General features: G+C 41.2%; 3 protein-coding genes across 6 annotated transcripts; 1 reads left to right on the top strand and 2 right to left on the bottom strand.

Annotated features, from left to right (window-relative positions):
• The first annotated feature begins 5,089 nt into the window (after positions 1–5,089).
• Positions 5,090–12,496, top strand: LOC115570502 (toll-like receptor 13). Its single transcript, XM_030399125.1, has 4 exons — positions 5,090–5,178; positions 6,240–8,858; positions 9,749–9,866; positions 10,503–12,496. Exons 2-4 carry the CDS (start codon positions 6,323–6,325, stop codon positions 10,741–10,743), a joined length of 2,895 nt encoding a protein of 964 aa, XP_030254985.1. The 5' UTR covers positions 5,090–5,178; positions 6,240–6,322; the 3' UTR covers positions 10,744–12,496.
• Positions 12,442–14,508, bottom strand: ccl20b (chemokine (C-C motif) ligand 20b). The gene is made up of 4 exons (XM_030399126.1): positions 14,330–14,508; positions 13,834–13,936; positions 13,029–13,103; positions 12,442–12,920 (listed from the first exon to the last, which is right to left on the bottom strand). Exons 1-4 carry the CDS (start codon positions 14,409–14,411, stop codon positions 12,854–12,856), a joined length of 327 nt encoding a protein of 108 aa, XP_030254986.1. The 5' UTR covers positions 14,412–14,508; the 3' UTR covers positions 12,442–12,853.
• Positions 14,509–26,885: 12,377 nt separating this feature from the next.
• Positions 26,886–53,010, bottom strand: map3k15 (mitogen-activated protein kinase kinase kinase 15). 4 transcript variants are annotated; one of them, XM_030399106.1, is made up of 31 exons: positions 52,325–53,010; positions 49,593–49,732; positions 49,221–49,244; positions 48,696–48,773; positions 47,080–47,273; positions 46,826–46,994; positions 46,625–46,731; positions 45,744–45,914; positions 45,529–45,641; positions 45,158–45,317; positions 44,739–44,889; positions 44,543–44,650; positions 43,730–43,779; positions 43,496–43,591; positions 43,239–43,326; positions 43,006–43,139; positions 42,244–42,371; positions 41,893–42,023; positions 40,729–40,834; positions 39,259–39,416; positions 38,861–39,044; positions 38,537–38,713; positions 37,767–37,800; positions 37,195–37,369; positions 34,548–34,733; positions 33,907–34,012; positions 33,429–33,669; positions 29,230–29,342; positions 29,044–29,150; positions 28,879–28,955; positions 26,886–28,632 (listed from the first exon to the last, which is right to left on the bottom strand). In XM_030399106.1, exons 1-31 carry the CDS (start codon positions 52,632–52,634, stop codon positions 28,539–28,541), a joined length of 4,110 nt encoding a protein of 1,369 aa, XP_030254966.1. In that variant the 5' UTR covers positions 52,635–53,010; the 3' UTR covers positions 26,886–28,538. The 4 variants fall into 4 exon arrangements, with proteins under 4 accessions (XP_030254966.1, XP_030254969.1, XP_030254968.1 ...); XM_030399109.1 differs by lacking the exon at positions 48,696–48,773 and having other exon boundaries at positions 52,325–53,009; XM_030399108.1 differs by lacking the exon at positions 37,767–37,800 and having other exon boundaries at positions 38,536–38,713; positions 52,325–52,634.
• Positions 53,011–54,974: the final 1,964 nt, after the last annotated feature.

Genomic DNA, 54,974 nt, shown 5'->3' with positions numbered 1-54,974 from the left:
ACATTAAAATCTCTAAAAAATGACCAGAGGAAACATTGAAAAGTTAGATGATGATGATGGATACTACCAAGACGTCTGTATGCTAGCCGAAATATGAAGCTAACACCAGGAGCTAGTTAGCTTAGCTACGTACAAAGGCTGTAAACAGGGAGGAACAGCTTTACTTAATATGTACAAAGTAAGGAGACAGGTATTTCTTGACAGCAGAAGTCAGATGAAAAGACTGACAGGATACAACTCTGTCGAACACATGAAGCCTACCAACAGCCGATTAGCTTTAGCTTAGCACAAAGAACAGACTGAAAACCAAATACCAAAGATTAAATCCTGATCAAACTACACTTGACCTGTGTGATGTTACCACTAGACAAAACAGATCACTGTCCACACTGCAGAACGAGGACGTTTTCCTATATCGTACTTCCCTCTTTAAACGCCACATCCTTTTTGATTAGTTTCAACTCATGACCATTGTTCTTCAATTTGTGTTGTAAACTTGTTACAGACTGTTCGTGATTTTTTGTCTGATTCCAGTCCAACAAGGGTTGTAATGGAATTCAAGAACAATACATTTCCTAGTGGAAGTAGAGTTTTAGTTTCAGATTTCACGAGAACTAGTCCTTCTTTGTGGGATTATGTATCATTATGGCCATTTCTCACCATGCTTTACATGAAAGTGTATAGCTGGAAAACAATAGCACCATGACAGGAAGTCACTAGATCAGGGCTGAACAAAGTGGCAATCCGTAAAGTACAATCTGGCCTGTGACGTTTAATTTAAAAATTGTAATAATGGTTGCTGGTATGAGGTGAAATGCCTGTTAAATGTGTTGACTCTCTAATTATAATTTTAACTTCCATGATCTGAGCACAGCTGGCAGAGTGACAATGGCATGTTCCATTTTTTATTTAAAGGGTAGGAGGATGTTATTTGGCGACTGTCAGGGAAAAGTCGAGATGTTCTGGTAACGTTAAGGGAACCATAATTACAGGACGTTCCCTCTCGCTCTCTACACTACATTCACACAATGTCTGCAGCTAGAAATTGAACGTTCAGAGAACAATCTGAGAATCTCCCTGCTGGTATAAAGAACAACACCTTGTAATGTTCCTTGAATGTTCCCAGTCACGATGCAGAGTTCTTTGGAGGGTAGGAGGACGCTATATGGCAACTTTCAGGGAACATTCAAAATGTTCTGATAACATTTAGGAGACAATTATTACAGGGTGTTCTCTGTAGGTTGCTACACTACATTCACACAATGTCTGCAGCTAGAAATTGAACGTTCCCAGAACAATCTGAGAATGTCCCTGCTCGTCTAAAGAATATCGCCTTGTCATGTTCCCAGAACGTTCCCAGTCACGGTGCAGAATTCTTTGGAGGGCAGGGAACTCTCAGAACATTCCGGTAACATTTAGGGGACCATTATTATAGGATGTTCCCTCTAGGTTTCTACATCACGTTCCCATGATGTTTGCAGCTAGATTTGTTGAATTTGATTTGTTTGTTCCCATAACATTGTGATGAATGTCCCCGCTGGTATAGAAAACGTTGGCTTGTAATGTTCCCTGAATGTTCCCATACGGTCATAATGCAGAGTACATTGGGACGTTATTTAGCAACTTTCAGGGAACATTCAGAACATCCTGGTGACGCTTAGGGGACCATTATTAAATGATGTTCCCTCTAGGTTTCTACGTTATGTTCCCTTATTACACGGCTCTTCTTAATGCTGTAGAATGCTCCATTCACTTGAATGGGCCTTCCCAACATTCCGTGGTCAATTATTTTCGTATACTTGACCGCTGTTAAGCATATTTGACCGTCATCAAGGAAAGTGGCCTTTCTGCTTCTGATTCACGTATTTCGTAGCACTCTGCGCGTTAAATCTTTGCTCCGTAAGTAGTCCTGTCACTTGTCACCCCAGCGTCTTCAGTCGCTAAACGACGTCAGCTGATCCGTAGTCTGTTTCATAACGGAAAAAAAACATACACTTAGGCCACTAGTATGGATGAGTTTCACATTAACTTTAATATTTTTGGAAAATACGAGGATTTCAACTCTTGGCAAAAGGCTGAGTTGTCGTCACCGGCCAAGAAAAGAAAAAGAGAGGAAAGCAGCGAAGAGGGAGAAGCTAAACGGCGTCGGTTTGGCGAACTATATTACTCTGCTGAAAAACACTATGAACGGTAACAAATAAATTGTAAGACGACACACTGTGTCTGTTTTTTCGTGTTGGCAAGTCAGACAGGATCATCCTGTCGGGACTTATTTTCCCGATAATGAACGCCGTTCTATACATTATCCCTTACATAATGTTTACAGCTAGATTTGTATGTACCCATAACATTCTGAGAATGTCCCCGCTGGTATATAAGAGATTGCCTTGTAATGTATCCTGAATTCTGCCATACAGTCACGATGTAGAGTTCTTCAAAGGGTATGGGGATGTTATTTGGTGACTTTGAGGGAACATTTAAGACCTTCTTTGGAACATTTTGTAGGATGATCCCTCTAGGTCTCTATACTACCTTCCCCTAACATCAGAGTATAATATGAGTGCAGGGCCCAAGGCAGAGCAAGTTTCAAAGTTTTAAAAAAGTTTTAAACAGTCTTAAACAGTCTTGTGAATTTTCATAGACCATAGATGGGGAAGTGAAAAGGGGATCTGATGATACATACATTTTTATGAATCGCAAATTTCTCACACCAGGGTGGCTGTTAGCTACAAATAGAAAGGGGTTTAACTTCCGCAATTAATTACACTTATTAACTTTTTATCTTAATATGGTCACACAATATGACAACATATTCTATAAAACATGATTTATTGATGCATCTGAATTATTATATTACACATTGATAAAGGAACTACTTGCAGCACAACAACTTCATGGTTGACGAGTTATGAAAGTGTAACAGAAAATAAAAATACCCAGACAACGGATCTAAAAACCACCAGTTCTCTTTTTAGATATTTCGACAAGATTCAGGCTCAAAGCTGAAACTTTTAGCTGACGGTGCAGTGACTGTGCATGTTTCCCCAACAGAAAGAAAGTAAAAGTCTGTTTTGTCTTGATGAGGAGGAGGTTGAGATACTGTTGCGTGACATTATTCATCCAGAGAAGTTAAGTGATCCTTCAATGACATCAATGGTATTTTGAAATATTGTGCATATATTGCACCAACTGGCCATGTGACTTTATATCTACAATTGGAAGTAAAACCAATGACTCAAGACTTGCTAAGTGTTGTGATATGCTGGAAATGCCATTTTCAGCACATACCAATTGAATAAAAAGCTTTTTTTCTTATTTAGGAATGATCAAACTCAAAAATTTCTATCTGCTCACCAGGCTGGATTTTCCCCAAAAATGAAATACAGCACTCAGGAAACGTGTTTGTGAGTTCACAATCAAAACAGGCATGGTTTTCAGTGGTCGTTATGCCAAGAAAACACTGGAACAACAGGAATAACTTGAAACTTTACACTGAGAAGGAAGAAAAAACACCTGCTGATAAAGGGCAAAGAACGTATTGAGAGTGAGACGTAGAGTAAATTGAAGGGTAACTCTTTGATATTTCATCGTACCACCTGGACTTGAGGCAGTCCAACATTGGCATCCTTTCAACTAGATAAGTAAGTAACAAACCCTGCTTTCTTAATAATACAGTCAAGTGTTTTACGCTGCCTTTTCATCACTCTGTGATCACTGCAGCTACAGCAGTGCCAGCAGGAAGGAGACATATTATGCTTTCCATTTTTTTTCCTTTCCTGTAGTGTTATTATGTTCTTGCACATAAAAGAAATTGTGAAAGTAAAAACGGTCAACATCCACATCAACAGAAGCTCCTCTCTCCCACAGAAAACACAGCTCCTCAAACACCTTGTCAGTTGTCCCGCCTTTAATTCCGCGACTTAGCGACAACACGCTATGTCACCGTGTCACACATTTGCATAATTTATGACTAACAGCTAGTTTCAGGCGTGTGAGCCGACCAATCAGAGCATACTGGGTATTCAGGAGGGGGGGCTTTAAAGAAAGAGGAGCTAAAACAAAGCGCTTCAGACAGAGGGGGAAGTGTGAGAAGATGTAGTTTTTGGTCTAAAGTGTGTAAACCTATTCTAGTAGTAACCCAAAATGAAATTATGAACCTGAAAAAGAGCATATTTTGTCTCCGTATGTCTGCCACCACTGGTTACTACCACCAAAAGTGGATTTTTAAAGGCCGATTTGAAAACGGTCATTAGACTACATCCAAAATCATCAGTTCGAAAAGTAGATCACTGAAAAGTCACAGTGATTAATGAATACATTAAATAACATCAAACTCAAATGAATGGGATGGGAGCTATTTTCATTGTACTGAAACTGGCATGTACTCCAAAACAGATTCGCTGTTTCGTCAACTGGCACTGACATAAACAAGCCAGAAGCTATTACCTTTTCTATTGCAGAGATTTAGCCATTTTAATGCCAGGGCTGCCTCCCAACATATGTTAAATACTACCCAAGACAATTGTGATTGGTCTAAAGAGCATCCCTCAGTGTTACACAGCTTAATAATGATTGATGTAGTTATCCACACTTAGTCTACTTCCTCACCTGTTAACTTATTAACCACATCTCAACTTGTTGTTTGTTTTTAATGAATTTGAGAAGTAAAATGTCTCAACAGTCCGGACTCAGACAGTAGAGAGGAGGAAGTGTCAATGTTGTCTCACTTCATTTGCATCATTGAGTTACAGAGGAAATGAGAAAAACCACAAACACCCCAAACCCCACATGACCGGACATAAAAAGGAGGTTTAAAAGATATTATTTACATTTATTTTAGTATTTATTTATCTTTAGTGTGATGGCATTATGATGGTGAATTCAGCATCCTGAAAGAATGAAACAATCTTGCTCAAATAAACTTTCTCTTTATTTTCCTGAAATTCTTATTTTCATTGAAAGCTGGGGGGCTTCGACTTACAGTAAAATTCAAAGTCAAGATGCTGCTGATTAAAAGAAACGTCCCGCCCTGCCATTTACTCTCACTTCCTCTCTCGACCCATGAAAAAGAGGACAGAGACGGCCGGCAGAGGAACAGTGTCTGGACATTGTGTTTGAACAGAGGTAATCCGACTGCAAGATTCTGGATGATTAATCAGCTCCACTTTATGTGACACAGTAAGTCTGAGAAACAATTATTTTTCATGTGTCCTAACTCATCTGGTTTATTTGTTGTTGATAATATGGAACGTTAAGAGCTCAGGTGTTGTGTTTTTCCTTTTTCTATATTAACATGTTGTTAGAGCCTGATAGATAACGGTTGGTCAGAGGAACAGGTTGGGTGAATTAAAATGATAACATGTCCGGTAAAGTTAACTCTGTAAGTGCACTAATACAATCTTGGAAAATAAATTTCATTGTCACAATTTGTGACTTACCGTGCTACATAGTCTGTCGAGATTTGAGCCACTGTGTCATAAGGTATCATGAAAATCATCTTTAACTCTGTTTACTGTGTATTTCAGATAATTTGGGGCAAATAATTTACACTCGACATACGAGTACAGGGAGGTAGAGGGTCAGTAACCATAACTGGAAAATATTGCAAAAAAAACACACAAAAAAATCTTTAAGTCACCAGTATGAATAGAAATAAAGTAAACACTTTAAAGTATCTGTTACTGTAAGTATTTGAGTATCAAAAGTAATCTCCTGGCAATAAATGTACAATTTGTAGTAAATTACAGATACTCGAATATCAGATCTGATATTTTCCAGCATTTTTTTTCTGATTATCAAATCAGTGCATGTTTTATGAATAATTTAATTTAAAAATGGAATCAGCAAAGTAGCAAGTCATTAAAGTTATAAAAAAAAACATATAGTGGAGTAAAAAGTGCAATATTGACCTCCAAAATGTAGCGGAGTGGAAGTATATCAAAGTATAGCTGAATGAATGTACTTAGTTACATTCCATCATATTATCATATGTATATTATTAGCACATATCAAAATGTCATTTTTAATTTCACGGTTGTTGTCAATACTGGTCAATCGTGACACAAACATATTAACATGCATTTATTGTCCAAATATCAGTATCAGCATAACCCCCAAAAATCCAGTATGAGTCAGGCTTTACTGCTCCTACATCAGGTGATCATTTACTATTTGAGGATTTGTTACTTTTGTTGTCTTTTGTTATTCTTTAATTCTTGTTTTGATTTTTTGATTTTTAGGATTACCTTCTGCAGTTTTATTCACCTCGTGGACTTAACAAGCAGAAACCGAAGTTCCTTGTTTTTTTGATGAAGATTTAAAAATGCATCCTGGAGTAAAGGAGGATAAAACCAGACTAAAAGGAGGATCAGAATGCATCAAACTAAGCATTATCTTCCTCTTGTTGAATATCAACCATTTTGTTGTTCCGGTCACAGGATATTCACTGAGAAACTGCCGAATCAGTCGGGGAAAGGCCTTATGTACCAAGAATAAGCAACAAGTCACAGAAGTTCCTCGGGATATTCCCTCAACAGTGGAAGGGATTGACTTGTCGTCCAACAAAATTTCTAAAATACACGTTTCGGATTTCAAAAATTTTCCAATTTTGACAACGTTGGACCTTAGTTCCAATAAAATTACGCAGATAGATACTGGTGCCTTTGCGAATCTGATTTCCCTCAACAGTTTAAATCTGAATAATAACAAACTTGATATACTTGGAGATGATCTTTTTTACGGTCTGAGCAACCTCACAGAGCTGAGAATCCATGGAAATAAAATCAAATCAGTGGCACCCACTTCTTTTAAGTCCTTAACGAGCTTGACATTTTTGGATATCTCCAACAGCAAACTGCATCAATTGAATAAAGTTCATTTGATAATAAAGCACCTGCCAAATCTACAAGTTCTGTATCTGCAAAATAATGACATCAGTTATTTTAATTCCTGGGAACTGACAAACAGCTCACTTGGACTTACATCGCTTGATTTATCTAAAAATCCCATTAAAGTGTTTAACATCACTGCAGATATTTTCCCAAATCTCACCTGGTTTAACATTGGCCAATGTCCCCAGACGAAACCGACAAAATGGGACGTGCGCAACAAGACCTTTCTCAGTCGAGTGTCTACTCTTGATATCAGTAGACTCCACTTGAAGATGGACGACATGAAAATGTTACTCGAGAGCGTCAACTCCTCTCTGACTACTCTGAGGATGGCACAAATGAAACATTACCTTTTATCGACGCTAATCAACATTTCCTGCACCATCCCAACGATGTCCAAACTCCAGCTCAAACAAAACCAACTCAGTGTTATCCAGTCACATTTTTTTCAGTTGTGTGTTAATGTAACAGAATTAGATTTATCATACAATCAAATTCAAAACATCCAAGAAGGGGCCTTCAGATCTACTCAGGGTATAAAGATCTTGAGTTTGAGTCATAACAAACTTCCATCCGTTCCAGCTCCCTTAAATGATATATCTAATCTCACTGAGCTGGATCTCAGCAGTAATGAAATCACCAAACTTGAGTGTCATGATTTTGCCAACATGACAAAGCTCCGACATCTCCACCTTAGTTACAATTCATTCCCAGCTCTACAAGACTGTCTTTTCAAGGATTTGGTAAAACTGCAAGTTTTAAAGCTGCAGAACAGCTCCATCGCTGACTTAAAAAATGCCTTCAAAAACTCCTTGCCAAATCTCATAAAGCTGCATCTGGATCAGAATAAACTCACTGCCATTAAGCATGGGGACTTTATGGGCTTGCAATCCCTCCAGAACTTGTCATTACATAATAATCAGATAAAGAAACTTAACAAAGGATGTTTTATTGGATTGACGAATCTTACAAATCTTCTGTTGCAAGCCAATAGACTTGAAGAAGACTCTATAAAACATTATTCTTTTAATAATCTGAAAAATTTAAAAAAATTGGATTTGAGTAACAATCATATTAGATATAAAAAAAGTTCAGCTTTGCATCCTCCACCATTTTCTAACCTGTCCCGTCTGGAGACGTTGGCTTTTTATGTACAGCGCCGCAGGGAGAGAGCCTATCTGCCTTGCAACATCCTGCAAGGTTTGACAAATCTTTTGGTTCTCGATATGAGGAACCTTCACCTTCCCTCCTTTCCCAAAGACGTTTTTAAATACACTCCTCAACTACAAACACTTGACATAAGATCGAATGAACTTTCAGATCTCTCTCCGGATGTGTTTTCACCTATTCAAAGCCTCGAAAAACTCTACATATCGACAACAAACCTCCGGTCTCTAGATTTCCTCATTGATGCCAACCTTACTAAGCTGAAGTTCATTGAGGCGAAAAAGAATCAACTTCATGTTATCAGAGAGGAACTAATCAATTCTCTACCGGCTCTTGTTTATCTGGATCTCGAAGGCAACAGTTTCACCTGTGACTGCGATAATGTCTGGTTCCTTCTGTGGGTACAAAAGAGCAACCAGACACAAGTTTTTGATGCCTACAACTTTGAGTGCAACTATCCTGCAGTCATGTTAGGTAAGAAACTGATGGACTTTGACCCCCAGTCCTGCAGAGATAACATCGACTTCATCTGCTTCATCTCCACCACGTCTACGATCCTCCTCTTCATGGTGGTGTCCTACACCTACCATTTCCTGAGGTGGCAGCTGGCTTACGCCTACTACTTCTTCCTTGCTTTGCTCTTTGATGCAAAGAATAAAAACAGACAAACTCATAATCAGTATGACGCCTTTATCTCCTACAATGCCCATGATGAGCCATGGGTCATCAGACAGCTGCTACCAAAACTGGAAGATGAGCAGGGCTGGAGATTGTGTCTGCACCATCGAGACTTTGAGCCAGGTAAGACTGTCCTACACACCTGGCATTAAACTAATGATTTTCTTTGTCCAGCTGAGTTTTAACAGGCAAGCTTTAATTCAAAATGGGGTCTTGAGAAGTTTTCAAACTTTTTCAATCATGCTAGTAGATTGCCTTTTGGGATGGAAATGTCTGTTGGTTAAGCTGACCAGACTGGAATGCAGATGTAAAGCCATTAAATTCTGAGATATCCTAATGACTTTACCTTACACTCCACCAGGGTGATGTCATTATCAGCTTTTATTGATATGTCTTGACAACTAGGATAGATAGATAGATAGATAGATAGATAGATAGATAGATAGATAGATAGATAGATAGATGGATGGATAGGTAGATGTTGGACGGATGGATGTTGGACGGATGGATGGATGGATGGGTGGATGGACGGATGGATGGATGGATGGATGGATAGGTAGATGTTGGACGGATGGATGGATGCATGGTTGGACAGGTAGATGTTGGACAGATTGATGGATGGATGGATGGATGGATGTTGGATCAATGGATAACAATGACAAGGTTCATCAACACATATTAGGATTAATAAAATCATTCTGTCATGTTTTCTAGAATGTGTCCTGATTTATCTGATAAAAGTGGACCCAGTTAAAAGCTATACCCTTAAAACACAACAAGGAATCTGGTACTTTGAGTCCATTGGTAGTAAAAGAAAAAAAAAGAAAACAAAAGGAAGTTTCATACACAAGTTAAAAGGCAGTATACAGTATGCTAATGAGCAGTTGTTGTGTACTTTCATCTATACTCCAGGAGGTGTCACCATTGTATTTTTTTCTGCGTTATCAAAGGGAACTAGTGAGGAGGAAAGAGATCTGGAATAAACTCTTTCCTTTTGTTTTCCTGTTCCTCAGGTAAACCCATCATAGACAACATCACAGACGCCATCTACGGCAGCAGGAAGACCATCTGCGTGATCAGTCGCAAATACCTGGAGAGCGAGTGGTGTTCCAGAGAGATACAGGTGGCCAGGTAATAGATACACATGGCTGAGACATACAGTGCTGTGACATGTCATGATCTCATTTTAATGCCAAGCAATTGGAAAAAAAAAAAAAAAAGAAGGAGGAAAAGGTCTCCGTAACTCTGACACGGGACAAAGAAATAATGTTTCACCAAATTTCCCCAAGAATCTGAATATGAAAATGTGTGTGTGTGTGTGTGTTTGCTTCCATCCACTACAATGATTTGAATATCAGGAGTTGGTTCATGGAAACAGACAGCCACATGCATCTGATCTCATGCAGAAAAAAGAAAAATGGCACCATTGTGTTATGTAATAACTTGTGAAAAATGATTAAACAAGATCTTAATTATTCAAGCAAAAAGCTGTTTGATTTGCTACAGCAGATATTCAAAGTGCTGACATTTGCCAATATATATGTATGCACGCATGCACTTTATTGTTTTTTTTTTCTTCTTTTTGGTACAACTGCACTCTAAATTCTTAAAGTTTGACTTTACTTAAAATGGGATCTAGGATTTTATTTCCACATTTTTAGAACAAAACATTTAGCATATAGCTAAATAACAGACGAAAATCTTCATGGATGTCAAGAGTGGCGTTGTCCTCCTCCTCATCACTCTTTTTCTCTGTCCTCGGTCCAGCTTCCGTCTGTTCGATGAGCAGAAGGACGTGTTGATCCTCGTGTTTCTGGAGGACATTCCCAGCTATCAGCTCTCTCCTTACTACCGCATGAGGAAGCTGCTGAAGAAGAAGTCCTACCTGAGCTGGCCGCGAGCCGGCGAGCACACCGAGCTGTTCTGGGAGAAACTCCGCCAGGCTCTGAAGACCAGAGAACAACCCGAGGACGACAAGTTCCTGCTAAATGTGATGGACAGACCGTGACTGTGAAGGACACACGACCCTCTCTGTGAGATTCACTGAACATTTTCTTTTTTTTGAACATTTCTGATTCCCCACCTTCTGGCCCGTTATAAGATCAGCTGCAGAACAATCAAACTGGAAGACCAAGTTATGATTAAGTATAAGTGACATTGAATATGAGTCTGCCTTTGACTCACCTGATGGGGCAGTGAACTCATAAAGACAGTTAATAACTGGGCGACAGAGAGTCTGACAAAAACCAAACAATGTCGTATGTAAGAACAACAACTGGTCTAGACAACACTTCCCTTTGTTGGTTACTTTAATAGGTGGTTGGGTTTGATAGAAGTCATAGATCACTATAAAGATCACTGCCACTTATTTAACCACGTGTACAGTTTCATATCCGTCTGTGGACAGCGGCTACATGTGGAAACTGTGGTTTCAAGGTCAATATTTCTTTAAATTCCGATTCAAATAATTCTGATTAGAGTGTCCATCTGTACTTTTAAATGACCCGATAAGATGTAATGGTTGCATATATTGTTGTAGGTGATGCTTCTCCACAATTACTTTGAGCTTACGCATAACTTGAGGTAGTTATTCTCAGAGTGGTGTTGTCACGTTATATAACCGTCATTGGTAGTGAAATATTAGGGTCCGTGTCATATATTAATGTTTTATTCAGAATTTAGAAATGAAGCAGCTTGCAGGAAAACTGTAAAGTTATAAAAATATATGTATATGTGATGATTGTGTTGGAAAATATGATTTTAACAACCAAAGAGCTATTTTATATGCTGTAATGTTAACTCCATTAAAAATAAGCTTCTACTGAAATTTGAAGAGAAATGGTTTGAAAATGTCCTATTAAGGACATATATGCAGATAAAATCTAATTTTGGACCTGAATTATATGTTACATCACGTTTACAGAGAAGTCAAAGATCTTTAGTTGCACAGTTGAGATCTGATATTCTTCCTCTGGCCAGTGAGGTTGGTCGATTTAAAAATATTCCCGAGGAGAATAGAATATGTGAAATGTGTGAGCTAGATGAAGTAGAGAGTGAGTCTCATTTCCTTTTATACTGTACAAAGTATGACGATTTGAGAGAGGTATTATTTCATGAAATCTATGGACAAAACCCTGAAATATTTTGGTGCTCTGATGAGCAGAAGTTGGAGTGGTTGTTTAATTTCAATGTGTTTAAAACTGCTAGCTTTATTTCTCAAGCCTGGAAAAGAAGACAGGTACATTTGTTTGATTAATTTTTGATGTGCTGATGTTGTTGTGCTCTGGATCTGGTTTGGTTCTTTCTTTTTTGGGCTGGGCATACATGTATGCATGACACATTGATAAAAGTAATTCATTCATTCATTCATTCATTCATATATTATGACATGCATTTATTTTTTATTGAAACCTTTTGGGACATTTTTCATTATGAGCACAAGTTTTTCTATTCTATCCTTTTTTCTGCAACCTTTAATTTTTGAGTTGCGGTCTTATTGACATTGTGACTTTTGACTGGCTTGCTGTAAAGTAGGATCCTACAGATTATGTAAAATAATGAATGATTATGTCACATTTTTGTTTTTTACTCTATATTATTTAATCTATATAGATAAAATCAAATGCTCAAGTATTCATTTCAAGTGTTTTATAAATGTTGCAACTGTTCAAGTTGTGTAAAAAGGTGTGAAAGGAGCGGACACATGTATAAATAAATATCTGTTTTAATAAATTCTTTGACAACAATCAGTTACAATTAAATCTTCTCATGTTGTGTTTTTCCAAGTTCATCCTCAACACGTCAGAAAAACATCAACACAAAATTTACAAAAATCTTGCAAATACTTTAAAAAATAAAGTGTACTTTTTCTTAATCTGTCGATGCATTGTATCCACAGTTTACAGTTTGTTATGTATTAAACATACCAAGTGTTCGTAAAACAGAACAAATATAAGACTACAACAATTCCATGATAGTCCCTGTTGAAGAAATGTAAGTATAGAAGGTCTACTGTTACTACAAAATAAATACATTTCTGACTGGCAGATTGGGTTCTGTAGTTTAAGGAATGAATAAAACTAAGTTGTGTGCAGCAGATATTGGCTTGTTTGTGGAGTCTATGCTGACGTGGTGTTGGCTTGGGTTGTTGCCTCAATGATCTCAGTCGTCTTCCTCCTCCTTTCACTACAAATACAAATTGGAAACACAGCATGAGTTCAGCTCAGTGTTTGGTTAAAGCACCGAATTAATATAACGTAGATAAAAACACTGCGTAGACATGAGCATACTCACTCCAAACATGCCACTCCTCTCTGGGTCCAGTCGGCTTTAGGGTTGGCACACACAAACCTCCCTGGAAGGTGGAAGCTGTAAGATCCAGGAAACATTGAAGAAATGATTACACACGAATGAATGTCAAACTCTCCTTGTGGTCTCATTCCAGTGTATCATTAACCTCAGGAATGTCCCGCGTACCTTGCACAGAGTCACCCTGTCCAAACTACTCCCACAGGTATGATATTTGGTGATACTTCTAAGCATCAGGATGTATTTGCTTTAAATTTTTGGTCAAAAAACATAGACTACTATACTTCTCAAATACTAAATCTTTGTTGTGTAAAATCCTTCTTTCCTGTTTGTTTTCTATATTTTCTCACCCACATGAACTGCTGTGAGCTGCCACATTTTTATCTCAGTTACATTTTGGCAGCAGAACTTCAAGTTCATCTAGTTTTCAACATATAAAATTGTTATGATGTAATGAGTTTTGTTACGTCTGGCAAATTGTTACAGATCTGGATTGGTATTTACAACAGTGGTGTTGCACTCAGAAACTGTGGTGCTATTCCAATTTCTACATGATGTTGCTTTTAAATGCACAATTTGCCATTTCTGCCACTAGTGGTTTCTATTATAACAAAAAAATAGCAGAGAGACTCACTTTCTGGAGGAATAAACACCCAAAAGGAGAGCTCAGATATTACTTTCAAACTTTGGGGATTGAAAAGTGGATTTGTCTTCACTCTATTACCCCTTATAACTTCTACCATAGCTCGGCAGCATTGCACTGTAACACGAGTTGAAAATATTTACTCACATAATAGCTTCAATGTCGCAGGCATGGTTGATGGTCTGGATGGTGTAGCCCAACATCGGTGTGCATGATCTTGGACGCCTCACGTACCTCAGGCAGCAGCTGGCTGCAAAGACAGAACAGACAACATTTAGGTTTTGATGCCAGAAACACAACATTCAACATCTCTTGGAACAACTTTCCTCTCACAGTCCTGACTTTTCTTAATACTTACCTTATTTATTCAGTTTTAAATGTAAATAAGCTCAGAGCGATATAAGCCAGAGTCACATTCTTAACGCATTTTGGTTATAGTTTTTAACATGAAAATGTTTTTTTTACCTTGGGAAATTATGCAATATCAATTCTATCTTTGGCAGGTTTAAGATTTGCATTTCATGTTCTACAGTCATATAAAGCAAAAGGCAATATACACCTTTTACTTCCCTCAACCTTTCCTAGACTTGTCACAAAAATGATTTAGTATTGTAGAAGTCTTGGTAGTCGCTGACAGACTCACCTGACTGTGTGTTGTCGATGAAGGTGCTGAGGACGAGGAGGGAGAGCAGGGCAGTCAGGAGAAAATCTTTCCGGCATGCCATGGTTCTGTAGTGTGTCGTTCTGGAGCGGTAGTAGTTAGCTTGAATGGTGTCAAGTGCCTGAAGGCTGAGTCAGTGAGAGTGTGACAGAGGCTGCTGCGCTCTGTCCTTAAGTACAGAGTCTCCGGGGTTTTCCCTTGATAGGTGGCGTTGCGTAATGCCGTGATTGTTAAAACAATGGAACGGAGCCAAGAAAACTGGAGCTGCAGGTGACACTTTGATATATCAGTTTACGGGGCGGGGATTTGTTACGATAACAATTCAAGCTGCAGCCTAAACCTGAGACTTGGCTTTGAGTCAGATTTAAAGTGGCAAAAATGTACATTCTTCACAAGAAAGTTAGACAATTACTACCCAAATCTGTAGCTCACCTCGACTTTTTAAAGATCTTTAGCATGTGTTTCCGCTGCCCAGATCCCAACATTGGCGCTCAATATAGCTAATAGCTGAAGAGTCAGATGCCAGATTTCTTTCTATTGATGTAGATGAAAAAAGTGCCAAAAGAGAGAAAATATTGGACTTAAATTCGTCAGTTGCACATAAACATCCCTCTAAATGAAAATGTCTTGCTCACAATCCGCAGACCAAACCAACCGTGAGAATAACACGTGCAAAACCCATTATCGCCAGACAACCACTGAACATTTAGAAATACCACACAGGCAAGACAAATTGTCTCTTTTGTGATCTGATTTAATCAATGAAGTCACCGTGGCCGACCTATCTCCCTTCCTTATTTTGTCTAGTCGACTAAAAGAGCCATGAAAATCTCTTATTTTGGTTCAGATATTCAAGTAAAGTTCCGTTTGCTGTTTTTCGTGCTTTGTTCTGTTGAAAAAACTTAGATGTAGACTTTTGGCAGGTCAGGTGATTTTTGCAAGAAATCTGGTTGGATCCAATATGACGCAGCTAAATTTCGCTGAAAACGAAGAGATTGTGGAGAGTGGTGAACAAAATGGCGCTTCAAGTGAATGTTGGGCTTAGCAGTTAGCACTACAAGTTTGTATTTGACGTTTTCCCAGGAGTGAACACCCTTGTGTTGTGTGCACGTAGGCAAAGAACATGTGAAGATGTTCATCACAGTTTATTTAATGCTTTACTTCCCCGAGCACGTTATTCAGTAACTACCAGGCATGAGGCATGAGAATGGAATTTCATCATCATGTTTGTCCAAGCAGATGAGTCGCTACACGTATCCACTTTCCAAGAAGCTCTGAACGCTTTGAAAAAGACAAAATGCTATCTGAGGATCCAAAAAAAACCCAAAAACCTCAACATGGTTGTAGTCACGACTGTATGTTAATGTCTGTTATGATGACCAATTTTGGAAAATTGAGAATGGAATGAAAGTGATAACGTTTTAGGGAGATTATCTCAAGATAGCCATGAGTAAAAACGTAAATAGAGGACTTTGTTGAGTAGAAAGTCCCCGTGCCCCCTTGTGTTTATGTATTTTTTGTCAGCTACGTGTGAGGAGGCACTCTAACTCGGCTATTTTTAGGAATTTAAGTGAAGTCAGCCATGTGACCATTCATTTTTAGATGCATGAAGATCTACCTACTGATTTTCACAGGCGTCAACTCTGAAAACATTGTTTGTACCCGAGATCAGATGTGGTTGCGATTGTTAGTGTTATGTGGTGACGTGACCAGCGTGTTGCACGGCAGCATGGTACTTCACTGGGCATAATGACTGGTAGATTGATAAATATTTCATCAAGGTATTAAGGTAAACAGTCTATTAGAAAACTACAAGTGCCCCTTTAAATGTTATATGTAGGAATTCTGCATTGAAATGTCAAAAAAACTAGACCTTTATATATATTTTTGGAGAGCTGTGTACTTACATTATCCCTAATATTTCCAACATACTCAAAACCAGAGAAATCTGCAAGAAAGTAAGTAGCTAAATGAGACTCACAGTAACATGAATCAAACTAAAAACTTACCATACCATTGTAGATTTTCATCACCAATGGTGGTTGTTTAATGGTCATTTTACCACCAGTGAGTGATCATTTGCGGGTATTTTTGCGTCAATCTTGCAAGTTTTTATTTGCCCAAAACAGTCGGGTGACTACATCGTTCTGTTCTTTTCCCCTCTCCTCTCTGTTATGTCATTCCTGAGGTAAAGTACATTTCCCCTTTGGTTTCAATCAGCAGTCAACATTACAGAACGTCAACACCCAAAAATGGTTTCTGCGGTCAGTTTGGTAAACAGAAGTGAAGATAAAGCAACTTCTTGATCCCAGAAGTTACATAGTAATCTCTGAGAGTGTTTATTCCCCCAGAAGTTTGCAGCAGATGGCACATTATGCATTCAACCATGTTAGTAGAAGTAACTCATGGTTTGACCTAATCCATCTACCTTCTCCTTCACCAACCTCATAGCTCTTTATACTCCATCATGACTTGTTTCTTTTGACCTATAACGACAGTTTTTCTGATAAGGACGGGCTGAAATGAAATTATTTTTAAAGAAGTTGCAAGAAACAAACAGCTAATGATAACACACCCACACACAATGCAAGATATGAAAGGTCATAAACAGGCCCCCTAAGGCCGTATATTGGCTTGATTCAGCCCTGATGTTTACTTAGGAGCGGCAGTGATGTCACTGTGTGACGTCTCTGCTTAAGTTGGCACTCACGCCACATGATAATTATGGTATTAGAGGGTTGATTCAGCTTCATTGTCTGCTTTCTGAAGAAAAGAGCTCCGACAGTATCGCAGGGATTTATAAGAGCCCTGATGACTCAATCAACCTGATGTGAAACTCCAAATTCCAGAGTGCTTAAATTAGTTTTGCAGCCGTTATAAGATGACGAAAGAGGGAGATTGCAGCAAGAGCCACATTGTCTTTATATCAGCTGCCTTTTATATGCACTCACTGTAAAACACCAACGGTAGCCTGTTGCTCAAGCCTCTTTGTTTTACAGCTTCATGAGCTGGTGAACAACAAAAAGGAATGAGTCTATGAGAAGATAAAAATAGATACACTGCAGCAGTGGTTATGTGCAATGTGTCTGGAATTTAGCATGTAAATTACAGTAGCTAAACTTTAGAGGTTGAAGCTAACTATGTTGCCCTGTTGTAAATATAAAACTAGATATAGCATGACATTTTTTGTTCGGCGAGATTATGTTCAAAGATGAACATCACTTGTATGATTTCTGATGTGTAAATGAAACGTTAACCTTAATGCTAAATCTAGACTAAGTCTAGTCTTTGAACGGCGTCATGACGTTCATTGTCCCCAAAAACCTCTGTAGTCTTGATAGTAACCGCCATCTTTGTGACGTGTAAATGCTTATAAATCAAGCGTGGGATATTTTTCATGGTGGGACATCTCTTAGGCTTGTTTTCACCCAAGACCTTTTTTCAGCCATTTACCTGAAAACACATTTCAATAACCCAACAATAACTGAACAATTGTCACAATTTTTGGACTCATTTCTTGTCGAACTTGCTTTAAATTGGGAAATATCTGATCAAAAAACAAATGGAAGAATATAAGAAACATGAACCTCATTTTGAACTGACACGTTTTGGCCATTATGCTAGTAAGTAGCTTGCTACCTTGCAAGCATCGTGCAAATCAGAAGATCTGTTTGTTTTTTTGTATTTATCTCTGAGAAGCCCAAACAAAAATGGGATACCATAAGCTACATCCTGGACGGAACCTTAACCTTTGATGCCCACATCAATAATGTTACCTGGTCTGCATACTTCCATCTACACAACATCAACCGTCTCCGTCCTTCAATCACATCAGCCTGCACTGCTATTCTCGTAAAAACCCTGGTTACATCTCATCTGGACGACTCCAATTCTCTCCTCCATGGTCTTCCTTTGAAATCACTCCATAAACTCCAACTGGTCCAGAACACAGCTGTCCGTATAATCAGCAGAACTCCCTTTGGTGAACACATCACTCTAGCACTGCAGCAAATCCCGCATTGATTTCAAGATCCGACTCCTCACTTTCAAGATCCTTCATGACCTGGCACCATCATACCTCGCTGAAACGATCCATATCCACACAACCTCCCGCACTCTCCGATCCTCTTCTACCACCCAGCTCTTTACCCCGTCTGCCAACCTAACCACCATGGGGTCAAGAGCTTTCAGCCGATCTGCCCCCAGCCTCTGGAACTCTCTCCCACCAGACATTTGCACTTCTGACACTGTCTCCAATTTTAAATTTCGCCTGAAAACACACTTATTCCGCGTAGATCAGCCTAATCATATGATCACACTCTTGCCTATTCTCTATTCCACACTATTATACTATTCTCACCCCGGAAGCTCAACCCGGCCTAACCCGGCCCGGTTGACTTCCTGTATGGTGAGGACCGCTGAGTCTGAATTCTGTGCCGAGCCAGCACCATGTAATTGCATCTTCTTACTTATCTATTTTTATTTGCACTACATTCTCCCCTGTTTTTTGTTGTGCTGTTGTTGTTATGTGCAGTGTCCTTGAGTGCTTTGAAAGGCGCCTTCAAATAAAATGCATTATTATTATTACAATAATCTCTTCCTCCACAGCCTTTTATACACATTCGTGGGCCTCTCCTGTATTTCTTTTATCTTGCTTATTTTGTGGAGCCATAAAGAGTTCTTCCTAAAAGGTGTGCCGGACCGAGAGTTGGCAGCCAAACTCTACTCAACGGACAAATTCAATATTTGGAAATATGTGTGAGCGGACGTGCAGCACGTAATACTCCTGAACAACGCCCCTTTTGTGAATCACTCGCTGTTCAACTCCACCCAAACGCCATTCTTCGTTCTTGATTTTCACAGCACGTCACTATATGAATAGGTTATATAAACAATCAGCACTTCCTGAATTATATTTATAGTCTGATCCTGTTCTTCAAATGGTGACATTGGGCCTACATATTGCTTCATGTAGGCTACACCAAATTTCCCTATTTTACAGACATTCCATTAATGCACAAAAGGTCAAAATCACCAGACAAATTAACACCCAATAAAGAAGCATTTTGTGATAGTTTCCAATGTTTTCATTAAATAAATAATATTTGTACGTTCAGGCCTGCAGATCGCTTGAACTCTTCTTGTATGAGGTCACTCAAGAGTTCAAATCTATTTTTATACCACCGCTGTGTGGAGCTAAAAATAGCAGGTGCTAAAAATAGTAACAGATAAGCAAAGTTGGACTCTCCAGGAATGTGAACGCACGTTTACAAGGCTGTGTGCTACCATTTCCTTGTGTCCATATTGGTGTGAGTTCACAGTGCTGCTGTAAAACAAAGACTCATAACCTCACAGGTTGAAGTTTATTATGGGTTTATGTGTCACTTCGAGGTTTACATGCACTTCAATGGGGTGAGGTGCGGGGAAAAAACAACTTCCTTACAACAAGTACATTTGTATTAATTCCTGACCGGATCACATTTCGCAATCTCTGAAGTTTCATTCAACAGTGGAAGTAACCTTATCTCTTGGTCGCCAGATTAGTTGCCGCGTAATCTTATCAGTAGAGGAATTCTGACAATGAGCTTGACATTGTGGGGCTGCACCTCTGCTGTAGCTCACGATACTCAAAACTCAAACAAAAGCCACAGCTACACACAAAGCCGATTGAGCTGTACAGACTTAGCTCAAGGTTGAAGCAGATGCTTACTTTAAGTCCAACTGACATGACATCAGTGTTTGCTTCTATTTTAGAAAAGTCCCACGCTTATACTATGTTGTGAAAACGATCCTTGTGCACACAGATACGTACTTTTTCTAAAAGCTAACGGATACAGACGGACTCCAGTAGTATTGGGAAGCAGTGTTCGGTAAAAGCGTGGCCAATAGTTCAAGCGAGACGCGACCACAGGACCAAAGGAAGCCCCCAGGAAGAGCGCCAGGCTTTGAAGCAAGGCCGAACCCTCCAACTAAAAAGTTACGTGATGCACTAGGGCACAAATATCATTTTTGCCATAATCTTGCTGGGAAAGAAATGGCTGTTAAAGCCAGTTTGCCAGCTCGGTCTGCATATGCATATGCCAACACGGAATACCGGATTGTTTTCGAGTATTTTACAAGTTGGTGAGGAGTTTTAAGATGTTACTCAGCCCGAGCAACACATGCGAACAATTACTACAGAAGAGCTCGGAAAAGATTTGAGGGGAATTAAATGCTGCGACGGAGAAGAGGTCCCTGATTAACCGATGAGACTCGCCAGAGCAGGGCCCTCTACGGGTTGTACTACTCAACATCTATGCTGACATGAAGGATGCATGGCAGTAGGTGAACAGTGACCTTTAAATCGCTTGAAACTGATGTGTCTTTTTTTGTAAAGGGAGCGTAAATGAGCCTGAAGGGTGGCGTTTCCGAAAGATGGCACTGTTTTTTAGTTTTCAGACCCAGAAAATTCAGTTCTCATGTGAATAAAAATGCAAAAACTTTTGTCACGTAAACAGCCCCTTGATTTTCCTCAAAGTTGCAGCCATAACAAAACATTGGGTTGTTGTGTTTGAATATTTCACTGATTGTAAAAGTTTATAGCTTCAATTAAGTGCGAGGGCTGTAGAGTTGAATTCTTTAGTGACACCTAACCTGTTTTTATATCAGTTTATCAGCTCAGTTTATCAGCTTACATTGGATAAGGAAAAGCTCTGACGCAGAAGCTCTATTTTACGATTTCAAGGTTACTCATAAATCACACCAGACGCTACTTAGGCTGTAAAAGTCTTTGATCTTAAGGTGTTACTTTTGGCTGACAGGGAATAAATGTCGGCTGACTGTGATAAAATGAAGTTTCAGCTGTAATGCTTGTCCGGGTTTTTATTGTGCAATTTGAAACAAATCTTTGCTGCGATTGCATCAAAATACATTATAATCGCTTCCGCTTGTGGAGGACGTTAAGCCTGCTCAGTCCTCACACAGTCACAGTAGGTCAGTAGTGCTACGCTGTGGAAAACCAATACTGCCAAATTCAGGGAAACTGCCTGTTGTGCCAGGTAAGTTAATACACACTTGTCCAAAAAGTCCCGTTAGACCCGCCTTCCGAGATCTCTATTCCCGATAAATGATTCTTCTGCTTCACCTTCATACCGTAAACCTACAATGTCCCGTCCCTGGAGAAATGAGGCTGCTCTCTTTTCTTACACTGGCTCTGTCTTGGCTGGCCGTCATGGTTCAGGCAGCAGGTAAGTTGTTTGCAGAACAAACAATTCAATCTCTTGTTCCTGATGGATGATTGCCTTGCCAAACTGCACGCTTGACTTGAGCGGTTTCACTTGTATTGCACATCAACTAAGTGTAAAAGCTGATTATTATCATGATCAGTACTTGCTAACTTTTCGATTAACATACTTTCATGTTGGGGAGGCTGTAGAACGGAAGATTGTGTGATGGTTTACGAAAAAGGGCCAAAATGCAAACTCCAAGCAGGAAAAACAAAAAGGAATAAAAAGCAAGTTTCATTAACGAAGCTCGATACAAGAAACACAGTAGGAAGGCAAGTAAAGCAAGAATCCAAGAGCAAAAACAAAACAAGTCCAAACAAGAAAGACACAAGCAAAGGCAAAACAGAAGAAGCCTAACCAGAACTGATGGTTCAGATGTGAGGAACAAGGACTGACTTAAATCTACTTGGACGAAATAACAAATGAAACACAGGTGAGGTCAGGAAAAAAAACAAAGACAGGAAGTGTAAATTAAAAACATCGCACATGAGGGTAAAACCTTCAAAATAACACAGACTGTACATAGTACAAACATGCACTCGTCTGTTGGTATTTCCCATTGCCTTGATGGATGTCCTCATAACAAGATTCGGTGATTGCGGTTGCACAAAAAACACACTTAATACCTTGCAGCAAATTCCTTCAGTCTGCACCACACATATCAATTTCACTGAATATGTATTTTGTAATCACAACACAAGAAGGCCCTGACAATACGTTACATAATCCACATGGCGTCTAACTAAACCCCATTAAAGTTTCCACAGCCAACAAACCCTCGGTGTTGGATGTTGTAGACCAAAGAATGTTTTCACTTAGGTATCAGATGACTATTCTGTTGGTGCTTGTCTTTGTGCTCATGCAGGGCAGGATGGTTGCTTTGCGGCTTTTTCCAAAGTCTGTGCTGTGAAATTCATCGCCAAAAGTGGAAGGATGGTGCAGCGCCGGCGGCAGAGAATCATAGAAAGGTGCCGTATTAATGCAATGTAAGATTAAGTTTCCTGCTTTGTGCTTTATTTTTTTTCCCCTTTCTCTTTGTGTTATACAGTATGATTCCTCTAATAACACCATTTTTTTCCTGAGCTTCTATTCAGGATGACCCACTTACCAGTTTTCCCACTATCACGCCCCATTTTTACCATACTAACAATAATCTGACCCTTACTGTCTCTGTTTCTCATAAGTGTATTAAAATGGAAACGTTGCATGGTTGTCGAAAGATGCGAAACCTTCTTGCAACTTTATGGTAACATACACATCAAATATAACGGAGCAAAAGTGACAAAACCTTTCTAGAACTATTTATCAATCTCAGTTTTCTATTTTCACCTTCTTTGGATCTCACCACCCCACAACATTGTGGTTTAACACTTAAAGCTAAACTCTCGCCAAAATGCAACCAAGGCTTTTTTTTTGTGAATGTACCCGAGTCAAACCTTTGTATAAAAGCGTAATTATGACAAAAGAGGTACTGTTAAGGTTCACTGTATTTTCGTTTTCAGGTCAAACTAATTTTCAATGGGAGTGCTACGGGCACTTTAGCGATAGCATCAAAATCTAAAAAGTCAAGAAGGCTCGACACAACATGAAACTTTGCTCGTAGTATCACCAGGCAGTGTCCTGCCAGCCGAGAAATATTGATTTCCGAATGCAACGTAACTTTGGGGAGAGTTAAGGTGGAACGCTACTGTTCCTGGCAACAACGTGATGCGATATCTCACGTGACTTTTCTGGCTTTTTATTTTAGTATTGTTTCTCATATGAAGCTCCTTTTTCAACTTCAAGGTCAATATTGTTCTTTGCTAACGACAAAACAACAAATTATCTGTGCATTTATATGGAACTAAGCTTTAGGAGCATTCCACCTTAACTGTCCTCCAGGTTACGTCTCATTGGGAAATCGATACTTCTCGGCTTGCAGGATGGCGGCTAGCTGAACAAGCTACTGCTAACGTGAGTTGTTCAAAAACTCTCTTTTTAGTAAACTCTGTGTACACAAACAATGTTCTCAATGCTCGTGTTCATGTATTGAGACCCTGGTGATACTACGAGCAAAGTTTCATGTTGTGTCGAGCCTTTTTAGTGTAAAAGTGCCCATAGCACTCCCATTGAAAATGAGTTTGACCCGAAAACGAAAATACGGTAAATCTTGAAAGTGCCTCTTTCGTCGTAATTATGCGTTTACACGAAGATTTGACTCGGGTACATTCACAAAAAAAGCCTAGGTTGCATTTTGGCGAGTGTTTCGCTTTAACTATTCCGGCTTCTAGATCAGTTGCAGTGTACCTTTAGTCTTTCCAAAACTAAAAAACACAAAGACAAAATCTCATGATCATCTGCTCTAACATAGGCTATAATCATTAGCATGTCAGGCTAACTATCTCATTAGTGACAACAGGAATCAAATTTCACTTCCAAGGCAAAGGAGCAAATCACGCACTGACTATCTACTTTAAAGATGTTATTCAGCCACTGAATATGGCCAGGGGACGAGGGGAGAAACAAAGAACCCAAGTGCAATGGAGGGAAAAGAAACAGGAGGTACTATTTCAAGCTGAGTAGTAATTAATTTACAGAATAAACACCGGTCAACAAAGACAAATTAGTCTCCAAAAGAAAATGAGGCCTGTAGCTCAGTCACTCAGCCATTCAGCCCAGTGGCACCAGCAGCACTTGATATCACCAGGTGGCAAGTGGCCAGTAGGATCAGGTGTGGACCTCCACACACTGGGAGAACGAGTGCGACACCTGAGTGGAAGCACAAGACAAAAACACAACACAAACATGGCCACAACAGTTGGGCTGTAACAGTAGGGTATTTTTCTGAAACGCAAGAATGTTCTTATCTACACACACGTTAGGAAACTAAAAAAATGTAAGCTTGTCATTTATACAAGTTATAAATTAGAACAGTCACAGTGTGGTGGTGTGGTTGTCTGTGCAGATGTACCCACATTCCAAAAACTTTCCAAACGTCTGTTGTTTCTGCTCTCAGCTTGTTAGTCGCCTGTATCTTTCCAGTACCCATGAAAATTCATTGTGACCTCAAGTTGTAAATAACGCTGCAAGCCAAAACTCCTCCCCTCTGTCTCATAGAGCAGGCTCACCTGGTTTTATTTTTTCCATTTTGCAGCAACAAAAACGCCTGGCGGGGGAGACGGAAACCGAGGACGCCTTCACAGTGGAACATCTTTCCCACAAACTGACATCCAGCCATGAAAACAACCGATTCTGATCTAGAGAGACAAGTTGTCAAGTTTCCAAATGGAAAGACGTGTTGATCAGTGACATTTAGAGGCACTGGGTGGAAATTGCCTCAGGACGGAGCCAGGCTAAGTACTTTCTGCTACACTAGGTCAAAAAGCTGACATAATATGTGAGGCTGGCATCATACTCGCGTTTTGTTTATTTAATTATTAATTTTAAATAGTAAAGACTGGCAAGGAAGAAGCAATCCCATTTCCAATTTGTACCCCTACCCCTAGTTCCCCCTTGCCCCTCAGAACGGGCTAACATCAGCAACCCGTGTCATTAGAGGAGTGTAGGAATTAGAAGTGCAGTAACTTTGATGATTATGTATGATGACTTAGATTTGAGTTCAATTTTGAGCGCCATATGCCGGGAAAGAGGCGAAATGCAGGACTGAAATACTGCAACAAAATAGGGAAGATTCAGCAATAACAACGTCACATTTGCTAGCTAATTAGCAAAGATACACCTGCCAACTAGTCATGATTGTTTTATATTTGTTACTATAAAAGAGAGTTCTCATAGCCCTCGGTTTGAGTATTTCCTCTGACAAATCCTCGATTTGGAGGACCATGTAGTCCAAACACTTCACCCTACACACATGAAGGGGTAGGGGAAAGGAACTGGAATTGGTGGGTCATGGTGTGCACTCTAGTGTGATGAAGGAAATATAAATGTTAAAGGATAAACGTGTTATTTAAACTTAAAAGCAAACTACAAGCTGTTATCTACTCAACAGCTATGCAAAAACCTCTTGGCATTTATTTTCCTGTAAGTTTCCTCATTCCTCTGCCATGATGAAATAAACCTGTTGGGTTAGTAGACATGTGCATGCTGCATGTTGTCACTTTTTTGCTGACACAACTGCTCAGGGTCAATGTCTGCTTTCCTTTTCAAACTAGCCAGCCGATGCCCAGGTTTTATAGATGGTTGAAGGTTAAAGCAAAGGGATTACAATCGAAAGTGTTTGAAGGAAATTTTAAGAAAAAAACTGTCAGATGTTCGGTCCACCACGTTGGCCGAGACTAAAATAGTTAAATAATTATTGGTGTGATTGGCATGAAATTTGGTACAGACATTCCTGGAGCCAAGATGACGAAACCTAAAGACTTTGGTGTTTATTTATTCAGCACCACCGTGATGTTCACAATTGTTTTTTTAAGTGAATGTCTGGAAATATTTTGGATTAACGGTCTTGACATTTGGTCCCCAGTCATCAGGATGTTTAAGATGTTTAAAAAAACGATATGTTGGGTTTTACGCCAAATTTCTTCATGTCTTCCTCTGCTCTCCTTGTGTTTAAAGCTAATCAGATGATGTTAGCATACATGTTTAACATGTACTGTAGGTGCTTACAGTCAGTCTACTCGCCGCCATGCCGATGGTTGGTTAAATAAAGTTTTGTAGTCAAAGCAAAACATTTCTGGAGCTTTACGGAACTTGGGGAATAGCTAAGATGGCGCCATAGAGCTCCTCTGGCTTAAATCAAGACTTCATCTTCATCTACTTTAAGTGGTTTCATCCCTTTCCACCTGCATGACGGTGAGTAGACTGAACTCTCAATGACCTTATCTTCCACCAACGCATTCGCGTCACGTAATCGTTTAGCTCGAAGCGCTGCTGTGCCTGAATATAGCGTCACGGAACTGGTACCATTGCTGATACTTCTAATGAGTGAGAACTAAAACCCACGGTTAGATTCGTCAATAAATCAAGAGTTAAGTGAAGAGATGACGACACATTGGAGGCCTCGAGCTGGCAGGTTTAAACAGGTTTCAGGCAGGTGAATGGAAAATGGAAAAGTGAAAGACAGGAATGTAGAAAAGATTAAAACAAGGCAGGCACATAGGCGATGGATAATCTGGATAAGAACAGCAGTTGAAGTTTGTGCCAACGACCAGTCAGATACTATTTTCCAAGGTTACTTATTTCCTGAGACTATATAAAGGACTCTGTATCATCTACTTTAAAAGGCTGAAAATGACAAATGCTCAGAACTGACGTCAAAAAAATGGGGTGACACGTTCATTGTTTCCAGTTTTATTGCAGTTGTAAAGCAATCGTGAAGTAGACAGGCACATACATAACAGTTGGAATAAAAAACAAAGACATTTAAATACAGGTACACGCAGAGGAGGAAAGTAACTTCAGTAGGAATATCAAGGAAATCTTACACAACTAATAAGTTACATGCGTACAAATGTATAAGGCAGTCATGTGTCGGCAGTCGTGATTTCAATAAATCATCTCAGTGTGGTCGGTCTGAAGATCTTGGAGTACATACGAGTTGTTTTGGATGACGGACAATTCATATGACTAATAAAACGTTACATTACAGATGGAGAGTTTCGGGTGGCTTTTCTTGGATACGATGTAAAAACGTTCACAGAAACTCCTGCAGCACAATCAACTCTCTGCTGTCCGTCCGAACGTCAGATTGAGCAGTTCTGACCCGGTTTGTGTCTCAAACTCAGTACTTTTAAGCATGCGGTCTGGATAATATTGGTATTCCTAAGAACTGATTCACGTTGATTCGACTGCTGCCGAAGTTTGGTAAGTGACAGCACATCTCTCAACGTCGAGGCACCAACGTCTTTATGTAATAATTTAGCCAGTTGGATAAACTATTGGTGGAAAAAACGGGGCGTTTTTCACTTTCTTGGGTACAAATTTTAACAACGTTAGTCAAAACCGAGTACTGACATGCTCTTTGATATGCTAAAACCATATGTGAGGTTTTTATTACCTCCACAACCTTTGAATGAAACCAATTTTCTGTGAATTTAAAACTATTTCAGGGGAATTATTACTTTATGTAACATAACAGATAATGCCCGTGTTTCTTCCTCTTCTTCGTATCAAGCATACTAGATGCAGCACCACATATTGCTGCCCCCTTGTTTGTTATTCATGCTTCTTTTGACAGATTTATATTACTTATATTTATATCTTTTATGTAAACCAATATTGTGCTGATGTTCCAACAGTGTCGACACCTCAGTCCAGTTATCTAGGTTGAGTTAAGTGCACTTTTCCTTTGAATGGCTTCCTCCGTTAAAGCAATGCTGGTTGTATTTGGTGACTTACTTTTGAGATCTGAAATTACATTTTTGTTATAAGTAAAGTAGTTTTTAAAAGAAAAAACTGGGTTTGGGTAATGAATTTTAAGCGCCTTCTTTACTAATATCTGTTAAAATGTGAACGTTACTCGATCCAAGTTCTGACCGACAGCAGAACAAGACGAGGGCTCAAAGTCGTGATTGATGAGAAGATAGAAGTAATGCAACCATATGTTTGCAAAATTATGAGAATTCAAATGGACAGCACTGAGCAGATTATGCAACAGGAGCAGTTTGAGGAGTTTTTACAGCATTTTGATCCACAATCATTCTTTTCTTTTGGTGTCTCTGGTGGGGTGAAATTAAAAAACTGCGTCCGTGTTCCTTTCAAAATCCTTGAGCACGTTGTGGCACACATACACATTTAAATGCACATACGGATACATACAGTAGTGCCTGCACTAAGGCGCTTTGGTCTGGTCACGTGTGACACTTGTATGGAGATTCAGTCGGTTCTGTACATACAGAGACTACGACGTGAAAAGGCACTGTGGAGAGAGAGAGAGAGAAGAAGAAGAAGAGGTGGCCATGCAGAGGCTGGGAGTGTTTTCCCTCCCGTCATCCTTCGTCTTCGGAGCGTTCGTTCGTCCTCTGCCTCTCCCGCTCTCGGTGCCGCTGGATGGCCCGCCAGATGCGGCAGAGGACTCCACCCCTGAGGTAAAAGAAGGGTTGATCATGATAGTTCGACGCATAATGGCGTCAAACTTTCAGAGAGGCGAGAGAAAACAAAGACCTACGTCCAGATTTAACCTCTCCAAATGGTTTCATGTCATAGAAGGTAAATTAGACAATAATGAACCTGACAATTGGTAGAAACTGAACACACGTGCACACAAAATGTAAAGAATAACAACTATTAATGACAACGCTAAGAACAGTTAGATGTTTGAGTAGATACCGTAGACGTAGACAGCGGAGGTCGTCTTTGGTGACGTCGTTGAGGATGTCGGTCAGTGTGTATTCCTCCAGCACAAACTAAAACACAACACAGCCATCAGTTTAAAAAAACGAGCCGTGTTGGTAGACGTAGAGGAAGAATCTCGAACGCCGCCAGATACTCCACCTTATCTACGGTGTCGGCGTCTGCCCCCTGCTCTTTCAGCCAATCGGTGAGCTGCTTGTCTGGCACATGGTCCGCCGGGATGTGGAAGATGGAGGGAGGAGAAACGTCTGTTTTCAAAAAGAGAAATAAAGTGAGAGAAGCTCAAAGGGAGGAATAATGGATTCATGGATCAAACAGCGTGTCTACCTGGTGGTCTGTGCCGGACTTTGACCAGCTCCAGGTCGTGTGTTCTCTGCTGCAGTGTGGCCTTCAGGACCTGCTGGTACTCCTTCTCCTTCTGCAGTAGATCCTCCAGCAGCCTGCAGGGGGCGCCACAGAGACAGCTGTTACTATGACATTAAAGCAAATCTCTCGCCAAAATGCAACCTAGGCTTTTTTTGTGAATGTACCCGATTCAAACCTTCGTGTGAACGCATAATCATGATGAAAGAGGCACTTTTAAGATTGAAGATTTCCGTTTTTGGGTCAAACTCATTTTCAGTGGGAGTGCTACGGGCACTTAAATGCAAGTATCAAAATCTCTATTTTTAAAACACTAAGAAGGCTCGACACAACATGAAACTTTGCTCGTAATATCACCAGGGTCTCTACACATGAACACGAGCATTGAGAACATTGGGCCTCATTCATCAATATCTTCTTAAGAATCTTCTTAGATTCTTTCTTAAGTTGTTCTTAAGAGGTTCCTTAAGAAAACCCTACGTCAGATTCACCAACTTGTTCATACGCCTCAGAATTGTTCGTAGCTGTGTTTTTACATTGATGAAAGCCGTAGCAGTATATATATATATGCCATTGTTTTGCGAGCCTTGGATGGAGAAATGCCACGTATAAATAGGGTGGGGGGGTTACTAATTGATGGCATGTTTTCAATTTACTTGATTTATCTTAAATCATTGGCACATTTAATTTATTTTAGAATTTAAATTATTTGTAAATGACCAAAAATATTAAATAAATAAATAAATGAATAAATATGACAGAATTATCACTGTAATATTGCATTTTATTGAACTACACAAGAGAAGAAAACACAACCATGCCAACATTTCGGCACTGAAATGTGCGTAAGAGTACTCCTGAGTGTTCGTAGGATTTGTTCTTGCCTAAGAAAAAATCCTAGATAAGAAAAAATTCATGAATGCCACAATCTTCGTAAAATCTTCGTAAGTGGGACTTAAGAACGGTTCATGAATGAGGCCCATTGTTTGTGTACACAGAGTTTACTAAAAAGAAAGTTTTTGAACAACTCAGGTTAGCAGTAGCTTGTTCTGCTTCTGATCTCAGAATGCGACGTAACCTGGAGGACAGTTAGGTGGAACGCTCCTAAAGCTTAGTTCCATATAATTGCACAGATAATTTGTTGTTTTGTCGTTAGCGAAAAACAATATTGACCTTGAAGTTGAAAAAGGAGCTTCATATAAGAAACAATACTAAAATGAAAAGCCGGAAAAGTCACGTGAGATCTCGCGTGGATAGTTGTTGCTGGAAGACAGAAGTTCCACCTTAACTGTCCTCCAGGTTACGTCGCATTCAGAGATCAACACTTCACCACTGGCAGGACGGCGGCGAGCGGAACAAGCTACGTTCAACAACGTTCTTTTTAGTAAACTCAACAGTGTACACAAACAATGTTCTCAATGCTCGTGTTCATGTGTAGAGACCCTGGTGATACTACGAGCAAAGTTTCATGTTGAGTCGAGCCTTTTTACTGTTTTAAAAATAGAGATTTTGATGCTATCGTAAAAGTGCCCGTAGCACTCCCATTGAAAATGAGTTTGACCTGAAAACGAAAATACGGTAAATCTTAAAAGTGCCTCTTTCGTCATAATGATGCTTTTATACGAAGGTTTGACTTGGGTACATTCACAAAATAAGCCTAAGTTGCATTTTGGCGGGAGTTTCGTTTCAAGCATGGAGATTCATTTACTTTATAACAGAGAGGTGACAGCAGACTGAAATGGAGCCAGGCTGCGAGTGGTATGACTGGTTACCTGTCAGTCTTCATGTTCCCCCGGAAATGTCACGTCTGGTGTCAAACTTTATTTTTTATCACAAAGCTTTCTCACGGTCTGTCATATGACGAAAGAGACGCAACTTAAGTAGACACATCCTCATAACTGAATCCACACATGGAGGATTAACACTCTTAATCATCCAGGTAGAAAAAATAAACTGAATTGAGACTCTACCGTGTGTGAAACCAGAGACAGATAACAAATGCAGTTTTATTTCTTGTCGTTTTGCAGCAACAATGCAACAAAAAGGACCAAGTAACACAAATGTTATCATCTGTTGCTAAGTGACGTCGTCCAAAAACACAATATCATTCCGATGAATAAAAGTATAACTATGTGTTTAAGTACGTAAACAGACTGTGAAAAAGGATAAAAAAAGAAGGCAGGGATTTAATGCACTGTTGAGTTTAACACTGTGTGACTGACAGCAGTGACTTTCAGCTAAACATCTTCTTCAGAGGACAAAAAAGAGAGTCACAGATAAAATACATGATTCATACTGTAAGCCATTAGAGCGTTTTCATACAGCGACTATTTGCCTCTGATGGGATGCTCAGGGTGAAGCTGGAAGGTCAAAAATAAAATTCTGGAGCGCCACCGGGCCGTGTTTCAAGGTAAAACAAAACATCTGATAAGCCCTGATAGCTACCTGTGCGTGTTTACTTTCCTGGCTTAAATAAAAGTTCATATTGTAGAAATAATTCACGCCTTTTCTTCTGCAATGTGTCAAAATGTCCAACAGTAATATTAGCTAGGAAGGTGTTTTTTAACTTGCACACACGCTGACGAAGATGTTTAGCCGAAACTCACTGCTGTCAGTCAAGCGTTCTGAAACCCTCTTTGATTGTGTTCAAGACTCAACAGTGCGTTAAATCTCTGTCTCCCATCTTCTTTGTGTTCTTTTGTTTGATGTTGTCACGATCTGCAGCTTGTTTCTTTGGTAAAACGCATACTTAAAGTGTCATTCGTGGGAACCAATACAAAGTGCTGCTTATACTCTCACTGTGTTGAAGCTGTTTAAACTTGTCATGGTCGATGACAGTCGATGATTCTCCGCTACAGAGAAACAGTGATCTTGTGTCATGGGCCACACCCGTCGAGTCGACAGTGTGTCTTACAACATCAATAACATTTGTATAAGCTGGTCAGTTTTTTATGCATTGTCACTGCAAAACTGCAAAAAATAAAAAATAAAGTATAGAAAAGAAAAAAGAAGATCTGAATTTGCTGTGTAGGCTTTTTTTTGTGAGGTGAAAGTGCACTTTTAAATGTAGCATCCCTAGTTGATAATTATGTGTTACAGTCTGAACACAGCAGGAAGAGTAACACTTCACAAAACGAGCCATTAAGTTAAAGTTTGGTCCTTCAAGGGGAGAAAAGTTTGTGCACCTCTGGTTGACATGCCCGGATCTTTTTGCACCATTAAAACAGATCCATCAGCAGATTTGCATTTAAAAACTGGCATTGTGTCAAATTCTCACATCAAATCTGATCTGATTTCTACAGCTAGGAAACTCCCGATGATCCAAACAATGAAAAACAAGAGGTAGAAGTATGATAAAAATCTATTTGGAGTGACTCAAGCAGAAAGTGTTCACAGGAGAGGTGATGCATTAGAGTGTCTTGCAGGTCACATCCCATGCCTTCCTTTCCTTACGCTCAAAGCCATCATATGATATTTCTGAGGAAGCTACAGTGACAGGCGGCGACGTAATGAAACATCACACTGTTTAAACATTTGGGAAAACTTGAGTTACACAATAAAACAGCTCAACACAAAACGTCGAAGCATTTTTAAAAAGTTGCAATTAGTAACTTTTGCTGGAATAGTATGAAAATAATTCACGTATAAATCCACACAGTCTTGTGCATTTCACATAACATTTTCTAAATGTTGAATAATCTTTATGAGCTTTTGAATTGTACTTCAGTGTTGTCTTTATTGCTATAATGCTGTTTTTGTACTGCTGTCTTTCTCAGATGTCGCTTAAAAAAAAGGAAATTTAACTTCAGCTGGATTTTTGAAAAGGTGCAATTACAAAAAATATATTCAGTTTTCCATTTTTTCTAAGTATTGATGGTTAGTTTGAGATAGATCAGTGGTTAAATATGTCAAAGGTCAGGTGAGGTTTGGCTCTGATCTCACTGCCGTATACCGTTACTGCTGCGTGGCATGACATGAAGCCCTGGAGGTATCGCATTCGTGACATTTTTGTGTGTGTGTGTGTGTGTGTGACTGTACACATACTTTCACACCTCCCGTTCAGAGAGATAAGAAGTGGTGATTTCCGTTCACGAGATGTGAGCGTGTGAATGTGTCTCATGTAGATTTTTAAGGTGCTTCTGTACACGCGTGTTTTTACGTACCTGCTGGTCTCCTGTTTGAGGCGCCCCAGCTGTGCGCCCAGCTGATGATGCGAGCGCTGATGCTCCTGGGACTGGACGCAGTGTAGCGGGCTGGCGGCAGACTGGACCGGGTCAGCCGTCGCCCCGGAGTCGTCAGCATGTGGAGCTAAAACGGGACCGAACTCCACTTCCTCCTCGTCCACCTCATCTTCCTTCTCTGCTCCCTCGCACTCTGACGCCGGGCCGAAGTGCGTCTGCAGCTCTGCAGTTTGAAGGTCAAAGGTCAAGACTGTGATACATGACTGTATCTCAACTGTAGGTGTTCAGATAAATGAGCATATGCTAAAAGTTTTAATACAAGTTATAATTCCTGATGTCATCTTATATTTATTTGACCCTGTTTTTTCTTGGGACGTAAAGTTGAACATGAATTGAGCATTTTGTCCACTAGATGGCAGCAGAAGCTCACGACGGGCTGCAGCCACCTGAAGTTGCCCACCTGGGATGAGGATGGTGATGGCAGCCTGCACGGCTCGGCGGATGATGTTATCCATCGCAAACATCCAGTGAGGTTTGATGTGATGATTCCTCAGGACTTTGTTCACCTGGAAAACAAAGATATGGTGAAATCTCTTTAACTACTGATGTGAAATCACACAGTTATTAGAGATAATTTGACACGTCTGGAAGTCAAATTTGCTCTCATCAGTGTAGTTATTATGTAATTAATACATTTGACAAACTGGGGAAACAACATTCGTCATTTTTGGTCAGAATTTGTTAAATTATCCGGACAATTTTCCTACAAAATTGAATTTCTGTATCGTTTTACATCAAACTGCACCTGTTTACAAGGTTTGTTGGATTTGCACTTACAGTAAAAAGATTGTTAAATTGCAAGGATACTGGGTTGGATAAAAACAACAAATATTATTTGATATTTAAACTTTTTTCACAGTGTTTCTCATCCACAATTACCTGCACATTAATTTCTGTTTGAACATCTGAACAATATTCTACTTGGAATCTGTCAGCAAACTTAATTTCACACATTTAACCCAAACATATCTTCTGAATATCTATCTATCTATCCACATTAAAAAACAAACTCCTCTCATGGGATCGGTTGCGTGTGCTGACCGAGTCCTGGAAGCCGAAGAGCACCAGCTGTATCTGGTTGATGGAGGTGGAGTCGAAGTCCAGGTCCAGCTTGAGCTTGGAGATGGTGGCCGCCATGACGCGCCGCTCCGGGGAATGGATGAAGTCTCGGAGGATGCAGATGATCTGCTTGATGTGTTCGGCGGACAGCTGGAGCTCCTCACTGCCCTGAAAACACACACACACAACACATTTACACACATAAATCTTCCAATTTAAAGTCTAGTAGTGATTAGTTTATTACTGAATAGATATTTTCAGAACACTTCCTGTAAATATATTTTATTATTTCAGTTAAACTATTAAAAAAAAATTTAAAACCTCTTTAAATTCATCACAGCATCTCTTATTTGTGCCTTTGACTCTTGCGCCCCCCAGTGGTAAAATCAGAAAAGAAAAGTCCTTTTCTCACACGCTTAGTTTACAACTAATAAAGATTCTTGACTATTTCCTGTTATCCATAACTGATTTAAGATCATCATATCTAGGATCTACATCAAATTGTGCTCACTCATGGATAAATATGGCCTATTTTGATCTAAATGTTGAAAAAAACTATGTTAAAGAAAGTGAGATTCAGTCGGATATGCACCAAAAGATAAAGGACACTATTCTGGGCTGAGACTCATCATCCATCCAAATTTCATGGAAGTCTGTTTACTAGTTTTTATGTAATCCTGCTCACAAACCAACAAACGAACGGACACGGGTAAAAATAAAACCACCATCATCAGAGCTAATAAATGTGACACTACAGAAAATATTACAAGCTTGAATATAACCGCATCCTACATAGATCTGAGCCACAAGCAGTCCACCTGATGTGTATTTTATGTAGTTTTTTATTCATTCAAGTTAATATTTTTTGTTTCTCTTTGCACGTTCGTCTGATCTTTTAATTTAACTTGTCTCAAACATACTTAATACTGAGCTAAGTAGAGTCCTGAAACCTGGAATAAGGGCTGTGGTTAATAAAGCATGAAGAGAGTTTCACTTTTTGTTCTATGACATAAAATATGTCATTAGATACCTCAGTCATGAATTTGACGGCTATTGCGTGTCACAACAAAGGTGTTTAAGTGGCTTAATGAGACTACAGCGCTGAAACGTCATTATGTCGAACGCGGTAACTCATCTAACTCAAAAGATGTGTAAGTATTATAAACTTGTGTTCGCCGCGAATGTATTTTCTGCAATAGTCTGATTGAAAAATCTCATCTTCTCTTTGTCGAGGGATCCGGGGCGATACTTACCTCTGAGTCAACCTACAAACACGTCATCCATTCAACACTTTACTGTGAGATGCGCTAAAAGTTATGTTTTTGTTTTCACTTGTAACAACCATCATTATTCAATGATTATGTGCAGATTGTAGAGTCATTTCAATGGTCAAAAATACAATTCTGGAGCGACACCGGGCCGTGTTTCAAGGTAAAACAAAACATCTGAGAAGCCCTAATAGCTACCTGTGCATTTTTATTTTTCTGGGTTACATAAAAGTTCATATTTTAGAAATAATTCATGCCTTTTCTTCTGCAATGTGTCAAAATGTCCAACAGTAATATTAGCTAGGAAGGGGGTTTTTAACCTGCACACACGCTGACGAAGATGTTTAGCCGAAACTCCCTGCTGTCAGTCAGGCGTTCAAGACTCAACAGTGCACCAAATCCCTGTCTCCTATCTTCTTTTTGATCTTTTGTTTGAAGTTGTCACTGTCTGCAGCTTGTTTCTTTGGTAAAACGCATACTTAAAGTGTCATTCGTGGGAAAAAGGAACCAATACAAAGTGCTGCTTATACTGTCACTGTGTTGAAGCTGTTTAAACTTGTCATGGTTGATGACTGTCGGTGATTCCCTGCTATGGAGAAACAGTGAGCTAATGTCTTGGGCCACACCCGTCAAGTCGACAGTGTGTCCAACATCATCAGTAACATTATTGTACTCGCCGCGAATGTATTTTCTGCAATAATCTGATTGACTAAAATGTATGTTTTTGTTTTCACTTTTAACGACCATCATTGTTCATTGATTATGTGCAGATCATAGAGTCATTTCAGTATTTGTGTTCATCAAAAGATGTTGGCGAAAACTGCTAAATTGCTCTGCGAGGGGGGTTACTGGCACGCAAGCGTATCTTTTTCAGACCACAACAAAATGTTTGGCTTCAACTTGTGACCAGCAAAAAAAATAATGCGGGCACCATGAGAGAAGGGAAGGAGAACAGAGGAGGAGAAAACACTTAAGGGGGGAAGCGTGCCAACCATTGTGCCCTGGTAACCTGCCAAGGTGCCCTGATGTTTGAAAGTACCCTCATGGCTGCCACTATGGTGAAGGAAACATGATACAGGGGCCTCCAAGGTGCATCTACGTGGCTCTAAGTGGGTGAATAGTTCATAGATCACTGTGTGTTTTTGTTTCAGAGGTGAGTCACAAAATATATATTTTTTTATCTTGACTAAATGGGAACTAAATGACACGAAGGTTTCATCCCCGCCACTGAGAGGAAGGAGAGTATCTTCAGATTTATTCTTTGATTCTCTATATATTTTGTCTCCCGGTGCTGAGAGGAGGAGTCCCATCGTTATTGAGTAATCAGAGTACCTTCATCACACACACACACAGACACACACCTGGATGTAGTTCTCCCTCAGGTTGGAGATGACCTTCGCCTGGTCGTCGTTGAGGACTTTGAACAGGATGGCCCGTCTCTCGCTGTCCTTCTTCAGCAGGAACAGACCGCTGTCCCTGTCCTCGGGGGAGGGGGGGGCGCTGCGGTCCTCCGAAACCGAACCCTCATCTGGAACACTGCAGCACACACACACACACACACACACACACACACACAGACACACAGAGGATGATCTCACTGCAATATAAAATAAGACTGCTTTATAACAGTGTGTGACGCACCGCTGGGTTTATTTACAGATACAAGCCTCTCCTGGCTACTATGTGTGCCGACCAAAGTGCAGAGGCAGCGTGAGTCAGCGCGGCGGGAACGTGCGCGTGCGTACACACACACTCGCATGCGTCCATGCACGTGCAGATGTGCGCGTGTGTGCTCAGCCGCTAGCTGAAGCTCATAAAGTGATCAGAGCTCATTATATCAGCGTTGTAAAAGGCAGCAGAGCGCAGTGTGAGCACAGCAAGACCACCTGCCACCCCAACACACACACACACACACACATTCACATCTTCTCACATGATCTGTGCCGTTCCAGCGAGGTTGTGTCTGCGGTGACATGTAGATTTATGATCATTAGAGAAGCTATTATATGCAGAATAACCAAGGCTTCTACAAAAAAAAAGACGATTCTGTTTCTGTCCAAGACGAAGTTGCAGGTTCATGTCAGTTTTTCTCACGCCTGGAGTTCAGATCTTAGAGTGATTTCCTGTTATTTCATTTAATTTCCTCTTCATTTCCTGTTTATTTTGCAGGATTTACGCTCATTTGTCACGTTTTTCCTCTGCGCTCCCTGTCTTTGTCTCGTTCCCATCTGTTTTCTGTGTGCACTCGTGTTTCATCTGTGAATAAGTTCCTGTCTGTTTAAGTCTGTTTGCTTCCCATCCCCCTCTTCAGCTTCATTTTATTTTAGCACGCCTTCTGTTTTTCCAGCTGCCTGCTTCAGTAAATCATCACATAAACTCTTTAAACATGCACCAGCTCACCAGAATGTGCTCACCGTCAGCTCTCACACACACGAAACAGATAGTAGTGTTTTTTCACTCGTCAGGAATTATCCGAGTAAAATGAAATCCTCGAATTTAATTCAAGTTCTGAGGCTCGTCTGAAAATAGCTTTCTGATAAATTATACAAATAGAATCAGCGGCGTCCCAGAAGAAGCCGTTGAACAGCGGAACGGCATCCGGTCGATTTTCAAAATAATGCACCTGGTGCCGAGCAAATCGACATCATCGGGCAGGCATGGTGCTCCTGACGTACCCGCTGGAATCAAGGGATGATACTCACCTCAGGTAGTTGGAGTTCGGGGGTTTGAGGAGGTTCTCGGAGCCGGAGTTCTTCTTCTTCTGGAAGAAGACATCGTGCTTGGAGTCGCAGTCGGGGCTCACAGAACCGTGTTCGCTGCTGCTGCTCCCGGTGGCCTCGCACTGCAGCTGCACCGGCAGGGAAACGTTGTGGATGTAGTCTGAAAGGAACATCATTACAGAAAGGGAAGGAATAAATGTAAGCTGCCTAATCTGCTCATTAGGGATCACCTCCAGAGAGTCTTAATGATCTTGTTATTCCATACGTCCACCAGCAAAGACATGCATGTGTGCGTTTGTGCGTTAACCTGGTGGTTTGAAGGCGATCTTGCTCTTCTTGCCCTTCGTGGTGTGCCTGACAAAAGTGTCTCTGAGGAGGTCCGAGGCGATGGCTCTCTTGTGAGGGTCCGGCTCAAAGCAGCGCAGGATGAACGACTTGGCCTCCAGGGACAAGGACTCAGGGATCTCCGGGTGGATCTTAAACATGCCCACCTGGAACATAAAAACACAACAAAACAAGAAACGGTCACACACACATCTTGGACAACGAGGCACAACAACACCACTCGGACAAACACGCACACAGAACTGCGGCAAAACCAGCAATTTGGTTCGCTCGTTCATGATTCTGATACATTTGAATGCGGTTTGTCCGAGTGGTGTTGCCATACCTAGCCGTTAAGCAAAGCATCCACACGGAACCTACCTTAAACATGGCCGCCTGTGGTTCCCCCAGCTCATGAAAGGGAGGTTTCCCAGTGGCCATTTCTATAATGGTGCATCCCAGGGACCAGATGTCGGCCGGGGCCCCGTACCCTCGAGGGCCCTTATCGATGATCTCTGGCGCCATGTACTGCAGAGTGCCTGCAAGACAGAGGCGCAGATCGTAACGTGGACAAACATTTCTAAAAGGGTAAAGAGAGGCAATGAAGTCATTCTGCGTCGACAAATATTGGTTCGACTCAAAAACTGAAACTGAGACTTTGAGATGTGGTTTCAGGACAGATTGCAAAAGCTGTAGCTAATCTAAAAGTGAATTTATACGTAGGGGAAGAAATATGTCCGCCCCTCCCACACACGGCACTGATTCGCTAGCACACCGCCAATCAGGGTATCCAATGGCGCCAAATCCTCAGGCCGCCAACACTCTCAGACTTTGCAAGCTGAATCTGACCAGACGCCGTCCGCACGGTTCCAAAAGCTTCAAACGCAGCTGAACACACTGAACAGATTTGTTCCTGAACTCGTCTGAGTCTTCCCAAACGTTTCAGACATCCAATGTTTGGGCCGGTGTGTTCCTGCTTTTATATCTAAACATTTAGGCAAAGTAGTTTTCTACAAAATAAAATTCTTATAGTAGCATAAAAAAAATTGAATTTAGCATTCTAGCTCATTTTAATGAACAAAAAAAGACTGAAGACTTGAGATCAGAGTTATTTTAATCCCAAAAAAAAAGCGAGTTCAGAAGAATTTGCAGGTCATATTTTCTCTTATCTCTGAGTATTTAGTCTGCAGTCAGTAATTCTGAGCAGACTTGGCATTTGTGGTCCGCTCTGCATGCTGATGTAAACACCGAGGGACAGAGAGAGCTATAAAAAGACGGAGTCAGAGGAGAGCGAGGGAAGCAGCAGAGGAGAAACAGATAAGGACACACACACACACGCACACACACGCACACACCTGCTAATGAAAGGTAAACACCCTTCTGCCTCTGCTTGATTAGCTAATCTAATTACGCACCTCGCTGGCTGCTGGAGGCCAGATGGCCGATGAATTTGTATGTTCGTTTGTGCGCACACGCACATTCGTACGCGCCCGTGTGTCCGAGTGTTTCCATAGCGGCTGATAGTGGCTCTTGACATTTTGAGGGTCATTTGATATTTACACCCACAGTCTGCAGCATTTCTATGACTCCATTAATGCTGAGTTACCGTCTTGTGATACGTGCGGTTTCTTTTCACCCGAAGCCGTTTATTCACCAGTTGTTTATGGGGCTTCACGCTGTGTTATTTTTGCGATGATTTAGTCGACTATCAGTCATTTTATGCTTGCAATGTTTATGATTTGGCTTTAAAATTTTCATCTAAAGATTTCGGATGGCTGCTGAAACAGCTGTGTGTTTTCATGTAGAAGATATTAGCGGGACATTTAGTGTGGGAAGAAGTAAAGAAGTTACCGGTGAATGTCTCCGTACAGGGGTTGACTCCCGCCAACCTCTTAGAGGTGCCAAAGTCTGAGATCTTCAAGACGCCACTGTAGGTGTTCACCAACACATTATCACCCTGATGGAGAAAGAAACAAGAGAGACACAGGGTTTAAATACAGTTAGGGTCGATTTATGACTATCTATAATGCTAAATTGTGTTAATGCATTGGGTACAATATGTAGCTTCACGTGCTATCCTCAACAAAACACCAATTTATTTTAAATCTACGTATTTTATCAATATGTTTTTAAGGAGTGATTTGTAAGATAAGACCAGAATTTAGTGGTGAAGAGGACTGAGAGCCAGCCAATCGTATGCTGAGTCTAGGACACTCAAATCAAATCAAATCAATCTTTATTTGTATGGCACTTTTCATACAGAAAAGTAGCTCAAAGTTAAATTGTTGTTAAATTTTAGCCAATGGGAAACAGGAAAGCATTCTCGTTCAGTCACTCAGTTACCCTTGGATTACCTTCAATACATGTCAATTTAATGTCAATTTAAGTTGCAGCTATGTATTTGCCTCAGTGTTATGTTGACCGTTAGCGCGATCGTTTGAGAACAAGGAGCTGAGAACTGTGCGTTACATGATTCACCGCTAAACGACGTTGTACCGGCAATGCGACTGAACGAAGGAACGAACGAAAGAAAGAACGAACGATGTGAACTATTCTTCCCGCCGAACTGACCAACAGGAACTGAATTTCGACATTGAACGATTAAATCCACCTCTGCTCTGTACTAAGTCATCTCTAAATCAGTCGAATTCCCAGAGTAAGATGTGAAAATATTGCAGCTCTACGCTCCATGTTCACCCTTTTGCTGATGACTCCCGACTCTCCGTCACTAATCTTCCGCTGCTCGTCTCTCCTGTCTCTCCGTCTTCTCGTCCACAGAGTTGTAGTCTCGGTCTGAGTTGATCTCAGTTACCTCTGTTCTGTACACCTTTGTCTTCAAACTGACCAATAACTAGCTACAGCAAAGAACAGCTAGCGAGGAGCAGCAGTTGTTGGATACTCTGGTTTCCTTCTATGTTTCTGGAGCTTCCTTCAGATTCTGGCCATATTTTACAAATTGCACTTTAACTGGTAAAAAAAAAAGATGCAATTGTTTGGGAATGGGCTTCAGTGTACCTTGATATCTCTGTGGACGATCTGGTTCTCGTGCAGGTACCGGAGCCCCTCCAGGATCTGTCTGGTGTAGAAGATGATGGTCGCCTCCTTCAGCGGGCCCCATTTAGATCGCAGCAACGCGGACAGGCTTCCTGGAGAAAGGAGAGAAGGAGTGTCCAAAACCTATCATGAAATGGGAAGACGACCAAGCAGTTAGAGAGACCGCCCAGCAACCCAGAGGTCACAAGCATCGATCTCTGAAACAGACAAATACTCCAATCCAGTTTCTCAGGACTGAAGGTTTTTTTTTTCCGAAACAAAAGACAACAGCGTAATTGTTTCACCATCTTTCTCTCTCTCGCACAAACACACCTCCAGGCACTTGTTCCATGAAGATCTTGATGTATCCGTTCTCAGAAACGGAGCCCAGGTACTGAACAATGTTCCTGTGCTTCAGGTACTTGTGAAGGGCGATCTCCTCATGAAGGGGCTGGGAGTACCTAAGTCACACACAGAGAAGATAATCTATAAAGTTTGCTGGTCATTCATTTGCTCTTACGATCACATTTTGCAAACAGGAATGCCACGGGAATTTGGGTAAATAGGACCATTTATAAACACAGGTCCAATATTCCAAATATTGGGTGTGAAGTTACTCTTAAACTCTTTTAAAAATGAGGACTTTTAGCGTGATTTATATGTACGTATGGAAAGTATTTCGACCAACTTATTGACCAACTTTAGCTTAACTAGCTAGCTAGAAGGAGTGTTTCTTTTTGGTCCGGGAAGATTTCAACCTTCCCAACAAATGAGAGAATGTTATCAAGCTTAAAAACTCTTTCAGAGCCCGCGGATGTCGTGCATCACCAACCCTAAACATCAGTATTGAACCTTCCTAGCTACCTTCAGCCAGGTGCAGTTTTTATTTCAGTTTACAGAATTAATTGGTCGGATTCGCAACAAGAGAGATGATTCATTTTCTGGATAAAATTAAAAGACACATTGTCTTAAAAACAGTAACTAAGAATGTTGAGTCATGAACAGTCAATTTTGTGGCATTAAACAACAGAAAATGCAGGAAAAAACTATTTTCTACACCTTTTTTAGTGTAAAACAAGGTGAACTTTGACCTACCTGCTGTCCCTCTCTGGGATTTCTTTGATGGCGATTCGGACCTGGTTGCTCAGGTCTCTCCCAGCATACACCACTCCATACGTTCCCCGCCCCAACACCACCCTGTCGCCTGTCTCGTTGGTGTCGTACTCGTACTGGAACACACACAAACACACACACATATTCCTCATATTATTCATCATCACCTGGAGCAGGTACGGTAGATATTTCCTGTAAAGACTTCAGCTGCTGACCTCCAGTGTATCTCCGTCTCCCTCCCCCTCCAGCTCCACAGCGTTCCCCGTCCCATCAGATATCATCTCTTTCACCATGGAGCAGAACCTGAAACACACACACACACACACAACCACACACAAACATTATAACAGTATTATTTACACATCGAGGCCATCCGGTCATGTTTCAGTACAATCGCACACACGTACTGTACGAACACAAACGCAGACAAACACACACACCTACACAGACACATCTAGAGGTGTGTCCTCACCGACCGCACTGTTCCTCCGTGGAGAAGTAGATCTGGAAGTCGTCGGAGTTGTCGTGCACGTAGAGGAAGCAGCAGCGCTCGTCGAACTTACTGATACTTCAGACAGAAGGATTAAAACAGGTGAAGCTCAGATTAGTTTCATTAGTTCCAGAATTAAGAGCGAAAATGTCATTTGCACAGAGTTTGGCAACTTTTGCATTCAGATTTAATTCACCTCCGGCTTTCCGTTCTTACCTGATGCCTTTGATGGACATCGCAGTGAAGTTCCACTCGTGGATTCCTTTCTGTAATAAAAGTGTAGGACATTTTTACGTTAACAGATTTATTCAACCATTATCACTCACTCAAAGTCAGTTAAAAGGAGTTATCAGGTGTGCTTTGTTGCTTCTTGAAAGGAACAACCAAGTATACATCCAAAGAAAAGTACACAACCAGACGATGTAACAAAAGGAGCAGTAGTCAATCCTCAAACTTGACTCTTTTCCACCAACATGGAGGCGGTTCTGTTCTCGTTCACACACCTAATTTTGAATGAAATAAATTGGATCTGAACACGAAAGGTTGGTTCCCGACTGAAACCAACAAATATCGGGTTATGCTTGACCTTAACATTGTACTGTAGGTTGTTATGTGCAACATCCTCTATTATATGAAACGGTTTCACACATGAAGAATATACTGTAAGCTGTTTCCTGCTTGTAATAAGTAAAAAAGACCTGCTCGTGGAAGGATTGTCTGAAAACTGAGCTTATATCTCATTGAAATGTTACTTTGTAGGTGCTTTTGCCTTATATTAAGTGTAATGATGTATTCTGACTAATTAGACAAATATATTTGGTAGAAATGTAATTAAAATATGTCATTTAGGTTTGTTTCTTGCATAAATTCAAGGAACAGCATCGCTCCACACAGGTGTATTGTTTTCTTTTCCATCTCTTTCAGTAAATCTTGAGGGATATTTAAGTCACGTGCTTTATGTACTATGTTATCGCACACCAACTTTTCCGCCTCCGCCAGGTGTAAAAAAATGTTGTATTTCATTCTCACCGTCTCTGCAGGAGAAACGTGCCAGATGGAGACGTTCTTCTCTTCAGCCTCGTTGTTAATGGACACGTAGGAGGGCTGGTAGATCTTAGTCGGCTCCAGAATCAACACCTGTAATGGAAAAAAAAAATGTTAGTGTGCCAAAAGTTGAATATCTGGTCATGCATGTTTGAGTGTTTGTGTCTTTGTGTGTTTGTACGGGAAATCTCAGTCTGTTGGTCGTGCCCTGCGTGGCCTCCACGATGATGTCCATCCAGAAGTTGAGCCTCTCTCGTTGGGGAGAATGTTCCACCGCCTGCTTCTTGAACCTCTGGATCAGCTGCAGGTTCTGCACCACCGACCGCAAATACCTGGAGGGAAATAAACAGAAGCAAAGTCATCTGTTGTATGAATATGAAAATAATTGACCAGGTATCACAAATACACTGGATTTTCTAAGTTTGTTGGGTTTAATTTGGATATTTGTATCAAGTCTTCCTCCTAAACTCATTATTTTGAAGGACTAGCTTAAAACAGAACGCCTTTTTCAGACCATAAACAGTTCAAACAGCTCTGTGAATACTTTAAAATTAACTTTATTAAAACACATATGGACTTTCATGATGTGTACGTCTTTACCAAAGAGGTGGCTTGAGTTTGAAGAGCTTCTCGGCAGCCTGAGTAGCTTTGGGGATGTCGTTAGCGAGCATGCTAACGGTGAAGAACTGGCCCACGTCCCAGTAGTTATTCATTTTCTCCAGGGAACCTTTGCGTCCCAGCAGACTGTTCAACCTCACACCTACAACACCAGATTATGAGACATTGTAGAATATTTATATCCCCAAAAAAATCAACTTTTCTCACACATGGGTACTTTAATAACGTTTTAAAACACATGAGGTTTGCTGCAGAGGTAGTCGGTGGAGTAAATAAGGAGACACTGAAAGCAACTGATGCATTTGAGGTGTCCTGGTTTGTGTGTTTGCCCGTCAGGTTCAGGATCATTTTACCTATTTTCCTCAGTTCCATGGAGCTCTCAAACTGTTGGCCGGCGACCATCAGGAGGACGGCCAGGTTGATGCCGGAGTAGAGAGTCGGCTGCAGCTCGAATCCCTTTCTGTACCTGCAGGTAGACAGCGAACACAGATGATGGCATGTAGGAAGGAAAAGGAATGTTCCTGTAAGTATAACAGGTACACATTAAAGTTGCAGTGTGTGTGCTCACCACTGTAGAGCGTTGTCCCTGTTCTTGGTGTCTTTGCAGTCCGAGTCCAGGAAGATGTCCTTGTATATCCGTCCGCAGAGGCAGAACATGTCCGGCGCCGGATGTTCACACGACTGCAACACCTGCAGCATCACTCTGAGAGCCTGCTCTCTGTCACCGGGACTGTTCCTCCTGCACAGACACAGATTTATACGTGAAGGGGAGACAGGAAGTCGTGTGTTGGTGGGTTAGGGTGAACCGTTATTTCTGTGGTTGAGTCTAGAAAATAGTATTTATTCCACTGGAGGCAAAGGCTGTGTTACTGTGTGTTCAGTGTGTTCACTGGGTTTTCTGTCTGTTTTCTGAATTTAACCACTCAGTTATATTAAATAATAAACTGACTAACAAAGATCTTAGTTGATCAAAGATGGTATTTTTCTTCTTTTTTTTTGTGAATTAGTGAACAAATCTAGTTGAGCTTTATCTTCCCAGCTAGCTAACATGTGCTTTATCTCTCCTGCTAGCTGTCCAGTTCTGTCTTTTTAAGACCATTTTTAACAGAAATTATAGATTTCTATGACATATTAATTTAATCTATAGTCAAACAGATGCCATGAATTCAGATTAAGATCTTTACTCGAGTAAATGTGTCGCTAGTTTAGCATTTTAGGCGGAAAATGTTGGGAATCAGGAACCAATACAATTTATCTAACGTTACCTTATATGATTTTTTCTTTTTTTTTTACACCTATCCACAGTCTTGAAGGCTATCTATCAATCATGTCAGCAAAAACAGAGTGAAAATCCTGAATACAAGCAATGAATCAAGCTAAAGCCACTCGAGGCCAATTTTCTTGCTAGCGAAAAATGGATTCCCGAGTTTGAATCCACCTCCTGTGTACCTGTTGAGGGCGAAGGCGTAGTGGAACTGGATCATGGGCTGAGTGGCCAGATCGCACGTGGGCAGCATCTCCAGAGTCTGCACCAGCTTCACCATGGCGTCATAGTCCTGGTGGTCACACACAGGGAAGTTATTTCTTGCCTCTCACTTCAAATGCGATGCATGTATGTGTGTGTGTTGTGATTGTGTGTTTGTAGGCGACCTGTATGTCTCTGTAGGAAAACAGCAGGTTCATGACGATGTCCTGGGTGAGGACCTCTGTGTTGTCGATCCGGAGTTTGATTCGGGAAAGCTCCTTGGCCAACTCCTCTCCCTGGTACTTCTCTCGGGCCTTCCGGATGTCATTCAGCAGGGTGTCCTTAAAGGAAGCGCTGCAGGAGACAGACAAATGTAAAAAAAACTAAAAATATGAAAAGCTTGTGTTTGATGGTGCTCACGGTTTAACGTGTCTCTCACCAGGACGTGACGTGGATGTCCTTCAGCAGGCTGGTGAAGCGGTCCGTCAGGGGGACGCACAGCGGCCCCAGCAGGTTGTCCCAGCTGGGCTGCATGTACTCGCTGGCCCTGCGCTGGGCGTCACTCTCACAGCACATGTACTCGTGGTTCGGAGTCACGATGTAGGGGATGAAGTAGTAGTTGCCACTGGAGGCCTGGAAGGAAGAGAAAGATCTGATGTTTGAGTACCGGAGGTGCCTCTAAATGTCATGACATCAGATAAACACACATGCCGGATGATGATGATGATGATAAGGAGGAGAGGAAGGGAGGAGGATTGTTTCATAGCATCATGACCACATCAGCAAAGGTGAAGAACAAGTAGTAAAGCTCACACGGCTGCAAATACACACCGCAACACTGTGGTTTCTTAAATTTTGTTAGTATTTTCTTTCTTTTTCTCCTACCTCTTCGTTCTTTACCGTAAATGTGTTTCATGTGTCATTTCCAGAGAGACACGTCCCGCCATTCCCCCAAAAAAAGTCAATCGTGTATTTAATACCAGGAGAGAGATCAGCTATCAGATTTCGCCGTTGCACACGCAAGCGAGTTTAGTGCAGTTAAAATAAATCCTGTGCTGCTGCAGAAGGACTTCTAATAAGCACACAAGAAGAGGATTTAACACTAATGAACAGGATTACGGAGACAGGTGAGGTTATTCACACACTGGACATTAAACTACTCCAGTGCTCTGGAGGGACGAGCTGACGGTGTCATTAAAAGTGAAGCTCTGACTCTCCTCGCTCAGTCAGACGGGAGCCTGCTATTGTTGGCACGCAACTGCAAAGATGGCTGCCATGTTCATGCTTCGCTGGGGAGTGACCGACGAGAAGGCCGCAGCGCTTCAACATTTGTAAGCGTTATACTGCGTCCGTGGCGATGACAAACTCTCCAGCTGTGTTTGTGGTCATAAAACTGGTATTTTAAGCCAAAACATGTTCATTCCTCACACTAGCCAAGTGGCTTTTGCCTACAGAAGCAGAAGAAAGATCAACACATCCGTGGCTTTGCAGAAACGCAACATTACCAACATCGGGTGAGCTGCAGATTCAGGAGCTAGCAACCGTGTTGATGCTGTCAGTTTGCTTTCACATTGTCAGTTTATATATTGCTTTCAAACAATAGCTGCTTTCAAAAAAAAAAACAGCGATAACATTCCCCATTAGCTACTCGTGAAGTGTTATATAACGGCTGGACATTTTTAGACCGGCCACACACACACACACACGACTCGAGCAGAAGAAGCAGAGGATGAGCAGCTTGTTCTGAATGCAGGATATCTGATCGTGTAACTTTTTATGATATCATCTTGGAAGGAGCGAGTCGACGTGAGACACACTGCGGTTAAAGTCAAGATACCATCATGTCTGAAACACAAGCTGTCAGAGTCTCACTCCATCCTGCTCGGACTTTGCGAGTCACAGGCTGTTAGGGCTTTTTAATTTGTTATCACACAGCATCCCATGTGGAGGTCAGGTGTTGTTCAGCCCCCTCCTCCATGTTTGTTATTGGTATTATTAGTCTGTGAGGGAAAAATCTCCCATCATGCCCCGCTGCTGCTGCAGCGCGGTACCTACTTTATTGCGCAGTCCAGAGCCTCTGTACTCTGGAGGCAACTGAACCCACGGAAAACCGAGCGCTGGTGGACGTGTGGCCTTTCTCCACACACACACACACACACACACACACAAACACACACACAAACACACAACACAGTTATATTAAAAAAACAGTCATTAAAATGAATATTTGTGCAGCAGTTTATTCTAGGAGGCTGCCACGCATGTGTTTGCACGTATGTATCCATCTCTCTATGTGTGTGTGTGTGTGTGTGTGTGTGTGTGCGTGTGTGTGTGTGTGTGTGTGTGATAGATAGAGAGAGAGAGAGAGAGAGAGAGAGAGAGAGAGAGAGAGAGAGAGTATGCAGATATTCATTCCTGCATGTGTTCGTGCGTGGAAGCCACTTGAAATGAATTATGATCCCACAAATAACATGAGAGAGTGTGTGTGCATAAATCAATCTGAAACACACACAAACACACACACACAGTATACACACCATACACACACACACACACACACACACACACAGAGAAACTTACTGTGTTTTTCTGCGCCACCATGTCCTGTAAGGAGATAAAACAAAGAATGTGAGACTGGAAATAAGAGCCGAAGTGTGTGTGTGTGTGTGTGTGTGTGTGTGTGTGTTTGTGTGTGCGCGCTCTTTAAACAGCTGTTTCGCCCTGGCAACACACTGCAGGACAGACTGTACTGGACACACACACACACACACTGACCAGTGTGCACGCACATACACACACACACACACACTTATATTAGTCTGTAAATAACTTAGCGGATCACTTTGTTCTGAGGAGGTGCGAAGGAATGGCATCCAGGAACTCTAGTACTCTGACCGCAGATTCAAATAGGTGTGTGTGTGTGTGTGTGTGTGTGTGTGTGTGTGTGTGTACCTTCAGTGACTGGGCAGTGTCAGGGTCAGTGTCGTGGTACAGGATGACGTTGTTGGCCATGTCGAAGCTCTCCCTCACGCCCAGGTGGTAAAACAGGGAGGGCTGCCGGAACACATCACTCATGTCGACGACCGCGATGTCTAGAAAGGAGGAGGAGGAGGAGGAGGAGGAGGAAGGAGGAAGAGGAAGAGGAGGATAAGGAGACGACCGCGATGATGGTGCAAACAACTTAAACACATGTCTTAAAGCTCATAATTTGTGTTGAAACCACTTGTTGAAATCCATCTCCGACCTCATTAAAAGTGTTGTTGCGGAAAACATTGAAGTGCTTTTAAAACACATTTCTTGCTCGTTACGTGTGTCATTGGCGCCTTCTAATCCACATGACCCAACATGTGGATGAAGGCTCTCAGTCAGGGTAAGTCTAAGTGCTGTATCGTAGGCAAATGGACTTGTTTCAGTTCCTTGAAGAGGTTTCACCTCTCATCAAAGTGTCTTCTTCAGTTCTAACTCACTGGAGGGGAGTCTCGGGGTTTTAGACTCTGTGTGGGTGAGACGTTACAGAGTCATTTCAGGACACGTGTGAGCTCTGAGTTTCAGAGTCGTTGGCCCGACCTGCTCTTCATGTGGGTTGCTAAGGCCAGGTGAGCCCAGGTGTGGATGGTTGTTAAGCTGTCTGAGGGGGGAACTCAGTACTGCACTGTAGGTGGGTGAGTAGTAAAGTCTTAGTCCACCTCCAGTCGTTCCAGTTTGACATAGACAGATTATTTAACTCCTCTTTCAAACCATCTGTCTTCTCTGGTCAAGATGTTTACATTGCCGTCCTCAAAGGAAAGAAAGGAAGAGGAGCGTGCTATTCGTTTATGGAGAGGTTGTTTTGTCGACTCCAGTGTACAAATCTGGCAGTCCTGGCTGCATTGAACGAAATAAACTACACGATTCAACGTAAACACAAACGAAAGAACAAGAAATCGAGAGCAGCACGGAGCTTCTAATTGTCTTTCTTGTTGTCTCTCCCCAGAGAAGTCTGAAAGCTCTTTGTTCCCCGCTGCCATGTACATGGATTAAATTGAGGGGTGAATGTAATCCCCCCCTCGGGCTGAGGGTTTTCCTGATCTGCACATTCCATAGCAACACTCAGCGGAGATGCCTCAAGCGTACCAAATATTACGAGTCTGTATGTAGAAGACAAGAAGGGAGCGCGCAATCTGCAGTCAAGTACCGTAAAAGTGCTGTTCTAAAAGCCTGCATGAGTGAAATGAAAAACGAACGTGTGTACAGATTTTTTATTTCATTTTCTAAAATACTGCGTTATGTGAGTTTGATGCCCCTGTGTTAAAGGGTAATTACACCAATCTTAAACATTAAAGTGTGTTCACAGTCTTGAGGAGCTATGACATTTGGAAAAAAGTAGCGTAAAGCCGTTTTGTGGCTCAAGAAGAAGCTGCGTGTGTTCTGATAAACTCCCTCCAGCGATGCCACTCAGTTGCATTGTGGGTAATGTAGGCACCAGGTTTTGAAAAGTAGATCTGCTGTATTGATTTCGATCATTTGTTTTACTAATTATCCATAATAAGTCCAATATTGTTGCAGAGTTCAATGCTAGATCAATGGACTGTTTATTTCAATACCTGGGTGCCTACATTACCCACAATGCAACTTTGCCACTGGGTGACATCACTGAAGGCAAGTATGAGACTATGTTTAAGTAAATACCTTAATGGCGATATTGCAGCAGGGTTATAGGGAAGACTTTCACAGAAGTATCTGCTGCCATATACCACCAGACTACAGAGCAGCTTCACTCCTCAGACTGTGAGACTCCTGAACTCATCATCGTCTAAAACAGATGCATCAGGATACAACATTTGTTTTATGCGTCTGACGATATCGCCCGAACACTTGTCTGCAAACTGCCTGAAACAGAGTGTATCTCAATATCGCTGTTGTGTGTATTTGTCAGTCTTAGCAGTGTTTTTAGCAGTAGGAGGCCCAACTGACCTGCAGTACATGTTAAATTAACCACCACCACTGCTCATCTGATCGATGTGACTGACTCTCGTGCCATCAGAGTTACCAACCATTAACCACCAGAGCTACAGCTGCAGCAACTTGAACGCTTTTGCAACAAAAACATTCTGCCTTCTCTCCCAAACTTGACGAAGAGAATCTGCAACAGAAAATGTTCCCCTCCTGAAGTCACAGCTTCAGAATCGTCTGAAAGAAATCAACATAATTGTACAGTACTGCCTGGAAATGAATGGAAACTTGGTCAGAGTTATAATAAGGAAGCAAGTCGCAGTTGTTTCAGTGAATATTTCGACATCCAGTCAGGACATTACATGCTGGTGAAACAACATTTGTGCAACTTGTGTGAGTAAAGTGTTTCAGTGTTCGTTGTTTCACTCTTGTTTTCTTGCCTCATTCTGTCATTTGGAGAATATTTTGCGTATTTTGGGCATAATAAACTTGCTTTGTGCATGAAATGTGGCGTGTGCGCAGGGCACAAGATAAGTCACAAGGCCTGTTAATGTCAAGTCTCTATGAGGTCTCTATGACGTCTTTATGACGTCGAGTTCGCCCCCTGTTTTTCTTGCCTTTTCCCAACAATGTCATTCTTGGAATATTTTTTGCGTATTTGGGGCAGCACTTCCGATAGAAAGTTAGAACAATATAAAAATGTCAACTTCCATCATTAACAACAAACAGCACGCTGTGTCCCTGTCACCAACCTGCATCGTAGAAACTGTCCAGCACCGACGTTTCTCCGAAGTCCAGCCGTCCGAAGGTGACGGTGGTGAGCAGCGCGCTCTCGGAGTCGCAGGCTCTCTGCAGACACTGCAGCGCTCCGGACTCCGGGCTGCTGGCCATCACCGCCTTCAGCCCGTCGTTCAGCACATACACCGCCCGCAGGGAGCGCTGCTTGGCCGGGGGGCTCGGGCTGGACACCTCGCCTCTCTCGCGGTCCCGCTCCAGGACGCACACCCCGGCGGAGTGCTCCCCTGCCATGTCGGCGACCTGCGCGCTCTGCCCGGTGTCCATAGCGCGAACCTGGGGAGTGTTTCTGCTTTACCTCCGGTCTCTGTCCACCTCTCCTCTGTCTTGTGCCCTGTCTTCTCCTCTGCCCTCTCCACTGTCTTCTCCTCTCGCTCACTCTTTGCGCACCTGTCCTCGCTGGAGCGCAGCGCGTCTGAGTTTGTCCCCCCGCATCTCCGCCTCATTAACTCATATCAGCTGCCGATTATCTCGCACCAAGAAGCCTGACTGGATCCGACCAGATCCAGGAGAGACAGAGGAGGAAGTGTAGGGAGAGGCGGGGGAGGAGAGGGAAACGCATCCAGAAGTTAAAGTATTCTCCTTCTCTGTCTGGTTTGGAGATTGTTTCTTGGCCCCCTGCAGGACACAATCAGCTGTCCACAGTCTGAAACGCTGTCATCGTCTCTCTGCTCGTCTAAATATAAAGCAGTGTGTCCTCCTGGGTCTCTCCTCTACACAGCAGCCAAGTTATTCTCAGTTGCGTTCAACACACAGCCAGTAGATCGAGCACAGATCTGACATGAGGTGATATAGTGTTTGTTATGATCTCTTATCATGTTTGGGAGGGAGAAAAAGGTTAATGGCTGATAAGATTTCCTGCAATCATTGTCAGGACACAATGAAGCAGACAACACTCAAATAAAATAAGATTACCAATATAGGACTGTGTGTCCATCTGTTCCCATAACTGGGTCAGAAGTCCACCTACTGAAAAGGTTTTAATGTTAATGTTCCTGAGTGATCCTCACTGGACTCTTTTTCTTGTTTTTATGTTGTTTAAGTGTAAAATGGCTCCACTGAGCGGCATTAAGGGAAATAAGGAGAATATTAAAGGGAAATTGTCTGATTTTAAAGGTGCAATATGTAAGAATTGTTCATCTGTCTAATTCATACTCAAAACAAATGAGCGAGCAGAATATCAAAAGATGTAACTGTAGCCTTTATTAACTTGTGAGCATAGTTAGCTGTGCAGCTAGCAGCTACCACACGGGTTTTGGAGCACGACTATGATCCTCCAGTGATGTCACTCAGTGGCTTAGTTGCATTGTGGGTAAAGTAGGTGCCAAGTTTTTTGGAAAAAGTTCCTGTAACACTGTTGGTCTTAAAATTGAATCAGATGAATTACTTTTTTATAAATTTCATGCATTCTTCTTCCTGTTTAAGACCGGGGTTACGCCTGCATTACCCACAATGCAACTGAACCACTAAGTGACATCACTGTAGGCATTATCAGAGTACATGCAGCTTCCACAAGAGACTTTATACTACGTTTTTCACATATGCAATAGTCCTCCCCAAGACCTGTTAACACACTTTAACGTGTAAAATTGGTGGATTTACCCTTTAAGTGTATAAAGCCAAGCTGTCTTGATATCAGTGAATCTGAAACTCCTAAAAAAGAAAATGATGATATTCCTGTGAGGCAGGACTGTTCCAGATATGTGGCTGCTGATTGGTTGTTTTTTATTGATTGCTGTTTGTTCCATCAATAATGTACAGCTATTTTTTATTGATTGAGAAAGAGTCTGTGAATTCTACCATATAAAAGTCATATTGGAAAGTTTCTATTTGGGACATTATATGAAGGAAATTTCTTGGTGTGCGGTCCATCGTGTGCAAACTCAAGAAAAGTAAATAATGGCCTTAAATTGTTAATCTCCAATTTAGGTTAAACATCATGTTATGAGCTTCTTATTTCACATAAATCATAGCATCTTACTAACTTGTGCTCCATAAAATGTGTTTTACATGCTATATATTCGTTTCACATTGTGTTTCAGGATCCCACCCAGCCACTGTCAGCACACACCTTCAGTATGTGGCAACGATAAGGAGGCAGTGTGCGATGAAAGCTTTCACCAGATCTAATCCCAAGTCGTGCTGCTACTCAACTTTCCATATCAGCCCCCAGACACTCAAACCGCTTCACTTCAGGGTGTGCAGCAGTTCGCTGCTTTACAACATTAATCAGGATTTTTGCATGAAACTCAAACACACTATGATTTCATATGATCTTTGCATTTGTTAATTTTCAAAAACAAACCTGCAGTGACTGATTTTTTGCAGCAGAAAGTTGTGAACACAATATTGACTTATCATTTCTCATTTTTAAGAGTTGTGTTTGTGTCCACCTAATGAAATTAGGTCCGATATTCACACTGTTTTTGCTCTGGTTTTGGTCTCCACCATCCCATCAATTCAGCTGCTAACTGCTCTAGAAAACTGCTGCTTGAGAAAAGTAGTATGTTTATTTGGGGCATTAAAGCTTATAAAACTATTAAAGTCAACCACTCAAATAAAATCTTGAACCTGAAAGAAAGTTTATGTCTTCTGAAGTCCTGGTTT

The sequence above is a fragment of the Sparus aurata genome, chromosome 19 (assembly GCF_900880675.1).
Source record: "Sparus aurata chromosome 19, fSpaAur1.1, whole genome shotgun sequence".
NCBI classification, from domain to species: Eukaryota; Metazoa; Chordata; class Actinopteri; order Spariformes; family Sparidae; genus Sparus; species Sparus aurata.
The sequence above is the reverse complement of the archived record's forward strand: the minus strand, read 5'-3'. Positions and strand labels throughout refer to the sequence as shown.

Excerpts from the sequence above, each read along its gene's own strand:
- LOC115570502 (XM_030399125.1), top strand. The coding sequence starts at position 6,323 with ATGCATCCTGGAGTAAAGGAGGATAAAACCAGACTAAAAGGAGGATCA. Across the intron at positions 8,859-9,748 it reads CCATCGAGACTTTGAGCCAG|GTAAACCCATCATAGACAAC; the intron begins GTAAGACTGTCC and ends CCTGTTCCTCAG. Across the intron at positions 9,867-10,502 it reads AGAGAGATACAGGTGGCCAG|CTTCCGTCTGTTCGATGAGC; the intron begins GTAATAGATACA and ends TCCTCGGTCCAG.
- ccl20b (XM_030399126.1), bottom strand. The coding sequence starts at position 14,411 with ATGGCATGCCGGAAAGATTTTCTCCTGACTGCCCTGCTCTCCCTCCTC. Across the intron at positions 13,937-14,329 it reads CATCGACAACACACAGTCAG|CCAGCTGCTGCCTGAGGTAC; the intron begins GTGAGTCTGTCA and ends CTGTCTTTGCAG. Across the intron at positions 12,921-13,028 it reads AGAGGAGTGGCATGTTTGGA|TGAAAGGAGGAGGAAGACGA; the intron begins GTGAGTATGCTC and ends TTGTATTTGTAG.
- map3k15 (XM_030399106.1), bottom strand. The coding sequence starts at position 52,634 with ATGGACACCGGGCAGAGCGCGCAGGTCGCCGACATGGCAGGGGAGCAC. Across the intron at positions 46,732-46,825 it reads TTTCCTACAGAGACATACAG|GACTATGACGCCATGGTGAA; the intron begins GTCGCCTACAAA and ends TGTGACCACCAG. Across the intron at positions 37,801-38,536 it reads CCCGAACTCCAACTACCTGA|GCAGACACAACCTCGCTGGA; the intron begins GGTGAGTATCAT and ends CTACATGTCACC.